Below are 71,736 nucleotides of genomic sequence, written 5' to 3'. Positions count from 1 at the left end.
CACAACTCATTCCCAGTGCCGAGGGGGAGGCGAACATGACTAGAAAGAAAGAGAGAAGCGAACAAATCGAGGAGAGAAGAGGAGGGAGGCAGCCATGGGGAGAAAGCAGAGAGCCACGAAGCAAGTCAGATAAGCACCGAGAGAAGCAGCGAGGCTTAGGGGCAACAGCCCGGGCTTGGGAGTCCCAGATCGTGGGTTCTAATTCCGCCTCCGCCACTTGTCTGCTGTGTGACCACGTGCAAGTCACTTCACTCCCCTGTGCCTCAGTGACCTCCTCTGGAAAATGGGGATAATAATGATGGTACGTTTTAAACCCTTACACTGTTAAGCGCTGGGACAGCTACAGGGTTATCAAGTTGTCCCACGTGGGGCTCCCAGTCTTCACTCCCACTTAGATGAGGTAACTGAGGCCCAGAGAAGTGAAGTGACATGCCCAAAGTCACACAGCTGACAAGTGGCAGAGGCAGGATTAGAACCCACGACCTCTGACTCCCCAGCCTGGGCTCTTTCCACTAAACCACGCTGCTTTGAGCCCCAATGGGACAACTTGATGACCCTGTATTCATTCATTCAGTCGTATTTATTGGAGTGCTTACTGTGCGCAGAGCACTGTCCTAAGCGTTTGGAAAGTACAATTCGGCAACAGACAGAGACAATCCCTACCCAACAACAGGCTGACGGTCTAGAAGAGGGAGACCACATCTCCCCCAGTGCTTATGACAGTGCTCGGCACAGAGTTCTTAACAAATACCATCGTCAATAGTGTGGCTTAGTGGAAAGAGCATGGGCTTTGGAGTCAGAGGTCATGGGTTCTAATCCCTGCTCCGCCACTTGTCAGCTGTTTGACTCTGGGCAAGTCACTTCACTTCTCTGGGCCTCAGTGACCTCATCTGTGAAATGGAGATTAAGACTGTGAGCTCCAGGTGGGACAACCTGATTGCCCTGAATCCACCCCACCGCACAGAACAGTGCTTGGCACATAGTAAGCGCTAACAAAGACCATCTTTATTATTGTCAGTGCTTAGAACAGTGCTCGGCACAGAGTAAGCACTTAACAAAGACCATTATAATTACTGTCAGCGCTTAGAACAGTGCCTGGCATATAGTAAGTGCTTAACAAATGCCATCAGTATTATTGTCAGCGCTTAGAACAGTGCTTGGCATATAGTACGTGCTTAACAGATATCATTATTATTATTGTCAGCGCTTAAAACAGAGCTCGGGACAGAGTAAGCGCTTAACAAATACCATCATTATTATTCTGTGGGACAGGGACTGTGTCCAACCAGATGGGCTTGTATCTCCCCCAGCGCTTAGTATAGGGCCTGACACACAGTAAGTGCTTAACAAATAGCATCAGTATTATTGTCAGCGCTTAGAACAGTGCCTGGCACACAGCAGACGCTTAACAAAGACCATTATTACTATTGTTAGCGCTTAGAACAGTGCTTGGCACATAGTAAGCGCTTAACAGATTCCATTATTATTATTGCCAGCGCTTAGAACAGTGCTCGGCACAGAATAAGCGCTTAACAAATACCATCATTATTCTTGTCAGCGCTTAGAGCAGTGCTCGGCACAGAGTAAGCGCTTAACAGATACCATTATTATTACTATCAGCGCTTAGAACAGTGCACAGAGTAGGTGCTTAACAAATACCATTATTATTACTGTCAGCGCTTAGAACAGTGCTCGGCACAGAGTAAGCGCTTAACAGATTCCATCATCATTATTGCCGGTGTTTAGAACAGTGCACAGAGTAGGTGCTTAACAAATATAATTATTATTCATTCATTCAGTCGTATTTATTGAGCGCTTACTGTGTGCAGAGCACCGTACTAAGTGCTTGGGAAGTACAAGTTGGCAACATATAGACGGTCCCTACCCAACAGCGGGCTCACAATCTAGAAGGGGGAGCCAGACAACAAAACAAAACATATTAACAAAATACAACGAATAGAATAGAATAAATAGAATCGTAAATATGTATTATTACTGTCAGCACTTAGAGCAGTGCTTGGCACAGAGTAAGCGCTTAATGGACACCATCATCATTACTGCCGGCGTTTAAAACAGTGCACAGAGTAGGTGCTTAACAAACATCATTATTATTACCGTCAGCGCTTAGAGCAGTGCTCAGCACAGAGTAAGCGCTTAACAGATACCATCATCATTACTGCCGGTGTCTGGAACAGTGCACAGAGTAGGCGCTTAACAAATATCATTATTATTACCGTCAGCGCTTAGAGCAGTGCTTGGCACAGAGTAACCGCTTAGAACAGTGCAAAGAGTAGGCGCTTAACAAATACCATCATTATTACCGTCAGCGCTTACGGCAGTGCTCGGCACAGAGTAAGCGCTTAACGGACACCATTATCATTACTGTCAGCGCTTAGAACAGTGCGCAAGGTAGGCACTTAAATATCATTATTATTACCGTCAGCGCTTAGTACAGTGCTCAGCACAGAGTAAGCGCTTAACAGATACCATTATCATTACTGTCAGCGTTTGGAACAGTGCACAGAGTAGGCGCTTAACAAATGTCATTATTATTACTGTCAGCGCTCAGAGCAGTGGTCGGCACAGAGTACGCGCTTAACAGATACCATCATCGTTACTGCCGGCGTTTGGAACAGTGCACAGAGTAGGCGCTTAACAAATATCATTATTATTACCGTCAGCGCTTAGAGCAGTGCTCGGCACAGAGTAAGCGCTTAACAGATACCATTATTATTCCTGTCAGCGCTTGGAACAGTTCACAGAGTAGGCGCTTAACAAATACCATTATTATTACCGTCAGCGCCTAGAGCAGTGCACAGAGTAGGCGCTTAACAAGTACCATTATTATTACCGTCAGCGTTTAGAGCAGTGCACAGAGTAGGCGCTTAACAGATACCATTTTTATTCCTGTCAGCGCTTAGAACAGTGCACAGAGTAGGCGCCTAACAGATCCCATTATTATTCCTGTCAGCGCTTAGAGCAGTGCACAGAGTAGGGGATTAACAGATACCATTATAATTACCGTCAGCGCTTAGAGCAGTGCACAGGGTAGGCGCTTAACAGATACCATTTTTATTCCTGTCAGCGCTTGGAACAGTGCACAGAGTAGGCGCCTAACAGATACCATTTTTATTCCTGTCAGCGCTTGGAACAGTGCACAGAGTAGGCGCCTAACAGATACCATTATAATTCCTGTCAGCGCTTAGAGCAGTGCACAGCGTAGGCGCTTAACAAATACCATTATTATTATCGTCAGCGCTTAGAGCAATGCTCGGCACAGAGTAAACGCTTAACAGATGCCATTATTATTCCAGTCAGCGTTTAGAACAGTGCAGAGTAGGCGCTTAACAGATACCATTATTATTACCGTCAGCGATTAGAGCAGTGAACAGAGTAGGCGCTGAACAGATACCATTATTATTATTCCTGTCAGCGCTTGGAACAGTGCACAGAGTAGGCGCCTAACAGATCCCATTATTATTCCTGTCAGCGTTTAGAGCAGTGCACAGAGTAGGCGCTGAACAGATTCCATTATTATTCCTGTCAGCGCTTAGAACAGTGCACAGAGTAGGTGCCTAACAGATCCCATTATTATTCCTGTCAGCGTTTAGAGCAGTGCACAGAGTAGGCGCCTAACAGGTACCATTATTATTCCTGTCAGCGCTTAGAGCAGTGCACAGAGTAGGCGCCTAACAGGTACCATTATTATTCCTGTCAGCGCTTAGAGCAGTGCACAGAGGAGGCGCTTAACAGATACCATTATTATTACCGTCAGCGCTTAGAGCAGTGCACAGAGTAGGCGCTTAACAGATACCATTATTATTACCGTCAGCGCTTAGAGCAGTGCACAGAGTAGGCGCTTAGCAGGTACCATTTTTATTCCTGTCAGCGATTGGAACAGTGCACAGAATAGGCGCTTAACAGATACCATTTTTATTCCTGTCAGCGCTTAGAACAGTGCACAGAGTAGGCGCCTAACAGATACCATTTTTATTCCCGTCAGTGCTTAGAACAGTGCACAGAGTAGGCGCCTAACAGATACCATTTTTATTCCCGTCAGCGCTTAGAACAGTGCACAGAGTAGGCGCCTAACAGATACCATTATTATTCCTGTCAGCGCTTAGAGCAGTGCACAGAGTAGGCGCTTAACTAATACCATTATCATTACCGTCAGCGCTTAGAGCAGTGCACAGGGTAGGCGCTTAACAGATGCCATTTTTATTACCGTCAGCGCTTAGAGCAGTGCACAGAGTAGGCGCCTAACAGATACCATTTTTATTCCCGTCAGCGCTTAGAACAGTGCACAGAGTAGGCGCCTAACACATACCATTTTTATTCCCGTCAGCGCTTAGAACAGTGCACAGAGTAGGCGCCTAACAGATACCATTATTATTCCTGTCAGCGCTTAGAGCAGTGCACAGAGTAGGCGCTTAACTAATACCATTATTATTACCGTCAGCGCTTAGAGCAGTGCACAGAGTAGGCGCCTAACAGATACCATTTTTATTCCCGTCAGCGCTTAGAACAGTGCACAGAGTAGGCGCCTAACAGATACCATTTTTATTCCCGTCAGCGCTTAGAACAGTGCACAGAGTAGGCGCCTAACACATACCATTTTTATTCCCGTCAGCGCTTAGAACAGTGCACAGAGTAGGCGCCTAACAGATACCATTATTATTCCTGTCAGCGCTTAGAGCAGTGCACAGAGTAGGCGCTTAACTAATACCATTATTATTACCGTCAGCGCTTAGAGCAGTGCACAGAGTAGGCGCCTAACAGATACCATTTTTATTCCCGTCAGCGCTTAGAACAGTGCACAGAGTAGGCGCCTAACAGATACCATTTTTATTCCCGTCAGCGCTTAGAACAGTGCACAGAGTAGGCGCCTAACAGATACCATTATTATTCCTGTCAGCGCTTAGAGCAGTGCACAGAGTAGGCGCTTAACAGATACCATTATTATTACCGTCAGCGCTTAGAGCAGTGCACAGAGTAGGCGCTTAGCAGGTACCACTTTTATTCCTGTCAGCGATTGGAACAGTGCACAGAGTAGACGCCTAACAGATACCATTTTTATTCCTGTCAGCGCTTGGAACAGTGCACAGAGTAGGCGCTTAACAGATCCCATTATTATTACCGTCAGCGCTTAGAGCAGTGCACAGCATAGGCGCTTAACAAATACCATTATTATTATCGTCAGCGCTTAGAGCAATGCTCGGCACAGAGTAAGCGCTTAACAGATACCATTATTATTCCAGTCAGCGTTTAGAACAGTGCAAAGAGTAGGCGCTTAACAAATACCATTATTATTACCGTCAGCGCTTAGAGCAGTGCACAGAGTAGGCGCTGAACAGATACCATTATTATTATTCCTGTCAGCACTTGGAACAGTGCACAGAGTAGGGGCTTAACAGATCCCATTATTATTCCTGTCAGCGCTTAGAGCAGTGCAGAGTAGGCGCTTAACAGATACCATTTTTATTCCTGTCAGCGCTTAGAACAGTGCACAGAGTAGGTGCCTAACAGAGACCATTTTTATTTCTGTCAGCGCTTAGAGTAGTGCAAAGAGTAGGCCCTGAACAGATCCCATTATTATTCCTGTCAGCGCTTAGAGCAGTGCACAGAGTAGGCGCTTAACAAATACCATTATTATTACCGTCAGCGCTTAGAACAGTGCACAGAGTAGGCGCCTAAGAGATCCCATTGTTATTCCTGTCAGCGCTTAGAGCAGTGCACAGCGTAGTCGCTTAACTAATACCATTATTATTCCTGTCAGCGCTTAGAGCAGTGCACAGAGTAGGCGCTTAAGAGATACCATTTTTATTCCCGTCAGCGCTTAGAGCAGTGCTCGGCACAGAGTGAGCGCTTAGCAACCCCTTCATGAGGAGTTTATTATGAGGTGCACGTTGCCAACTTGTACTTCCCAAGCGCTTAGTATAGTGCTCTGCACACAGTAAGCGCTCACTAAATAGATACGATTGATCGAGGAGGAGGAGAGCGGGTTGGGACTGACCGAGCTTCTTCCACATGGCGAGGTGACAGGCTCGGAAGCCCTTTCGGATGGCGGCGCAGACCTGCGCGGGCTCCCCGGAGCGGAAGCCCTTCTGCTTCTTGATGAAGGCCCACAGGTGGTCCCGGGCGAACTGGGCCGCGTCCCGCCCGCCGTGCCCGTCGCACACGGCGAAGAAGGCCACGGACGACGACGACGACGACGATGAGGAGAAGGAGGGCGATGAGGAGGCGTTGGGGGGGGGCCGGCGGCGGCCGTCGTCGTCGTCGTCGTCGTGAGGCGGCGCCCCGGCCTCCCTGTCCGGCTCCACCACGATCTGCGTGACGTCCTCCATGTACTTCCTCCCGCCCTGGTCGGAGAAGACGCTGACCCCCAGCGAGTAAGGCGCCTCCATGATGAGGGGGACCCCCCAGCCGCTCGGCCGGCCCGACGCCGAGCCTCGCCCAGCGACGCCGCCGGTGCGCCTGCGCGCCGCCCGCCCGCGCGCCCCCGCGTGACGTCACGCCGCCCCGACCAATGGCGGCCCGGGGGGAGGCCCGCTCCGCCCGCCGGCCCCGCCCCTTCCTCCTCGCGGCCTCGCGACATCTCGCGAGAACAGGGCGGCCCCGTCGGTTGGGGAGGAAGGGGGCCTGCCTTACCGTGAGGAGAGAGAGAGAGAGAGAGAGAGAGAGAGAGAGAGAGTGTGTGTGTGTGTGTGTATAATGATTCATTCCTTCAATCATCATCATCAATCGTATTTATTGAGCGCTTACTATGTGCAGAGTACTGTACTAAGCGCTTTTTTTTCTCTGTCTCCCCCTTTTAGACTGTGAGCCCACTGTTGGGTAGGGACTATCTCTATATGTTGCCAATTTGTACTTCCCAAGCGCTTAGTACAGTGCTCTGCACATAGTAAGCGCTCAATAAATACGATTGCTAGCTCTCTTCCTCCCTTCAAGTCCCCGCTGAGAGCTCACCTCCTCCAGGAGGCCTTCCCAGACTGAGCCCCTTCCTTCCTCTCCCCCTCGTCCCCCTCTCCATCCCCCCCATCTTACCTCCTTCCCTTCCCCACAGCACCTGTATATACGGATCTATGTTTGTACATATTTATTACTCTAATTATTTATTTATCTTACTTGTACCTATCTATTCTATTCCTTTTATTTTGTTAGTATGTTTGGTTCTGTTCTCTGTCTCCCCCTTTTAGACTGTGAGCCCACTGTTGGGTAGGGACCGTCTCTATATGTTGCCAACTTGGACTTCCCAAGCGCTTATTACAGTGCTCTGCACACAGTAAGCGCTCAATAAATACGATTGATTGATTGATTGATTGATTGTACGTATTTATTACTATTTTATTTGTACATATTTATTCTATTTATTTGGTTAATATGTTTGGTTTTGTTGTCTGTCTCCCCCTTCTAGACTGTGAGCCCACTGTTGGGTAGGGACCGTCTCTATATGTTGCCAACTTGTACTTCCCAAGCGCGTAGTACAGTGCTCTGCACACGGTAAGCGCTCAATAAATACGATTGATTGATTGATTGAGTACCGTACTTCTCCCCTTTCCCGCCTCCCTGTAGTGCAGAGAATCCAGGTACCGTATTTCCCCCCCTTTCCCGGCTCCTTGTAGTTCACGGAATCGGGTACCGTATTTCCCTTCTTTACCGTTTCCCTGTAGTTCACGGAATCCGGATACCGTATTACTCCCCTTTCCCGGCTCCCTGTAGTGTACGGGGTCTGGGTACCGTATTTCCCCCCCCTTTCCCGGCTCCCTGAAATTCACGGTATTCGGGTACCGTATTTCCCCCCTTTCCCGGCTTCCTGGAGTGTATGGAATCCGGGTATCATCATCATCATCATCAATCGTATTTATTGAGCGCTTACTATATGCAGAGCACTGTACTAAGCGCTTGGGAAGTACAAATTGGCAACATATAGAGATAGTCCCTACCCAACAGTGGGCTCACAGTCTAAAAGGGGGAGACAGAGAACAAAACCAAACATACTAACAAAATAAAATAAATAGAATAGATATGTACAAATAAAATAGAGTAATATGTACAAACATATATACATATATAAATAATAACGGCATTTATTAAGCACTTACTATGTGCAAAGCACTGTTCTAAGCACTGGGGAGGTTACAAAGTGATCAGGTTGTCCCACGGGGGACTCACAGTCTTAATCCCCATTTTACAGATGAGGTAACTGAGGCACAGAGAAGTGAAGTGACTTGCCCAAAGTCACACAGCTGACAGTTGGCAGAGCCGGGATTTGAACCCATGACCTCTGACTCCAAAACCCGTGCTCCTTCCACTGAGCCACGCTGCTTCTCCTAATCCGGGTACCGTATTTCTCCCCCTTTCCCGGTTTCCTGTGGTCATGAGGACGATGGCATTCGTTAAGCGCTCACTATGTCCCAAGCACCGCTCTAAGCGCTGGGGAGGATACAAAGTGATCAGGTTGTCCCACTTGGGGCTCAGAGTCTTCATCCCCATTTTACAGATGAGGTAACTGAGGCCCAGAGAAGCGAAAGGACTTGCCCAAAGTCACACAGCCGACAAGCGGCGGGGTCGGGATTTGAACCCACGACCTCCGACTCCCAAGTCCGGGCTCTTTGCACTGAGCCACGCGGCGGTTCACGGAATCCGGGTACCGTATTTCCCCCTTCCTCGGCTCACTGCGGTGTACGGAATCAGGTACCGTATTTCCCCCCCACCCCTTTCCGGGCTCCTTGTAGTTCACGGAATCCGGGTACCGTATTTCCCTCCTTTACGGGCTCCCTGTAGTTCACGGAATTCGGGTACCGTATTTCCCCCCTTTCCCGGCTCCCTGACCTGTACGGAATCCGGGTACCGTATTTCCCCCTTCCTCGGCTCACTGCGGCGCACGGAATCCAGGTACCGTATTTCCCCCCCACCCCTTTCCGGGCTCCTTGTAGTTCACGGAATCCGGGTACCGTATTTCCCTCCTTTACGGGCTCCCTGTAGTTCACGGAATTCGGGTACCGTATTTCCCTCCTTTCCCGGCTCCCTGACCTGTCCGGAATCCGGGTACCGTATTTCCCCCTTCCTCGGCTCACTGCGGCGCACGGAATCCAGGTACCGTATTTCCCCCCCACCCCTTTCCCGGCTCCTTGTAGTTCACGGAATCCGGGTACCGTATTTCCCTCCTTTACGGGCTCCCTGTAGTTCACGGAATCCGGGTACCGTATTTCCCTCCTTTCCCGGCTCCCTGACCTGTACGGAATCCGGGTATCGTATTTCCCCCTTCCTCGGCTCACTGCGGTGTACGGAATCCAGGTACCGTATTTCCCCCCCACCCCTTTCCCGGCTCCTTGTAGTTCACGGAATCCGGGTACCGTATTTCCCTCCTTTACGGGCTCCCCGTAGTTCACGGAATCCGGGTACCGTATTTCCCCCCTTTCCCGGCTCCCTGACCGGTACGGAATCCGGGTACCGTATTTCCCCCTTCCTCGGCTCACTAAGGTGTACGGAAACAGGATACCGTATTTCTCCCCTTTCCCGCCTCCCTGTAGTTCACGGAATCCGGGTACCGTATTTCTCCGCTTTCCCGGCTTTCTATAGTTCACGGAATCCGGGTACCGTATTTCCCCCCCTTTCCCGGCTCCTTGTAGTTCATGGAATCCGGGTACCGTATTTCCCCTTTTCCCGGTTCCTTGTAGTTCCTGGAATCTTATTATTACTCTATTATCTTATATTATTATCTTATTATATATAATATATATATAATATAAATATCATCTTATTTTTTTACTCTATTTATTTATTTATTTATTTTACTTGTACATATCTATCCTATTTATTTTATTTTGTTAGTATGTTTGGTTTTGTTCTCTGTCTCCCCCTTTTAGACTGTGAGCCCACTGTTGGGCAGGGACTGTCTCTATATGTTGCCAATTTGGACTTCCCAAGCGCTTAGTACAGTGCTCTGCACATAGCAAGCGCTCAATAAATACGATTGATGATGATGATGATGATTTTAGTTCACGGAATCCGGATGCCGTATTTCCCGCCCTTTCTCGGCTCCGTGTAGTTCACGGAATCATTCATTCATTCAATCGTATTTATTGAGCGCTCCCCCTCCCCTCCCCATCTCCCCGACTCGCTTCCTTTGCTCCACCCACGCCTTCCCTCCCCACAGCCCTTGGGTATATACGTACAAAGCCATAATTCTATTTATATTAATGCCTGTTTACTTGCTTTGATGTCAGTCTCCCCCCTTCTAGACTGCAAACCCGTTGTGGGCGGGGATTGTCTCGATTGCTGAACTGTACTTTCCAAGCGCTTAGTACAGTGCTCAGCACGCAGTAAGCGCTTAATAAATCATCATCATCAATCGTATTTATTGAGCGCTTACTATGTGCAGAGCACTGTACGAAGCACTTGGGAAGTACAAATTGGCAACATATAGAGACAGTCCCTACCCAACATTGGGCTCACAGTCTAAAAGGGGGAGACAGAGAACAGAACCAAACATACTAACAAAATAAAATAAATAGAATAGATATGTACAAGTAAAATAAATAAATAAATAAATAGAGTAATAAATATGTACAAACATATATACATATATACAGGTGCTGTGGGGAAGGGAAGGAGGTAAGATGGGGGGATGGAGAGGGGGACGAGGGGGAGAGGAAGGAATGGGCTCAGTAAATCATCATCATCATCATCATCATCAATCGTATTTATTGAGCGCTTACTATGTGCAGAGCACTGTACTAAGCGCTTGGGAAGTACAAATTGGCAACATATAGAGACAGTCCCTACCCAACAGTGGGCTCACAGTCTAAAAGGGGGAGACAGAGAACAAAACCAAACATACTAACAAAATAAAATAAATAGAATAGATATGTACAAATAAATAAATAGAGAAATATGTACAAACATATATACATATATACAGGTGCTGTGGGGAAGGGAAGGAGGTAAGATGGGAGGGATGGAGAGGGGGACGAGGGGGAGAGGAAGGAATGGGCTCAGTAAATACGATTGAATGAATGAGATTCTGGGTACCGTATTTTCCCCCTTCTCCGGCCCTCTGTAAATAATAATAAATAATCATATGGTATTTGTTAAGCGCTTACTAGGTGCCAAGCACTGTTGTACATACAAGTAATCAGGTTGTCCCACGTGGGGCTGACAGTCTTCATCCCCATTTTACAGATGAGGGAACTGAGGAGCAGAGAAGTTGAGTGACTTGCCCAAAGTCACAGAGCTGACAAGTGGCAGAGTCGGGATTAGAACCCACAACCTCTGACTCCCAAAACCGTGCTCTTTCCGCTAAACCACTGAAGGTCACAGAATCCCCTCCCGCTTCTGGCCCCGAGTCTCCACCTGGGGCTCTGGCCAGCAAATTGAAGCCCCAAATGCAATATACTCGGTTAAGCTGCCAACGGCTAATTTTAGTGTCTCTGCATTTTGTTCCTCAGTGGAGCAGTGTGGCCTGACATAAACAGCGCGAGCTGGCTAGTCAGTACTCCAAGAATAATTACTATTATTATTATCATTATTATTATTTTTAGGTTAAGTGTGCACGTTTACCTGAAATCAGTCACCGGCCTTGAGGATGGAAGAAAGACGTGGCCAGCTCTCCTCCAGTCCCAGCCCAGGGTACAATAATACTACTACTACTAATAATAATAATTCATTATGTGTACTTATGTGCCAAGCACTGTACTGAACACTAGGGTAAATGCAAAAAGAAGGGAAGCAGCGTGGCTCAGTGGAAAGAGCCCAGGTTTGGGAGTCAGAGGTCATGGGTTCTAATCCCGACTCCGCCGCTCGTCAGCTGTGTAACCTTGGGCAAGTCACTTAACTTCTCTGTGCCTCAGTCACCTCATCTGTAAAATGGGGATGAAGACTGTGAGCCCCATGAGGGGCAACCTGATCACCTTGTATCTACCCTAGTGCTTAGAACAGAGCTTGGCACATAGTAAGCGCTCACCAATTACCATCATTATTATGATGGTTATTATGGGTAGGTCCGTCGGTCCGGTTGGCGCTGCTGGGCCCCGCCCCGCCCCTGCCGTACGTCATGACGCGCTGACGTCAGCGCCGTCGCTCGGAGCCCTGCCCCGCCCCCGTACGTCCCGCCGCGCTGACGTCACGCCCGCCCGGAGCCGCGCTGTCCCCCCCCCCCCCCCCTGCGGTCAGCCCCCTCTCGCTCGGAGCCCCGCTTCCCCCGTCCCCGCCGCCTTCCCAGAGCGGGGCGTGAGGCGTTTCCCCGCCCCCCCCCCGGCCTTCCGGCCCCCCCCCCGCCCTCCGGCTCCAGGTCCCTCGTAGGCCGCAGGCCCCCCCCCGGCCCCCTCAAGGGCCCCCATCGCCCTCTTTCGCCCCCCGGCCCCCTCATCGCCCCACCAAGGGCCCCCCCCCCATCGCCCTCCTTCGCCCCCAGGCCCATCCTAGGCTCCAGGCCTCTCCTAGGCCCCATCGCCCTCCTTCGCCCCAAGGCCCCCCCCCCCATCGCCCTCAGGCCCCTTATAGGCCCCCCCCCCTTCACCGCCCCTCTGCCCCTCATAGGCCCCCCTTCCTCGCCCTCTTTCGCCCCCCAGGCCCCTCATCGGCCCCCCCATCGCCCTCAGGCCCCTCATAGGCCGCCCCTCGGCCCCTCATAGGCCCCCCCCCCCTCGCCCTCCTTCGCCCCCCAGGCCCCTCATCGGCCCCCCTTCATCGCCCCTCGGCCCCCCCATCGCCCTCCTTCGCCCGCAGACCCCTCACAGGTCCCCCCCCTCCATCGCTCCTCGCCCCCCCCCAAGCCCCTCCATCGCTCTCCTTCGCCCCCAGGCCCCTCATAGGCCCCCCCCCCCAAAGCCCCCCATCGCCCTCCTTCGCCCCCAGGCCCCTCATAGGCCCCAGGCCCCCTCATCGGCCCCCCATCGCCCTCAGGCCCCTCAAAGGCCCCCCTCCATCGCCCCAAGGCCCCCCATCGCCTTCCTTCACCCTCAGGCCCCTCATAGGCCCCCCCCTTCATCGCCCCTCGGCCCCCCCAAAGCCCCCCATCGCCCTCCTTCGCCCCCAGGCCCCTCATAGGCCCCAGGCCCCCTCATCGGCCCCCCATCGCCCTCAGGCCCCTCAAAGGCCCCCCTCCATCGCCCCAAGGCCCCCCATCGCCTTCCTTCACCCTCAGGCCCCTCATAGGCCCCCCCTTCATCGCCCCTCGGCCCCCCCAAAGCCCCCCATCGCCCTCCTTCGCCCCCAGGCCCCCTCATCGGCCCGTCATCAGCTCCCCCATCGCCTTCAGGCCCCTCATAGGTCCCCCTTCATCGCCCCTCAGCCCCCCAAAGCCCCCCATCGCCCTCCTTCGCCTCAAGGCCCCCCATCTTCCTCAGGCCCCTCATAGGCCCCCCCCTCCATCGCTCCTCGGTCCCCCAAACTCCCCCATCACCCTCCTTGGCCCCCAAGGCCTCCCATCGCGTCGCCCTCCTTGGCCCCCAGGCTCCCCCCCACCCCCGCCATCGGGCCTCCCCGCAGGCCCCAGGGGCGGAGCGAGGCCCGGGGCGGGGCGGGGGCCGGCGGAGGAGAAGGAGGAGGAGGAAGAGGAGGAGGAGGAGGAGGAGGCCGAGGCCGCTGAGGGAAGATGGCGGCGGTGGAGCTGGAGTGGATCCCGGAGACGCTGTACAACACGGCCATCTCCGCCGTGGTGGACAACTACGCCCGCTCCCGCCGCGACATCCGCTCCCTGCCGGAGAACATCCAGTTCGATGTCTACTACAGGGTGAGGCCCAGGGGGGGCCCCCACCCCCGACCCTCCCTGCCCCCCCTCAGGCCCCAGCCCCCGACTCAATCAATCGATCGATCGTATTTATTGAGCGCCTACTGTGTGCGGAGCACTGGACTGGGCGCTTGGGAAGTACAAGTGGGCAACACGTAGAGCCCCTACCCAACAGCGGGCTTACAGTCTAGAAGGGGAGGGAGGGTCGCCCCGGATGGGCCTCGCTCCTAATAATAACTGTGGTATTGGTTAATCACCTTGGAAACCCCCCAGCGCTTAGAACAGCGCTTGGCACGTAGGAAGCGCTCAATAAACGCCATTATTATTATTACTATTAAGCGCTTCCTACGTGCCAAGCGCTGCTCTAAGCGCCCGGGCGGATACAGGGCCATCAGGTGGGCCCACCGTGGGGCTCGCAGGCCTCACCCCCGTTTTACAGAGGGGAGAAGTGAAGTGACCCTCCCAAAGTCACACGGCAGACGAGCGGCGGAGCGGGATTAGAACCCACGTCCTGCGACTCCCAAACCCGGGCTCTTGCCGCTGAGTTTGGGGGGGGGGACTCATCTGCCTGTGGTGGTGAAATGGGGGGCGAACCGGACCCCCGACGGCCGCGAAACCCGCGTGGGAAGAGAGGCGTGGGGATCAAAACGCTGGTTAAAGAATAATAAAAGGGTGTTTGTTAAGCGCCTCGTTTTATTTATTTATTTATTTATTTATTCATTTATTTATTTTACTTGTACATTTCTATCCTACTTATTTTATTTTGTTGGTATGTTTGGTTCTGTTCTCTGTCTCCCCCTTTTAGACTGTGAGCCCACTGTTGGGTAGGGACTGTCTCTTTGTGATGCCAATTTGTACTTCCCAAGCGCTTAGTACAGTGCTCTGCACATAGTAAGCGCTCAATAAATACGATTGATTGATTGATTGATTGGCCCCGTACTGAGCGCCGGGGTGGATCCCACCGAATGGGGCTGGCCCCAGGGGGGCTCACGGGCCCCATCCCCGTTTTACAGGTGAGGGAACTGAGGCCCCGAGAAGGGAAACGGCTTGCCCAAGGTCACACCCCACAGATAAGTGGCGGAGTCAATCAATCAATCAATCAATCGTATTGAGCGCTTACTATGTGCAGAGCACTGTACTAAGCGCTTGGGAAGTACAAATTGGCAACATACAGTGACAGTCCCTACCCAACAGTGGGCTCACAGTCTAAAAGGGAGAGACAGAGAACAAAACCAAACATGCTAACAAAATAAAATAAATAGAATAGATATGTACAAATAAAATAAATAAATAAATAGAGTAATAAATACGTGCAAACGTATATACATATATACAGGTGCCGTGGGGAAGGGAAGGAGGTAAGATGGGGGGGATGGAGAGGGGGACGAGGGGGAGAGGAAGGAAGGGGCTCAGTCTGGGAAGGCCTCCTGGAGGAGGAGTCGGGATTAGAACCCATGACCTTCCGAGTTCCAGGCCCGGGCGCCAGCCACTAGGCCACGCTTGCTTCCGTAAGAGGTCGAGGGGGCTTCCGCCCTTAGAGGAAAATATTTTCGAGGCCGTTCGGGCCATTTATTGCCGCCTTAATGGATTCCAGCCCCCCCTCCCTTAGTACCCTATTCGGTCGTATTTATTGAGCGCTTATTGTGTGCAGATAGACTACACTGTGAGCCCACTGTTGGGTAGGGACTGCCTCTATATGTTGCCAGCTTGTACTTCCCAAGCGCTTAGTACAGTGCTCTGCACACAGTAAGCACCCAATAAATACGATTGATTGATTGCAAAGCACTGTACTGAGCACTTAAGCATTGCACTAGAAGTGCACTGAGAAGCAGCATGGCCAAATGGCAAGAGTACAGGCTTGGGAGGTAGAGCACGTGGGTTTGCCGTGTGGCCTTGGGCAAGTCATTTTACTTCTCTGTGCCTTGGCAACCTCATCTGGAAAATGGGGATTTACTGTGAGCCCCACGTGGGGCAACCTGATGGCCTTGTTTCTTTCCCAATGCTTAGAGCAGTGCTTGGCACATAGTAAGCGCTCAGCAAATGCCATAATAATAATTATTATTATTGTTACCGAGCGTTTAAGCCCCCCAACTCCTTCCCTCCCTTCCAAAAAACCCAATCCACTAAAGGCATCTCAAGGGTAAGTGTCCTCTCAGTCGGAGACAATCTCCCAGTGTTTAGAGAAGGAGGTGAACTTCCCAAGAATCCAGGCCAGCCTCCCGTTCCCTCTCCCCCCTACACTTGAACGGGAACACTGCCTTTATTATTCAGACTTCTTGTTGGCTGGAGTCAGTCTGAGAGGAAAAGCCTCACTGCCGCTAGCAAGACCATCGTGGTAACTTCATGTGGTGTTCACCTTTGGTGTCTGAAACACCCTTGAAATACTGCATGAGCCCCACCACTCCGTTTTAGATGTTGCAGATTGGTCCTAAGGGAGATGTATTTATTTTTGGCAGTAACCCGATTACACTGATCAATTCCCTCCCAGCCCTTATTTTTTTTTTTAGGAATAAACAATGAATCCGCTACATTTTACTCAATCCAGCTGTTTTCCAGGAAATCCACCAATTATGATGGGTTTTCTCAAGTATTTGTGACATCCATATTGGCTCCGCGTAATATAACTTTTGCTTACAAAATGCACGCAGTGTTCTAACTAGATTCTCTGTCCAATTGCCTTTAGCCTCGTACTGTAATCTGCTTGCTTGTATTGGGGGAGGTTTATACGGTTTAGGATATGCTACCCTGAGGGAGGCTGCGGAGGGGGTATGAGCTAAATTCAGGTTTTCAGTTGGATGGCTCTCCTCAGTTTGGGTAGCCGTGCAGCTTTGTTTAAAGTAATATATCTCTGTTCATTTCAATTCTGTCACCTTTTAAAACGAAAACACTAGGAATTTGCAGCAGTCTTTTCCCCAGTGCAATCTGGAAAGCTGTACTTCACAAATTAGAGAAGCAGTGAGGCCTAGTGGGGGAAAAAAATATCATGGTATCTATTAAGCACTTACCATGTGCCAGGCACTGTACTAAGCGCTGAGGGTTGATACAAGCAAATCGGGTTGGACACAGTCCCTGTCCCACATGGGGCCCATGGTCTCAATCTCCATTTTATAGATGCAGTGATTGAAGCACAGAGAAGTGAAGTGACTTGCCCAAGGTCACACAGCAGACAGATGGCAGAGCCGGGATTAGAACCCATGACCTTCGGACTCACAGGCCCTGCTCTACCCAATGCCCCACACTGCTTCACCACACCAGCACCGGCCTGGGAGTCGGAGAACCTGGGTTCTGATCCTGGCCCAAGTCGCTTCACTTCTCTGTGCCTCAGTTTCCTCAGGATTAAATACCTGTTCTCCCTCCTCCTTAGAATGTGAGCCCATGTGGGACGGGAAGTGTCCAATTTGATTATCTACCTTGGTGCTTAGTGCAGTGCTTGGCACATTAGTGCTATTAGTGTTGGAAATTTCATTACATGATTTCCCTTGACGTTTTCCCTTCAAGACAGATATAATCAATCAGTGGTATTTTTGAGCTCTTACTACGTGCACAGCACTGTACTAAGTGCTTGCAAGAGTACAGTGCAACAGAATTAACAGACATTTCTTGCCCATATTGAGTTTACAGCACAGAGGATGGATTTAATTTAATCATTTTTAAATGTCATATATTGTCAGTAAAGAGCTACTGGGCGTATGGCAGAGTAATTAGATGTTTTATTCACTATTTTGAGACAGGATGTTAGCGTAAGCACATTAGACACCGCATTAATTTCTGATCAGGTAAATAGATCTTACATCACTTCAGAGTCCAGTATTCTAGTTGGAATTTTAAGGCAGCAAGACACGGGGTCAAGTGGAAAGAACATGAGCCTAGAAGTCAGAAGACCCGGGTTCTAATCCAAGCTCTGCCACTTGTCTGCTGTTCACTTCTCTGTGCCTTGGTTTCCTCATCTGTAATTTGGGCATTAAATGCCTGTTCTTCCACCAAGACCACAAGGTATATTTTCCAGGTACCCAGTAGGGATCCTCTAACAGCTTGACAGCGCTCAGTAATTACCGTTGATTGCGTTGGGTGCAGCCTTTGCTGCAGGATTTACCCCAGGATTTACCCCAGATGCCATATCTAAGTTGGAAAACAGTCCCGTCATCAGGAACTCCTCCGGGCCATTCATGGCCCAAACCGGCCGCTGATAGAGAGGTCCTAGAAAGGCTGTCCTGACCGTTGGCTGTAAGGCCCTCAATAGTTCTCTGCCCACCACCTATCCTCACTCCACCCCCACTGCAACCTAGCGCATACTCTACTCTCACACCAATTTACGCACTCTGTCTCACTCATCTCTAACACATTGTCACCCCTTTGCTCAAGCCTTCCTTCCCTCTCGCCTGGAACTCTGTCCTCTTTCACATCTGACACACAACTACTCTCTCCATCTTCAAAGCCCCACTAAAATCACATCTCCAGGAATAGTTCCCTGATTCATCTCTCATCTCCTCACCCAATTTTCCCTCCTTCCTGCTTCACCTATGTATTTAAGTCTGTTCCCCCAACCACTTAGGTACTCACTCAACCCCCTCCCTCCAAGATACCCTCACTTGCTTCCTCACCTCTATTTCATTTCAATGCCCATCTCCCCTCTGCTCCCTTTCCCCCCACCAGATTGTGGGCTCCTTCAAGGCAGGGATCAAGCTTACTCACTCTAATATACTCTCCCAAGCACCTAGAATGGTACTCTGCATAGAGTATGCGCTCAATACTTTTGATAATTAATCCTATTCTGAGTTGTTTTATAATTGAGATTAATCAGAGAAACTTGAAGAAGCCCTAATAGTACTATTTGAAGTCTTGGGTGCAGAGCATTGTACTAAGAGCTTGGGAGAGAACAATAAAATTGGTGGATATGAACCCTGCTCATAAGAAGTTTATAATCTAGTCGGGGAGCCAGACACTAAAATAAATTACAGGTGGATGACGCTAATAGGACATAAAAATATGTAGGTAAATACTTTCATGGGGCAGGGAGAAGGAGGAATACTCAAGTCTTTAGTCGGGCAGTCATATTTGTTGAGTGCTTACTGTGTGTAGAGCATTGTACTAAATGCTTATGATAGTACAATACAACAATAAATGGAAGCATTTGGTGCCCACAGCGAGCTTTCAGTCTAGAGAACGGTCTAGTTGATGTGGTAGTTGAGCGGATATGGTGTGGGGAAATGAGAAATTAATTGAAGACCTCCTCCTGATGAGATGAGTTCAGAAAGGCTTTGAAGGTGGGGAGAGCAGTGATGTGTCCGATGTGACGAGAGAGGGAATTCCAGGCAGGGATGAGGGCGTGAGCCAGTCAGTGGCCGAAGACATTATTAATGTGGTAGTTAAGTCCTTACTGGGTGTCAAGCACCGTTCTAAGCTCTGTAGTAGATCCAAATTAACCGGGTTGGACACAGTCCCTTTCCCACATGGACTGGGAGCCCAGGTAGGAGGGCGAGCATGAGAACGCGGCATCATGAGTGGGTTGGCTTGAGAGGAACAAAACATGTTAGTTGGGCTGATGTAGGAGAAGAGTGGGTAACCTAGGAAGGGAGAGAGGTGACCGAGTGCCTTCAAAGGGTTTCCGACCGTGGAGAGGAAATGAATGACCGTCGGAGGTTTTCGAGGAACGGGGAGAGGTCCGCAGAATGTCAGCTCCGCACAGCAAAATGAGGCATGGGCTGGAGAAGGGAAAGGCTGGGGTCAGCAGGGAGACCGATGCAGTCTCAGGTCAGTACGTCAAGTTCCTGGACCAGCGTGGTGGCCGTCGGATGGAGAGGAAAGGGGCAGATTTTGGAGCTGTTGTAGATGTTCATCCTGTACTCTCCCAAGTGCTCTGTAGAGTGAACTGCACTCAGTAAGCACTCCGATTTTGCGACGGTTGGAGATGTTCATATTGTACTCTCCCGAATGCTTTATATAGTGAATTGCACACAGTGAGTGCTCAAATACCATTCATTTGATGTTTAGAGTGGGCTGGGTTCAATCTCAAAATATATTTCTATAGCGGGAACTGTCCTTTGTGCTTGAAGGTGTCGCTTCTGACGGATGTCTTGTCCAACCAGACTATAATGGAGAAGACCCACATGTTAATTGAAAATCCATTCAGTGTGGTGTGCATCTAGTCAATTGCTGCATTGATGATGATGATAATTCCGGTATTTGTTAAGCGCCTACTATGTACTGGCAACTTGCCCCTTAGGTAGCATTTAAGTTTTGTGGGGATAGGGACCCTGCGTTCTATTTGTATTGTACTCTCCCAAGTTCTTAGACGTAATGTGCTTTGCCCATGGGCACTCTGTAAATCCAGACGATGGCATTACTTGGCAAGTAGGCTTGAGCTAGAGAGATCTCAGTCCGTTGGAGATGTACTTGATTGTAAGCTAGATTGTAAACTCCTTGAGGACAGAGATCATGTCTACTAGCTCTAGTGTACTCTCCCCAGTGCTTAGGTAGAGTACTCCGCAAGGAGTAAGGACACAGTGAATACTTTTGATTGCAGTATTTAATATCAAGTGGAAAAATTAGCTCCCAAGCAATGAAGATGTGGAGTAAAATCTATCCCATTAGCATTGAATCTATTCTCCCATCCACACTGCTTCGCTTTGTGGGGAATTATTTATATTCATTTCAATCTCCCCCTCTAGACTGTAAGGTCATCGTGAGCAGGGAGTGCGCTTGACAATTCTGTTGTATTGTTCTCTCCAAAGTGCTCTGCCCATGATGAGTGCTCAGTAAATACCATTGGTGATGAGGATGAAATGGGGGGATGGCTGCCGTGTGGTGAGCCAAAATAGGCCAATCTCAAACATGGGGGACAGAGGAAGCACTTTTAAGGAGAAACAGTAAAATGTCATCTTGGAAATAAGGCATCACCCCAGAATGTTAAGAGCAACTACAATAAGCAGACCAGCCACCACAGTGCTTTGTGATTAGGGAAGGAGATTCTGGATTGAAGCTTCCAGAAGATCACGAGATCGAGACAAAAAAGGAACACTGCTCCAGGCACTACAAATAGCCCAACTGGGGACAGTGTTAGTAAGCGGTTTGGTAGGGTCCATCGGTCTTGCATTGGTTTTTCAACCATTTTTGCACCCACCGGGGAACTTCGTTGTGTTATCTTCACGTAAATATAGAGCTCTCCTCTAAACTCAAAGAAAATGCCGCTGACAGTGAAATTCATCCATAGGTGCATTCTGAGCCCGTGGGTAGGGATTATCTCTATTGCCGAATTGTACTTTCCAAGCACTTAGTGCAGTGCTCTGCACACAGTAAGCACTCAATAAATATGATCGAATGAATGATCAAATAGGAAGGACGACCTCTCTCTCTTTCTCTCTCTCTCTCCCCCTCTCCCACCCCACCCCCTCCTTTAAGCATTTGGAGGCAGAATATAATACATCATCTTCAGATACTACTAACTCTGTTGCATTGTACTCTCCCAAGTGCTTAGTACATTGCTCTGCATGTAGTAAGCATTCAGTAAATACCAGTGATTGCTTTCGGTTCCATCTGATAAAACAGCTTCCAGATCCTTGGGCAGGTCACTTAACTTCATTTTGCCTCAGTTTCCTCATCTGGAAAATGGAGATTAAATACCTGGTCTCCCTCCCCCTTTGAATGTGAACTCCAAGTGGAACAGGGATTGGGTCTGACCTGATTGTCTTGCTTCTACCCCAGTGCTTAATGGAGTGCTTGGCACACAGTAAGCACTTAACAAATGCTATAACTATTATTACAAATGCTGTTCGAGATCCTATTGTAAAACACTGGGTTAGGTTTTACCTTGCCTTTTTCTGCCCTGTTTAAGTGATTATTTGGAAACTGTCTTTGTCCCTATATTGCATTAATTTAGCATTAAATACATTTTACAAACATTTTACAAATGCATTTAAGTAGTTTTGAGGGGGAAATAAAACATTCTCTATCCTTCCCACAAAAGTAGGCAGCATAGGTACTCTTTCATCATGAGAACCTCAGGATGTCTTTTTTTTTTCTTTTTCCTTACTTCCTTTACTTACTATGTGTAACGTAATCACATTGGACTCAGTCCCTATGCCACCATGTCCCACATGGGACTGACAATCTAAATAGGAGGGAAGAGGATTTAAGGTACATTTTCTAGATGAGGAAACTGAGGCCCAGCGAAGTTGTGGCTTGTCCACTGTCTCACAGCAGACAAGTGGGAGAGCTGGGAGTCGAACCCAGGTCCTCTGATTACCAGATACCACTAGGCCACACTGTTGTGAGCCCTACCTTTCTGCTGAAAAGAGAATTGTACTCGTTCTCAAACCTTAGATGCTTTATAGAGGCACAAGAGAGGAGACTGGATTGCCTTTGTTTCCTTCTAAATCTCAAGAAAAATAATGGAATAACGTTAGATGAGTTCACAGTGGAAGCTGTGTGCTATAAAAACCTTTCAAACAGGCCTGCCCAAATGGCTATTAGGAGAGTAGGAAGGAAGGACTCCATCACTCTCCAAAATGTCCGCTCATTGTGGGCAGGGAACATATCGGTCAACCCTGGGATACCGTACTCTCCCAAAGATTTAGGACAGTGCATCGCACATAGTAAGTGCTTGATAAATATGATTGATTGAGAACGTGAGGTACAAAGGACTGTGTTTTAGTCTGTGCTCCCCAGAATCCACTGGGGCATTTTGGGCAGAGTTTGCATTCCTGGCCAATAGAGGAGAAGCTCCATTTACTCTGTGAACTGGGGCTGAGTTTAAATCGGAAAGCACTTTAGGGAAAAACCTCAGTTTCAGGATTTTTTATTTTATATTATTTTTTTAACTGTCCGTGATGGCTGCTTTTGATCAGTTCTGGGATGAGATCACACCAGAAAATGGTTTCCATGTGGTAAGGCCATTTTGCTTGGGGTAAAAGGGAGCTAGGGTGAGCTCACTGGGGTTATTTTACCCCAGTGATTTTACCAAGGCCCTGCTGAGAGCTCACCTCCTCCAGGAGGCCTTCCCAGACTGAGCCCCTTCCTTCCTCTCCCCCTCGTTCCCCTCTCCATCCCCCCATCTTACCTCCTTCCCTTCCCCACAGCACCTGTATATATGTATATGTGGTTGTACATATTTATTACTCTATTTATTTATTTTACTTGTACATATCTATCCTATTTATTTTATTTTGTTGGTATGTTTGGTTTTGATTTCTTTCTCCCCCTTTTAGACTGTGAGCCCACTGTTGGGTAGGGACTGTCTCTATGTGTTGCCAATTTGTACTTCCCAAGCGCTTAGTACAGTGCTCTGCACATAGTAAGCGCTCAATAAATATGATTGATGATGATGATGATATTTTAGCCTAAAACCTTTCTCATCTCCTTCCCTGAAGCAATGCTATAGCATGCCCAGGTGACCAAGCAAATGGTACCTGGATTCTGGTTATCAGGCGTTCAAGCTTGGAATTTGCAGCCTTAAACCTCAGTGGTTTTAAATATCATATCAATCTCAGTTTTGTGTCTTCTGTTGCCGTTCTTTCCAATTTGCAGTATCGATTAAATTTTGATTTTGGTCATTATTCTTCAGCCATGATTACTGAACTACCAACCAAATCCCAGGTGGAGTTTCTAATCTCATGTCATCCTTGAGTTGCTTTGACTGTAGTAGGATGGTTAAGTTCAGTCCCAGTTTGGTGTCACCAATTTCAGTCATATGAAACAAAAGCTTCCGAGTCTAATAAACAAATCTTTGAGCTTTAATGGTACTCTGCTGAAATGGCACATTGGAAGGTCAGCTTTGTGATTTAATTTCATTAGTCTCTAGGATTGTAGAATATCTTTTTTTGGTCCAGATAGTGCAGTCATTTGTGCAGGCTTCTGGGTCAGTTAGTGGGATATGCAAACTCTTAAATCCATTTATCCCACTCTGTCAACAACCCAATCAACCAATTAGTCATATTTATTGAGCACTTACTATGTGCAGAGCACTGTACAGTACGACATAATCAGGAGACACATTCCCTGCCAGTAACGAGTTTATGTTCCTGGAGGGTAAGACGGACATTAATGTGAATAAGTAATTTAGAATACACTTAACTTCAGCCAGTCATCAGGACTCAAGTGAAGATAGGTCAGAAAACTACAAAACTTAGGGTTTTGAAGAGCATTTTAAGAATTCAAGTGCAGCTGCCACCCACTGAGAACATTCTTATCATTGACCGAAAAGCTTCTGGAATCACAATGCAGCTTCAGATCCCAATGTGGAAATTGGACGTGATCCTCCTTGACCTCCTAGCTGCCTTCGACACTGTCGACCACTCCCTTCTCCTGGAAACATTATCTAACCTTGGCTTCACTGACACTGTTCTCTCCTGGTCCTCCTCCTACCTCTCTGGCCACACATTCTCAGACTCTTTCACGGGCTCCTTCTCTGCTTCCCACCCACTACCTGAGTGAGTCTCTCGAGGCTTACATTCACACCCATTCCCTTTAGAAAGCTCGCTCCCAAGCTTTCAACCACGGTCTCTATGTGGATGATTCCCAAATCTACATCTCCAGCCCTGATCCCTCTCCTTCTCTGCAGTCTCGCACTTCCTCATGCCTTCGGAACATCTCTGCTTGGATGTCCCGCCGACACCTAGACCTTAACATGTCCAAAATGGAACTCCTTATCTTCCCATCCAAACCCTGCCCTTCGCAGGGCTTTCCTGCCACTGTAGACAGCACCACCATCCTCCCTGTCTCACAGACCCATCACCGTGGCATTATCCTTGACTCATTTCTCTTCCGACCCACATAATCAAACTGTCACCGATCCTTTCAGTCCAACTTTCACAAGATCGCTAAAATCCACCCATTCCCCTACTTCCAAGCTGCTACCACATTAGTCCGAGCACTTATCCCACCCCGCCTTGATTACTGCATCAGCCTCCTTGCTGACTTACCTGCCTCATGTCTCTCCCCACTCCAATCCATACTTCACTCTGCTGCTCAGATCATTTTTGTATAAAACAGTTCAGTCCATGTTTCCCCACTCCTCAAGAGCCTCTATTGGCTGCCCATCCACCTCCACAACAAACAGAAACTCCTTACCATCTGCTCTAAAGCTCTGTCACCTTGCCCCCTCCTACCTTACCTCCCTGATTTCCTACTACACTTCACTCATTTAATGCCAACCTTCCCACTGTACCTCGATCTCATCTGTCGTGCCACCAGCCTCTCACCCATGTCCTGCCTCTGAGCTGGAACTCCCTCCCTCTTCATATCTGACAGATGATCACTCTCCCCACCTTCAAAGCCTTATTAAAAATACATCTCGAAGAGGACTCCCCTGACTATGCCCTCATTTCCTCTTCTCCCATTCCATTCTGTGTCGGCCTTGAATGTGGATTTCCACCCTGTATTCAGTCAGGAGATAGGGGTTTTAATCCCAGTTCCGACACTTCCCTGCCGTGTGACCTTTGGTAGTTCTCTGTGTTTGTTTCCTCATCTGTAAAATGTTAAGTACCTGTTCTTCCTTCCCCTCAGCCACACAGTACTTGGGTACACATCTGTAACTTATATTAATTTCTTTCTCCCCTTCTGGACTGTAAACTCACTGTGGGCAGGGAACATGTCTACCAACTCTGTTATATTTGCCTCTACTAATAATAGTTGTGGTATTTAATCTCTTACTATGTACCAAGCACTCTTCTAAGTACTCCAGTAGATACCAGGTAATTTAATTGAGTGCAGTCCCTGTCCCACGTGGGGCCAAAAGTCTTAATTCCCATTTTACAGATGAGGTCACTGAGGCACAGGGAAGTTAAGTGAGTTGCCCAAGGTTACATAGCAGATATATGGCTTAGCCTGAATTGGAACCCAGGTCCTCCAGCACCCAGGCCCCTGCACTTTCCACTAGGCTACACTGCTTCTCTCCCAAGTGCTAAGTACAGGGTTCTACACTTAATAAGCACTTAATAAATATGGTTGATTGACTAGCAGCATATCAGAGAAGCTGCATGGCCCAGTGGGAAGAGCACAGGACTGGGAGTCAAAGGATCTGGGTTCTAATGCGGGCTTTGCCACTGTTCTGTGGGACCCTTGGGTAAGTCACTTAACTTGTCTGTGCCTTTGTTCCCTCATCTATAAAATGGGGTTCAATTGCATTCTCCCTCTCCCTTAGACTTCGAGCCCATAAGGTACAGGGACTGTGCCCAACCTCGTGATCTTTTCCCTACCCCAGTGCTTAGTACAGTGCTGGGCAATAGTAAATGCTTAACAGATACCATGATCATCGTCATCAGGTATAGGGAAAGTGTAAGGGGCAGCGCCAGGGTCTCTCTACAAGTTCTGCAGGCCTTAGAAAAAAAGCAGTCGACGACATCCGTAAATCCAGACTCTGAAAATTGCTCAGTAAAATCGGCCGCTCTGAAAAATGGTTTCCGATCCAGAGAGCCCTTCGTGGTGGCATGGCCGGCCTTGTCGCCTCACGGCGCTCTTTCTAGACCATTCCCTGTCCCCAGGTAAAGCAGGGATGTTTAGTGAGTCCGACTGGACCCTAATCAGTTGATATGATCAGTTGATAATACCCAGGCGTCCTTTGGATTCACCAGTGACCTGAATGCAGGTGTTGAAATATGCTTATGCTCCCCTGGAAAGTATTCAAACAAACCTCTTGTGAAAAGTACATACGGCTGTCCTTTGGGATTTAAAGAGGACACCACTGATTGATGAGATTTTACCCATGAGTGAAAGTAAGGCTAAGAAGACTGACAACCCCTTCCTTGGGCATATCGTGGCCTAGTGGATAGAGCATGGGCCTGCCTTCTAATCCAGCCTCCCCTCTTTTCTGCAGTGTGACCTTGGACAAGTCACTTCACTTCCCTGTGCCTCAGTTACTTCAATTGTAAAATGGGGATTGAGACTGTTAGTCCCATGTGGGGGAGGGACTGTCCAAGCCGATTAGCTTATACTTTGCCCCAGCGCTTAGAGTGTCTGGCACATAGTAAGCGCTTAACAAATACCACGTTTGCCTCATGTAGTGCCTGATATTGTCGCGTGTTGGGTCTCTTGGTGTGGCAGTCTCCTCCAAACCTGTGCTCTAAGAAAGTTGCCTTCTTTTGAATGGCAGCAGTAGACAGACCACGTTGATGAACAGCTGCCTCCCAGCTGCCCTGAGTCATACCACATCATCTAAAACGTGACTTCATTGGGTCTGTAAAATATTTCTTCAGTCCTCCTTGTTTACTGTTCCTCCACTTCAGCTCACCAAACAACCTGGCCCAGTGGAAGGGGAACAGGACAGGCAGGCAATAGATCTGGGTCTTAATTCCAGTTCCACCACCTCCCTGCCATGTGACCTTGGGCAGTTCACTTCCTTGGGTCTGTTTCCTCATCTGTAAAATGGTAGAGAAGCAGCGTGGCTCAGTGGAAAGAGCACGGGCTTTGGAGTCAGAGGTCATGGGTTCGAATCCCGGCTCCACCACATCTGCTGTGTGACCTTGGGCAAGTCACTTAACCTCTCTGAGCCTCAGGTACCTCATCTGTAAAAATGGGGATTAAGACTGTGAGCCCCACGTGGGACAACTTGATCACATTGTATCCCCCCCAGCGCTTAGAACAGTGCTTTGCACATAGTAAGTGCTTAACAAATGCCATCATTATTATTATTATTATTATTAAGTACCTCTTCTTCCTCTCCATTAGAGTGGGGGCCCCAGGTGGCAGAGGTGTGTCTAATCTGATTGTATTCTATGTATCCTAGTGCTTAACATATAGTAAACACTTGAGACCACAGTTATTGTTACTATCATCATTAACATCTCTGGGTATCCTGTGAATTTTCACTCTCACCTATCCTGCCTAACATAGGCCTGGTGTGGTAAGCATTGCTTTGGTGCCCTTGGCCTAACTGCTTTCTAATGAGTAGTTTTTTTTTTTTTTTTTACTAAGCCATTACTCTGTGCAGAGCACTGTACTAAGCACTGAGCAGAGTAATAAAGATAATAAGCATGACCTCTGCCCTCAAGGGGTTTACCCACCTAGTCGGGAAGGCAGGCACTCGGATGAATTACATGTTGGCAGTTGGAGAGATACGGAGGAGGCACAGTGAGTAAGTTAGCTTGAGAGGAGCTAAGCATGTGGGGAAGAGTGCCGATTGGGTGCCTAAAAGCTGTTGGGAAGAAAGTCAACCATTAGTATGTATTGAGCATATACTGTGTGCAGAGCTCTGTAGCTCTGTACTAAGCCCCTGGGAAAGTACATTACAACGTAGTTGGGAAGTGAACATCATCAGTGGTATTTATTGAGCACTTACTGTGTGTAGAGTCTGACACCGCAGAGTGGCCAGACGCATTCCCTGTTCACAAGGAGCTTACGCCTCTCGGGGAAGATGTTCATTGAAGTGGATTAGGGATGGGGGACCATAGTAGAGTATAGGAACATTTACCTAAATATTTGGGGCCGGGGTGAATATCAAAGTGCTGTGATGCCGTTTAATATGAAGAATGGCCTGGAGGTGTTGCTGATGGAACTGTTCAAAAACTCAGAATTGGCATCTAGGGTAAACCATCTGAGAAGGCCGAACCCAACAAAATAAACGGTATTGAGTGCTAACTGTGTACAGAGGACTGTACTAGGTACTTGGGAAACATACCAAATAAGTCAAAGATTCCGTGCCTTTCTTTAACCGATTTTGCAATCTCATGGAGGGAATGAATTGACAGATGTAGGCTTCTTGGACTTTTGGCTTGGTCTGAAAGTCATGGCCATGAGAGAGACACATTTTCTCAAATTTCTTATAGTTGGGCTTACTCTCTTGATCTTGACTTGGGCTAATCACCTGGGCCTGCTTCCTCATCGCCCTCTCCCCTAGACCGTGAGCTCGACGTGGAACAGGGACCGTGTCTGACCTGATTATTTTTCTTCTACCCCAGTGCTTAGTGCAGTCCTCACTTAAATAGATGCCTAACTAATGCCACCATTATTATTGTTATTAGTACCTTGTTGCATGAGGGTTCAGGTTGGGGCTACGAGCGATGGTCAGGGCTGTCACTAAGTAGGGTTTAGTATTTTTTAAGCGTGTCAGGCACTGTTCTAAATTCTGGGGTAGATAACAAGGTAATCAGATTGGACACAGTCCAGGTCCCACATGAAGCTCACAGTCAAAATCCCTGTTTTACAGATGAGTGAAGTGACCTGCCTAAGGCCACACAGCAGACAAGCAGAGGAGCCGAGATTAGAACCCAGGTCTTTTGGACTCCCATTCATTCATTCATTCATTCGTATTTATTGAATGCTTACTGTGTGCAGAGCACTGTACTAAGTGCTTGGGAAGTATGTCGGCAACATATTATTTATTTTTCTAAAAGTGAAACTGTTAAACCCAATGACCAGAGTAGCAGGATTGATCGTTCTGCCCACAAAGGCTTCATTGGAAGGCAGCCCTATCTAAAAATTAGTTTAAAATCTCTTTCAAGAAAGGTAGTACTTTGGGGGCATTTTCATCGTCATGTTTTATAAGCTGACATCCCCCCATTTTCTTGTCATTAAGTGAACATTATCAAAGATATATGGTCTAAAATTAATTTTAACAGTTTTGTTTTGGTTGTTGATATATGAGGAACACAGGCCGAGCAATTGCACAATATGTTTTTAAAACCAAAATCCAAAACAAATTTTATGTCTAGATTTGTCCCTGGTGAGTCATTCAGTTGAAAAGCTGGGGGGTTTTTTCTGTCACAGCCTTCGTTTGAAACTGTTGGTTGATTCTCCTGCCCCAAACCAGAAAAATTTGATTGGAATCCAGGACCCCACCTAGCATAATTTGGACATTTGGGCAGGTTTTATCAAGTGGCCCTGAACTTCTCAACTGAGTTGTTGGCTTGTATTTGGGAACTTGACAGAGAGAATGTGAGGTAACAGCTGGATCGCTTTCATCTTGTTCCCAGTGTGGGCCAAGAGTTTGGTGGTTTTTGTAGGCACTGCTGCAGCCACAGCCTGATGTCTGTTTTCCCTCCAAAGTCTACTTCTTGAAGAAGCAGTGTGGTCTAGTGGATAGAGCAAGGGCCTGGGAATCAGAAGGACCTGGGTTCTAGTCTTTGCTCTACCTCTTGTCTGCTGTGTGACCTTGGGTGAGTCAGTTGACTTCTCTGCGCCTGTTACCTCATCTGTAAAACGGGGATTAAGCCTGTGAGGCCCATGTAGGACAGGCACTGTGTCCAACCTGATTACCTTGTAACTCCCCGAGCACTTAGAACAGTGCCTGGCACATTCTAATCACTTAACAAATACCATTTAAAAAAAGTAACATCCATAGCAATTTCGAAATAATAATTGTTTTTCAAGGGCACGCAATAGAGCAGGACTGTACCTCTCTAGATGGTCGGAAAAGAATGGCAAATTTAAAGGTGGGAAACAAAGATAAGGGGAAGAATCCCACTTAAAATTCAAAGGCCATGAATTCTTGAGAAAGATCAAAGGTACACCAGTTGAGCCATATGCACTGCTGGGTGTTACTTTTAATCTAGTTGGTTTCTTTGAATTTTGGTTTAGCATTAAGGGAGCCATGGAAAGCAACAGGAGGGGAACTTTATTGTCTGGGGCTTTGGGATAAACCTCATAAGTCATTCATTCGTAATGAGGAGAGGTCTGGATTGACTTGTTTGAACCTGGGGAAGAGCAGAGTTTTCATTCATTCAGTGGCATTTATTGAGTGCTTACCATGTGCAGAGCACTATCTGAAAGAAATTGAGAACGTACAGTACAACAGAGTTGGCAGATACATATTCTGCCTGCTAGGAGCTGACAGTCAAGAGGGAAGTCAGCTATTAATATAAATAAATATTTTGTAACATACATAGGTTCTCTAAGGTCGAGGGTGGGGCGACTGTCAAATGCCCAAAGGTCACAGGTCCAAGTGCAGTTTCATAGTTCACAGTTTTGGAATGCATGAGCTTAATGCAATGAAAAACCATTCCTAAATCTTTGCAATTAAGTGTTCTAAAGATGAGAGGAGATGATTATCCTTAATAGAAATAGGGGTTTCAAGGGTTTGGAATTTTGAAGGCTCACGAAGTAACCGTCTCCTTGAACAATGCTCCCTGGTAACACTCAGCTCTTGTGAACTCCTCCAATAAGGGAATCACTGACAATCATTGCTTCTGATACCCCTTCGGATTCTATGCAGGTAGACGTGTGGTCAGAAAGTTGTTCCCTAATTCTTCCCAAAACGCATAGTGAAAACACCCATTGTGGAAGAACAGAGGAGTATAAGCCAAACCATCTGTTTGGATTTCAAAAGCTTGCATTTCTCTTTCTTCCCCCTGCTACTGGCCTTAAATAACCTCCTGCCGTACCCATTCTAGAAAAAGATGAGGCATCGGACAGGATAGTGGAGTAGTATGACCTTATTTTTGGTTAGGGAGAGAGTTTTAGAATCCCTGCAGTGGCCGCAAGTAGGCCTCTTAGGAAATGAAATCTATGAACGGTATTTGAGTAATATTAATAATAATGGCACTTGTTAAGCACTTAGTATGTGTGAAGCACTTTTCAAAGCACTGGGGGGGATGCAAGGTGATCAGGTTGTCCCACGAGAGGCTCACAGTCTTAATCCCCATTTTACAGATGAGGTAACTGAGGCCCAGAGAAGTTAAGTGACTTGCCCAAGGTCACACAGCTAAGTGGTAGAAATGGGATTAGAACCCATGACCTCTGGCTCCCAAGCCCAGGCTCCTTCCGCTGAGCCACGCTGCTTTGTGCAGAGCACTATAGTAATAATAATAATTATGGCATTTGTTAAGTGCTTACTATGTGCCAGGCACTATACTAAGCGCTGGGGTAGTTGCAAGCAAATCGGGTTGTGCATAGTCCCTGTCGTGCAGAGGGCTCACAGTCTTAATCCCCATTTTACAGATGAGGTAACTGAGGTCCAGAGAAGTCAACTGACTTGCCCAGGGCCACACAGCAGACAGGTGGTGGAGTCGGGATTAGGACTCCCAGGGCCGTGCTCTAGCCACTACACCACACTGCTTCCCTATAAAGGGCTTGGGGAGAGTACACTAAAACAGAGTGGGTAGATATATTCCCTGCCCACAAAGTATTTGAATAATAATTGTATTAGTTGAGCGCTTATTATGTGCTAAGCACTGTACTAAATGCGGGGGAAGATACAAGATAATCAGGTCGGACAGTTTTTAATAATGATGGTATTAAGTGCTTGCTATATGTCTAACACTGCCCTAAGTGTTGGGAGAAATTACGAGATAATCAGATTGGACGGAGTCCCTATCCTATGTGGGACTCATGGTCTCAGAGCAAAGAAAACCAGGCATTTTATCCCGATTTTACAGGTGGAGGAAATTGAAGCCGAAAGAAACTAAGTTGCATGCCCAAGGTCACACAACGGGAATGGTGGAGCTGGGACTAGAATTCCTGTCTTCTGATTCCCAATCTAGTGCTCTTTCCACAAGCCCACTCCACCTCCCTCTTTTTTGTGTGTGGGGTTTAAGTAGTGCAGAAAGGAAGTTAAAACAATAGGTTAAAATGTTTTTTTTTTTTTCTATTGGGTACTTTCATTGTCTAAAAGTAGTAGTGAGTTCAGCTGTGTCCAGTTACAATCTTGGTGGCTTGCACCTGTCAACAAAAAGATAAACAATTCCACCATGTTTGGTTCTTGGGATGCAATGCTGTATTTTAACTAGTCATGTACTCTACCTTTTGTGCCAAGTTTTTTTAACTTGGAGATTTTGTGGCACATTCTCGTGGTACAATGAGTAGCGCATTCTTGTGGCAACTCAATTCTCTTATCTGATTTGCCATGTTTGTCACTGGTGTAGGCTTTTGGTATTGTGATTAAAATGGATTTTCAATCTCAGTTTATGTGGTTTCTTTCAGCTTTATCAACAAGGCCGTTTGTGTCAACTGGGCAGTGAATTTTGTGAACTAGAAATTTTTGCTAAGGTCTTGCGAGCAATAGATAAAAGGTAAGTGAGATAAATCATTATTACAAATAAATAATTTTTTTATTATGTATAAAAAATAATGACATTATTACACAAATAACATTTATATTTTGTTTGGGAAAACTCTTGTTTTAATTAGCACTTAACACACCCACGCACGCACAGAAATCCACTGATGTTTTATTTTAAACAAACTCATCTTTGAATTGACAGGGATGTGTTTTAGATGAGGAGCTGATCTAGGCATTGTTTTTACATTTTTTGATTCTTTATTGGGTCCCTTTCATTTTGTTTAAATTGAAGGAAAACTTAGTCCCACACAAACTAGAAAATGTAAAATTTTATTCGTTTTTGTTACTGTTCAGGTAGAATTACATGTCTAGTTATTATCAGATTCACCCAGGACTTCAAAGGATTGAATATCTCTCCCCATTTAAAATGAAAAGTAATGTGGATAGTAATTTGTTAATCAAGTTGTTCTTGTCATTTTCTTTGGGACAAACTATCCAAAGTTTATGTAACTTGAAGACATCAGAGCAGTCAGATTTATTCTCTGATGATCTGAATTGTAGCTCGAAGTTCTAAAGTTTAGGTATTTGGTTGTCAGCGCTGATTCATCCATCTCTGGAGAAGTAAGGAATCACTGTCAGTGAGGCAATCAGTGGTATTTAGGGAGAGTTTAGAGCATTAAGTGCTTAGTATAGTGCTCTGCACATAGTTAAATGCTCAGTAAATGCCACTGATTGATTGTTTGATTGATTGAAGAACCCCTGGCATCTTCCAGGCTAGAAAGCCTCAGGAAGTTTCTCTTGTGTGGGCTCAGATGTTTTTCTTTTTCCTTCTCAAGTTTTAGCTAAATGTAGTAGCATTAGTCTTTATCAAGCGCTTACTGTCAAAATAGCACTGTACTAAGGACTGGGAAAGAAGTACATACATGGGTGAGGTGTAGGCATGGTCTCCAAAGAGCTTACAGTCTGAGAATGAAGTGGGGAGGGTTGGTGACAGATAGGTAAAGGGAATGCAGACAAACAGACAAAACCCTTCCCAGGGTTGGGGCAGTGGTAAATGGGAGTCCCGGTATTGTTGGGGGAAGCTCCCTGTGGGCAAGGAATGGGTGGGTACCAACTCTGTTGGCTTTAAAGCAGTCACCTTGCCCCCTCCTACATCACTTTATTACTCTCCTACAACTCAGCCCCCACACACTTTGCTTCTCCAGTGCTAAGCTTCTCACTGTACCTTGTTCTCATCTATCTCACCGCTGACCTCTAGCCCACATCCTGCCTCTGGCTTGGAACGCCCTCCCTCCCTCTGATCCGATAGACAATTACTCTCCCCGGCTTCAAAGCCTTATTGAAGGCACATCTCCTCCAAGAGACCTTCCCTGATTAAGCTCTTCTTTCCTCTTCTCTCACTCCCTTCTGCATTGCCCTGACTTGCTCCCTTTATTCATTCCCCCCTTTCCAGCCCCACAGCACTATTATACATAGCTGACATTTATTTATTTCTATTAATGTCTGTCTCCCCTCTAGATTGTAAGCTTGTTGTGGGCGGGGAATGTGTCTGTTTATTATTATATTGTACTCTCCCAAGAGCTTAATACAGTGCTGGGCACACAGTAAGCGCAGAATATGTACATTGATTTACTGACTCTGTCATATTGTCCTCTCCCAAGCACTTAGTACAGTGCTTGGCACACAGTAAGCGCTGAATATGTACATTGATTTACTGACTCTGTCATATTGTCCTCTCCCAAGCACTTAGTACAGTGCTCGGCACGTAGTAAGCGTTCAGTGAATATGATTGATTGGGCAGTCACTCCCTCAGAGGTCAGGAATAAGGGGTGTGGCAAGCAGTTCTATAGCTCTTCCATCTGGGAAGCTGAAGAGTTTGGTGGTAAAGTTTTCCCTTTTGAGAGAATTGTTTTGTAATGATAACTTGTGATGTCGAGGCTGAAACTTTTTTCTTAAAAGCAATGCCATATTTGAAAAGATCGTACAGTTTTTAAAAAGTAGAAGTATTTCCAAAATGATAAAAAAAAGTTCTGTGTATGAAAATATCTTTTTTTTTTCCCCTCTTTCAGGCATCTTCTCCACCATTGTTTTCAGGCATTAATGGATCACGGAGTGAAAGTTGCCTCTGTTCTAGCTTATTCATTCAGTAGACGGTGCTCTTACATAGCAGAATCAGATGCCACTGTTAAAGAAAAAGCTATCCAGATTGGCTTTGTTTTAGGTAAATCCCAAATCTGAAGACTATTGACTTGGTGAACTGGAAGAAGTCAGAATTCTTTTCTAGCAGGGACCACCTCCACTGCATTTATATGAAGTGGATGTTTATACCTTAAGGCACTGGTTAGGAGGAATGAAAGTGTCCAGATTAATTTAGAGTAAGGGCTGCCTAGCAGGGGGGTTGGCATAGGTAAGAGAAAGGGATAAAGCCCCTCCAGAAGGCTTAAAGAGAGGACGGAGTGGGATAGGAAAAAGAGCTGTTAGAGAATTGTTTGCTAATCAGATTAGCAGAACACTTACCCTTCCTTACACAGGAGGAACCCATAGACCCCTGGGGAGAGTTTGTACAATTGCCCTGCAGGAATTGCATATAAAACTTGCTCATCAGCCCAAAAAGGACTTTAATCTTTGCTAGATACAAGAATTCCATGACAAGTGCCCGATTTGATTGTTCCAAATTCAGAGAATCAAGAGAGATCGCCCGGTTCATTGTCTCACGTCCAGGAGAATGCAACATTATGCAGTGTCTCTGTATTCCTTTTTGAAACATTTGGACTGCGCTCCCTAGGGAAGATGTGGGTAAACACCATCCCTGGAGATCTTTTATCATGCTGACAGTGGAGAAAAGCTTCCTTGTGTCCAGCCTCCCATTGCAATTTGATCTGTTGGCTGTTGTTCAGGCTCCTGTGTATCTGGAGCGCAGCATTGTCTTCCTAAAGACATTTCCAATTTCTGAAGACGATTGTCACCGTATAAACCGCTTTCCTGGAATAAACAGCCCCGGAATGAACAGCCCCCGTTTCTCAAATCTTCCTTCACTCGATCTAGTTTCCCACCTTTTAAATGACTGTTGACCTCCCTCTGTTCAAATTATTTTTTTCTTCATTTGCCCTTCTAGGAGGTTTCCTTTCCGATGCAGGCTGGTACAGTGATGCGGAAAAGGTCTTCTTGTCCTGCCTTCAGTTGTGTACGTTACATGATGAAATGCTTCATTGGTTTCGGGCCGTAGAGTGCTGCGTAAGGTAGGTGCAAGGTCAGACTGTGAACTCTGGTGATGGTCAACTTGGGTAGTATAAGGAATAGCAAAGTGCCTGATGGACCCCCCCCTTTATGCCACAGGGATGACATGTGAGTTAATTCCTAGCTACTCCCCCAGGAGCAAGTACTTAACATGTTGCAGTGTCCTTGGGGTGTGTTGGTTTAATGCAACATCTATCTTTGATCTTATTTTTCACTGTCGCAAGATGCATCGTTTCGGGTCCCATCCCTGATCAAGTTCTATAGTCTTTGCACACTGATTCTTAATGTCAGGGTCATTTTACTAAGTATCAGTGCAGTCTTCTTTTCGTCTAAACTGTGTCCACCATTTTGTCCCATTACTTCAGTGATATATTTAAATCTGATTTTTTTTTTTCAAGTTTCTCTAATTTTGCCCTGTGACCTGCCTTGGCCCAAGTGTAGTTTGGCCTCTTTCCTGCTTTGTTTATTGCTAATTTATGTGAATAATAATAATAATAATAATTGTCATCATCAATCGTATTGAGCGCTTACTGTGTGCAGAGCACTGTACTAAGCGCTTGGGAAGTACAAGTTGGCAACATATAGAGACAGTCCCTACCCAACAGTGGGCTCACAGTCTAAAAGGGGGAAACAGAGAACAAAACCAAACATACTAACAAAATAAAATAAATAGAATAGATATGTACAAGTAAAATAAATAAATAAATAGAGTAATAAATATGTGCGAATATATATATACAGGTGCTGTGGGGAAGGGAAGGAGGTAAGATGGGGGGGATGGAGACGGGGACGAGGGGGAGACGCCCGGGACTCCGGGCGTGTTTTGTATTGTCGTATTTGTTAAGCATTGACTAATTAATCATTAGCATTTATTGAGCACTTACTGTGTGCCGAGAGTTGGTAGACACGTTCTGAGCCCACAAGGAGCTTACCGTCTAGAGAGGGGATCCAGACATTAAAATACATATCTGATGGAGGAGTGGAAGAGTACAGGGATATGTAATTAAGTGCTGTGGGGCTGGGGCGAATAGCAGTTCGTCAGGGGTACAGATCCAAGTACGTAGGCATCGTAGAAGGGAGGGTGAATGGGGGAAATGAGGGCCTATCCAGGGAAGGCCTCTAGGAAGAGGTGTGATTTTTATTAGGGCTTCGAATGTGGTGAGAGAGATGGTCTATTAGATATGATGGGGAAGTGAGTTCCCGGCCAGAAGAAGGGCACGGGCAAGGTGTTGGCATGGGCAAGGTGTTAGTGTGGGCATTGGTTCAGCAGAGAGACAGGCGAGATGGAGGTGCAGAGGAGTGAAGCGCGTGGATTGGGTTGAAGTGGGAGAGAGCGGGGCTAGTTAAGTGTCTTAAAGCCAAAGGCGAAGGAGTTTTTCTGCTTGCTGCAGAGTTGTGTGGGGAGACATGGACACAGACTGAATGGTCTTTTGGAAAACAATCCAGGCACCAGAGTGAAGTGTGGCCTGGAGTGGAGACCGACAGGAGGCAGGGAGACCAGCCTGAGGAGGCTGATGCAGTGGGTCACAGGGTGATATAAGAGCTTGGATCAGCACGGTAGCAGTCCAGATGGAAGGGAAAGGGTGGATTCTAGAGATGTCCCGAAGGTAGAACTGACAGGATTTGGTGCCAGCGAATATGCGGGTTGGATAAAAGAGAGGAATTGAGGATAATGCCAAGGCTGCGAGCATGGGAATCAGGGAGGATGGTAGTATTGTCAAGAGTGATGGGAAAGTCAGGGGGAGGACAGAGTTTGGGTGGGAAAATGAGGAGTTTTGTCTTGGATACGTTAAGTTGGAGGTATCGGTTGGGCAGCCAAGTAGAGGTGTCCGAAAGGCAGGAGGAAAATCGAGACTGCCGAGGAGAGAGGTTATTGCTGGAGAGGTGGTAAAGGTGGTAGTCGAAGCCATGAAATAAAATGAGTTCTCCAAGGGTGTGAATGTAGACGGAGAATAGGAGACTTCGGGTTGAGCCTTGAGGGATTCCCACAAGACTGTAAGCGCAGTGTGGGCAGGGAATGTGTGTGTGTTGTTACATTGTACTCTCCAAAGCTCTCAGTACAGTGCTGTGCACACAGTAGGTGCGCAATAAATACGATTGAATGAATGAAGAAATAAATGGAGGCAGAGGAGGAGCTGGCAAAAGATAGGGAAGGAGCAGCCAAATAAATAGAAGAGTCAGGAGAGGACCCTGTCCGCGAATCCAAGATTAGAATCCAAGGTGTTTCCAGATGGTCCACTGTGCTAAGTGCTGGGGTAGGTACAGCCCTGTCAGAGCTCACGGGGGAGGCGGTACGGGTATTTCATCCCCATTTTACAGGTGAGGAAACTGAGGCACAGGTCGCACAGCAGGCAAGTGGTAGAGCTGGAGTTAGAACCCTGATCTCGTGACTCCCAACCCTGTGCTCCTTATACTAAAACTCGCTGCTTCTCTACTTCCAATTCATTTGCCTAACACTCTGTGTGCTAAGACTAAGTTATTTTGCCTCATCGCATAGTTTCTCCCTCCCTGACTCTTGAGGAAGAAGTAAAAGATTATTTTTGTAAGCGGCGATAGCGGTAAGCGCCGGGGTAATAATAATAATAATATAATAATGATGATATTTGTTAAGCACTTACTATGTATCAAGCACTCTTCTAAGTACTGGGGTAGATCCAAGGTAATCAGATGTCCCACGTGGGGCTCACATCTTAATCCCCATTTTCCAGAGGGGGCAACTGAGGCACAGAGAAGTTAAGTGATTTTCCCAAGGTCACACAGCAGACAGGTGGTGGATGTGGGATTAGAACCCATGACGTCTGACTCCCAAGTCCACGCTCTTTCCACTAAACCACGAGAGGTGTGGGATTTGAACGCCAGAAGATGCAGACAGGCTCGAGCCCGGAAAGTTTCTTCCCTGAAGTGTGAGCTCGCACACCAGGGTGAGGTCAGAATGCCAGAGATCCCGGCTCATGGAGACGACGGAACTCCGGGGAAGAAGAGAAAGGACCAGAACCAGGCTTGTAAAAACTGTAGTAGGAAGAGGATAAGGAAAGGGGGTTTACAAAAATTCAATGAGTTCCTATTTTCCATAGCATTATGGATGAAATAAATAGAAGAGTTTCGAGTGCCCTTTCTCTTCCTTTCCCCTTCCTGCCCTCCTTTTTTCCTCCTCTTTTTCTTCTGCTTTCCTTCCTGCTAGACTTAATTCCCAAATAATAGCCACACACCGAAGAAACTGGAAAAAAAAAAAGCATATAGGAGGAGAAGTGATAGGTAATCACTTTTACTCCAGGAATATTTTCCCCAAAACACTATGAAGAGCAAGTAGTTTTATATAGAAAGGGGATTAGTTGCCAGACAGTAAGCAAGCAGCATATTCCAAAAGCAGGGTCTGAACATCAGAAAGATTGTCGAGGTTAAAAGTCAGGAACAAAAAAATACTTTGCCTCAGTTCTTCAAATGTGCATCTCCCCTTAGGAGTTCTGAGAACAGTGCTTGCAAGGTGTCCTTAAGCTCTTTGATGGATCCATGTACGCATCCCTCTTTATCCTAGGAATGTGTCCTGAGAAAAGGTAAAACAAGTTAGGTAGCAGATCATCATCAATCGTATTTATTGAGCGCTTACTATGTGCAGAGCACTGTACTAAGCGCTTGGGAAGTACAAATCGGCAGATCACAGAGTGGAGCCGCACAAAAAAAAATTAAGCAAGGAACTACTGAATCATCATTTCACTTGTTTTCTTCTTAGTTGAACATCTTGTATTTTCTTAAGATTGCTTAACAAGATATGCCTATTAAAAAAAAGTTGTGAGTTTATTGACCGGATTCCGGGCAGCATTAAAGATACGTTTCTGGTCATTTGTGTGTTTCATTGCTATTAATGACAGCAGTCTGGATTAATGAGATTTTTCTGCTTGCTTGTAGTCTATAGTTTCGTAGTGTTGTTTTGAGGAGCACAGAGTTCTTTTAGGGATTAATAATCAGAGATAGGTGAGTTGGAAGGAGAGCTTGCAGAGCAGAATTGAACAAAATATTTTGCTTATCCTTAGGCGATAGTAGCAAGGAATAGAGAATCTTTTCTGTGCAGTATATAAAGTTGCAGGGAAATTGCTGCTACTACTTTAAATCCAGCAAAGAACATGTCACCCAGTGAACCCAGGTATATCCAGATTTAGGTGTGTAAATCAGGATACTGTACTACTTTATCTGGGTGCTCTTTTAGGGGCTTAATTAAATTTCCAATGCTGAACCTAAAGAAAAGCAATTCAGCTAAAGGTTTTCATAGCTGAAATTTTTTTTTGTCTCCAGGAATTTACCTCCTGATTTGAGGTACTGGTTTTTATGTGATGCCAGTGGTAGGTTAATCAGAATGTTTTGAACTTTAGCTTTTTAAACAAAAAAGACTTTTAAAAATGAGTCCCACAGCAACAAGCTTTGGTTGGTATAGGTTTTAAAATAACAGCCACACATGCAAGCCATGGCAAACGGCAGGTATGTAACAGGGTTGATAATAGGCTTTTTAATTTTTCTGGCTGTTTATATGCATCATTTCTCCAAATGAGGCTTGAAGATTAGATATTTTGCTTTCATCCAAGCCCCTACTCAGCCAGCACAGTTCAGCCAACTGAAGCAAGAAGAACAAATAGAAATGAGGTGGAAAAGCTGTTGACTTAGTTTTAGCTGTGCTACAGCCCAGAAATCCACAGGTGGCCCAACAAGTCAACCCATCGTTTTTACTGAGGACTTATTTTGTGTAGAGCACTGTTCTGTGCACTTGGGAGAGTACACTACAACAGAGTGGTTGACACATTCCCTGCCCGCAACGAGTTTACAGTCTAGAGGGGGTGACAGACGTGAATACAAATAAATAAATTACAGATGTGAACATAAGTGCTGAGGAACTATAGGAGGGGTGAATAAAGGGTGTAAATTCAAGTGCAAGGATGACACAGATGGGAGTGGGAGAAGAGGTAATGAGGGCTTAGTTGGGCAAGGCTTCTTGGGGGAGATGTGCTTTTAATAAGGTTTTGAAGCTGGGAAGAGCGTACGTCTGTCGGGTATAAAGAGGGAGGGGGGTCCAGGTCAGAGGCAGGACGTGGGTGAGGGGTCGGCGGCAAGGTAGAGGAGATGGAGGTACAGTGATTGTGGGTTGGCAGTAGAAGAGCGAAGTGTGGAGGCTGGGTTGGAGTAGAAAATCAGGGAGGAAAGGTGGGGGAGTTAAGGTGATTGAATGCCCTACGGCCTAACGTTAGGAGTTGCTGTTCGAGGGGGAGGTAACCAGGCAAGCATGAAATCCTTGAGGAGGAAGGAAACACGGACTGACGGTTTTTGTAGAAAAATGATCGAGGCAGCAGAGTGAAGTGTGGACTAGGGTGGGGAGGGGCAGGAGGCAGGGAGGTCAGCAAGGAGGCCGATACAATCATTAAGGCAGGATAGGGTAAATGCTTGGATTAACACGGTAGCAGTTTGGATGGAGAGGAAAGGGTGGGCTTCAGCGATGTTGTGAAGGTTGGGCCTACAGGATTTGGGGAATGATTGACTATGTGGGTTGAATGATGGTGATGATGGTATTTGTTAAGTGCTTACTATTCATTCATTCATTCACTCATTTATTGAGTGCTTACTGTGTGCAAAGCACTGTTCTAAGCACTAGGAGGGGCTACAAAGTAATCCGATTATCCCACGTGGGGCTCAGTCTTAATCCCCATTTTACAGATGAGGGAATTGAGGCACAGAGAAGTCAAGCGACTTGCTCAAAGTCACACAGCTGACAAGTGGTGGAGCCGGGATTAGAACCCACGACCTCCAACTCCCAAGCCCGGGCTCTTTCCATTGAGCCGCGCTGCTTCCAAGAGAGACGAGTCGAGGACAGTGCCAAGATTTTGGGCTTGTTGAGACGGTGGGTGGTGGTTTCGGCACAGTCACGGAGAGGACAGGTTTTGGGTGGGAAGATGAGTTCTGTTTCGGTCATTAATTAGGAGGCTGGTTAGACTAAAGAAAGGACCTTGGGAAGAGTGAGCCAATACATCACCCAAATAGTCCCTCTGGGTCTTTCCTAAGCGTTGCAAATAAAGCCACTGTAGATTATTTCTTCCTCATAAAATGCAATTTCTGATTTTTTTTGAACTGTGATACAAAAAGGTGCTCTCATTTTGCTTATGAACAAGCGGTGATCAGCAATTGAAACTAGCACCGAAAGAGATGAGGAAGTTGAGGAATTCTGCGGGTGAAAGGAGCAGTGTTAAACTTATCAAAAACTTTCACCTTATTTTAACGGCGAGACAGTAGTAATTGGTTAAATGACTAAATATTTCTTATTTCTCATATTTCTTTTTCCTATTTCTTATTCGGTATTTCTTGAGCATCTACTATGTGCCGAGCACTGTACTAGGAATATGGGAGAAGACAATAAAAGTGGATGACATTGGTTCTGTCCTCAGGGAGCTTACAGTCTAATAAGAGGATGTAGGTAGAACACAGATCATACGGTTGCATGAGGAAAAGATAGCTTGTACAGGGTAACAAAAGCAAGTTAAAAAAAAATGAACGATTAAAATTAATAAGTAAAAGGCATAAGTAAATTGATATTCTCTTAAATGCTGAGGGTGGTTGATGGGATGATTTGATAAGTGGGGAAGGCTAGGTAGATGAAATGGGTATATAGGAAGACTTTGTAAATGGAGAGGAATATGATTTGTATTTGAGTGGGGAGGGAGTTCAGTGAAAGGGGAAAGACTTTCATTCATTCAGTTGTATTTATTGAGCGCTTACTGTGTGCAGAGCACTGTACTGAGCGCTTGGGAAGTACAAGTCGGCAACATATAGAGACGGTCCCTACCCAACAATGGGCTCAGAGTCTAGAAGGGGGAGACAGACAACAAAACAAAAAGTAGACAAGTGTCAAGATCGTCAGAACAAATAGAATTTAAACCTAGATGCACATCATTAACAAAATAAATAGAATAGTAAATATGTACAAGTAAAATAGAGTAATAAGTCTGTACAAATATATGTACAAGTGCTGTGGGGAGGGGAAGGAGGTAGGGCGGGGGGATGGGGAGGAGGAGAGGAAAAGGGGGGCTCAGTCTGGGAAGGCCTCCTGGAAGAGGTGAGCTTTCAGTAGGGCTTGGAAGGGAGGAAGAGAACTAGCTTGGTGGATGTGCAGAGGGAGGGCATTCCGGGCCAGGGGAAGAACATGGGCCGGGGGTCAACGGCGGGACCACTGAGAACGAGGTACAGTGACTTGTTAAATAGATTGGAGAGGGGGAAACAAGATCCAGTTAGGAGGCTAGTTTGAAAGGAGCGAAGAGAGCGAGCTGGGGTGAAGCAGGAGAAGAGAGCCAAAAGATAAGAAGGAGCCATGATAATTCAATGGTTAGGAATTTTTGTTTTTCTCAGAGAGAGATGGATAGCCATTGGGGTATTTTGAGGAAGAGAACAATGTATTTTGAACAGCATTGACGAATATCAGTGAATTGGGTTGGGGGGGATAGCTAATCGCAGAATCTGGGAAAAGAGCGCCGTTCCGTCTCAAGAGAATTATAAATAATCTCAACTAATAATGGATTCACTGCCATGAGGTTGACCTTCAGCCAAGACAGACATGGCTCTGTCTTGCAGCTATAATATATCCAGTGGATGAGAGAGCCTTGTACAACGTAACAGGCGAAAACCTAACCTTTGAAGTTGTCTGTGGGATTTTAAACCCCTCGTTCTCTGCCCAAAAAAAACTTTGTCTTTTTAAAAAATTACAGTTGAATTTGAAGAGACTCCAATTTGGCATCCATTTTGGGATTTAAAAATTATAGCGTTGTATTACAGTCTTATGATCCCAGGCATTAGCTCAGTAACACACAGTACTTTTTATGCTTTATCTCATTCCCACCAAGAATTATCTTTGGATGAGAGAATTCTTGGTTAGATTAATCCTCCTGAAATGGCTCTTTTTCTTCATTCTGTAACTGGATTCACATATATTAGTACCACAGCCGTCTGTCTAAGGATGTGTAATAGAGAGCTTGGGCTAGAAAAATATTAGTGATCATAATTGTGGTATTTGTAAAGTGCTTTCTATGTGCCGGGCACTGTACTAAGCACTGAGGTGGATGAAAGCTAGTCAAGTTGCACACAGTCCCTGCCCCACTTGAGGTTCACAGTTTCAATCTCCGTTTGACAGAAGAGGTAGCTGGGTCACAGAGGAAGTGCAGTGACTTGATCAAGGTCACACAGACAAGTGGCGGAGCCTGGGTTACTGCTCGGGCTGTATCCACTAGGCCACACTACTGCTTGTAGATGGCTGGAAGCTGCGGTGAGAGCCTAGGGGGTGTCGGAAAAGATAGGGAAAGACAGATACAAGAAGATTAGGAGCTGTGGGCTAGCAGCCATGGGCCACGTCAGGAGCTGGGAGGGTGGAGGGATTGGAGGGATGTGGGGGAAGACAGGAAAATCACTCAATTGATGTGCAGACCACTGTTCCAAGTGCTCAGCACTGTACTAAGGCAAGTGTAGAAATGCCACAAATAGTAATTGTGGTATTTGTTAAGCACTTTGTGCCAAGCATCGTACTATGCCTTGGAGTAGATACCAAATAATAATAATAATGGCATTTATTAAGCCCTTACAATGTGCAAAGCACTGTTCTAAGCGCTGGGGAGGTTACAAGGTGATCAGGTGGCCCCGGTCACAGTCCTAATCCCCATTTTCCAGATGAGGTAACTGAAGCACAGGGAAGTGAAATGACTCGCCCAAAGTCACACAGCTGACAATTGGCGGAGCCGGGATTTGAACCCACGACCTCCGACTCCAAAGCCCGTGCCCTTCCCACTGAGCCACGCTGCTTTGGGGGCTCCCAGTTTAAGTAGAAGGGAGAACAGGTATTAAATCGCCATTTCGCAGAAGAGGGGACTGAGGCACCGATAATTTAAGTGACTCGCCCAAGGTCACGCAGGAGGTATGTGGCAGAGCCGGATTTAGAATCTAGATTTTCCGGCGCCCAGGCTCTTTCAGCTAGGCAATGCTCCTTCTCAGTAAATGTTTATTGGTATCAGTTGCTGTGCATTTCTGAAGCTCAAGTATTCACCAGATTTTGGGGGTCTATAATGCTGCAATGCAAGTTTTTGTAATTGGACTACCGAGTAGTAACCTAATGGTATGGGCTGACTCAGTGCAAAAGTATTTAACCTCTTTATTTGCAGGCCAGCTAATAGCAGCTTATTACCCTGGTTCCTTTAAATGGTATTTTTTAAGCGGTGGGGTGGAGACAAAATAATCAGTTTGAATACAGTCCTTGTCCCACGGGGGGCTCACGGTTTCAGTCTTCATTTTCCAGGTGGGTTAAGTGAGGCACGGAGAAGTTAAATGACTTGTCCAAGGTCACATATCAGACAAGTGGTGGAGCTGGGATTAGTCAGTCAATCGTATTTGAGTGTTTACTGTGTGCAGAGCACTGTATTAAGTGCTTGGGAGAGGGCAATATAAAGACACATTCCTCCGAACCAGGTGTTTCTGAGTCCCAGTCCCTTGTTCTAGACACTATGTCTTGCTGCCCAGCTCTCTGACACAAGGATTAGCTGAATGCCTTCAGAGCTCTGGGCTAAGGAAAACTCACCTGTTCAAATGCTGCAGCACTGCGTCGGACTGCGTCCAAGATAGGCTCACAGTGTTGGAAGAACAGTCCGTAATTCCCTAAACCGTTGTCATCGGAACTGGTAGTGAAAACACACACTGTGGCAGACCTTAGGACATGGCGTTTGTTTAATTTCCAAATCTGTACTAAGGTATTTGCTTTCTTTTTCTGGGCACAGTGTCATGATGATGCTATTTTAACACTGATAGCTTTTGAACGAAAGTCACGTGCATCCCTTTTACACAATTGAAAGCCGTAGTCAACCGCGAGAGAAGCATGGCCTAGTGGAAAGAGCATAAGTCTGGGATTCAGAGGACCTGGTTTCTGTCTTGGTTCTGCCATTTTTTGGTTTTTTATGGTATTTGTTCAGGGCTTACTCTCTACCAGGCACTGTACTAAGCGCTGGGTTAGATACAAGATAATCAGGATGGACGTTATCCCTGTCCCACTTAGGGCTCATAGTTAGCAGTTGTGATACTGGTTACGTGCTTACTATGTGCCGTTCACTGAACTAAGCACTGGGGTAGAAACAATACGAGCAGACTGGACACAGTCCCTACCCTACCCGGAGCTCACAATCCGAGAGGGAGAAAAAGAATTTTATCTCCACTTTTCAGATAAGTTACGTGAGGTACAGAGAAGTGAAGTGACTTGCCCAAGGTCACACAGCAGACAAGTGGCGGATCCAGATTGAAACTCAGGCCCTCTGATGCCAGGCTGTGCTCTGTCTACTAGGCCATGCTGCTTCTCCGTTGCCTGCTGTGTGTCCTTGGGCAATCAATGAACTTACCTGTGCCTCAGCCTCCTCATCTGTAAATTGGGAATAAAACACCTATTCTCCATCTCAGATTGTGAGCTGGGTAGGGATTGGGTCTAACCTGCTCATATTGTTTCTGCCCTAGTGCTTAGTTCAGTGCCTGGCACAGAGTTAGCACATAACTAATCAATCAATCAATCAATCAATCGTATTTATTGAGCGCTTACTATGTGCAGAGCACTGTACTAAGCGCTTGGGAAGTACAAATTGGCAACATATAGAGACAGTCCCTACCCAACATTGGGTTCACAGTCTAAAAGGGGGAAACAGAACAAAACCAAACATACTAACAAAATAAATAGAATAGATATGTACAAGTAAAATAAATAAATAAATAGAGTAATAAATATGTACAAACATATATACATATATACAGGTGATATCTATCACAACTGCTACCGTAATAACTATTGTTAATAATAATGACTCCAACCCTTAGAAGAATATGACTTCATATTTGCAAAGAAACTACACAACCTCACATAGCGCAATATGAGAAAATATCAATTCAGGGAGGCCCCAAGACATAAAGGTATTTTTCATTTGTACTTTTTAAAAAAGGCAATTGAGGGGGTTGGTGTTGCTGAAAGCTAGGGAGGGGAAGTTTCCATGAAAACAAGGCAAGCAAAGTGGTTGAGAGCTACAGAAAAATATTTGGGAAAAGGAGCTGAGAACCACCAAAAAAGCATTATGAGGCAGGATTCTTGGGGGAGAGGAGGAGGCAAGAACAGGCAGATCATGGATAAAAGAGTAAACAGGAAAGAATGCTGAGAGCTTTGTTCCTTGCAACATTTTTGTGAATTCCAGCCAGTATTTTTATCATTAAGTTCTCTGGCTTAGCCAAAGATTCATTCACTCAGTCGTATTTCACAGTTCACAGTTGCCTGACTTCTTGCTAAAAAGTAAGTGCTTGCTGGAATTTAGGGTGCATATTCACCTTGCAGAATTTAGCTATAAGTACACACAAATTACTTTTTTATGGTATTTAAGCGCTTACTATGTGCCAATTGATCATATTTATTGGGCACTTACTGTACTAAGCACTTAGGGTACAAGGTAACAGAGTTGGTGGACACATTGGTAGACATGTTCCCTGACCACGGGAAGCTTACAGTCTAGCGGGAGAGGCAGACATTAATACAAATAAATTATGGCTATGTAAATAAGTGCTGCGGGAGGAGCGAATAAAGGGTGTGAATCCAATTGCAGGTCTGTTGCAGAAGGGAGTGGGAGAAAAGGAAATGAGGGCTCAGTCGGAGGAGATGTGGTTTTAGTAAGGCTCTGAAGGTGGGAAGAGTGGTCGTCTGTTAGATCTGAACAGGGAGGGTGTTCCGGGGTAGAGGCAGAACATATGGGCGAAGGGTCAGAGGTGAGATAGACAAGATTCAGCGCTTAGAACAGTGCTTTGCACATAGTAAGCGCTTAATAAGTGCCATCATTATTATTATTATTATTATCTAGGTACAGTGAGTAGGTTGGCGTTAAAGGAGCAAGGCGTGCGGGCCGTGCTATAATGGGAAATCAGAGAGGTAAGGTAGGAGGGAGCAAGGCGATTGAGTGCTTTAAAGCCGACGGTAAGGAGGTTTTTTTTGTTGTGGAGGTGGATGGGCCACCACTGGAGGTTCTTGAGGAGTTGGGAAATGTGGACTGAACATTTTTGTAGAAGCTCGATCCGGGCTGGAGAATAAAGTATGGACTGCAGTCTTGAAACACACATTCAAGCGAGCGAGCGTCTTCGATCTATCGGTTTCATAAATACCCTCTGTTTTTCTGGAACGAGAGATTTCAGTGGCTAGAGCCCTGAAGGCAATTAGGGAATGTTCTTCCGACTTCGCCAGGCCGTGTGGGCTTGGCATGCCGGGTCAGCAGAGAAACTGCCGGGGCGGGGGCGGGCGGCCTTTTTAGGGCCAACTACTACCACGGTGCAAGTTTTCCTTAACGTAAAGTTTCCTGAGAACATATTCTGTGCATTATAGGAAAATTGGGGGCACTTGAAGCAGCATGGCCTAATGGATAGACTGAGGGCCTGGGTTCTAATCCTGGCTCCATCACTTGTCTGCTGTGTGCCCTTGGGCAAGTCACTTCCCTTCTCTGGGCCTCCGTTCCCTTATTGTAAAATGGGGCTTAAGACAGGGAGCCCCATGGGAGGACATGGACTGTGTCCAACTTGATTATCGTATCACTACCTTAGATTCAGTACCATGCCTGGCACATAAAAAGCACTTAATGAATACTGCAGTAGTAGTAGTAATAATAGCATTGATTGAGCCCTCCCTGGGTGTATTAAACGCTTAAGAAGTACAAAACAGGGCAGCGAAACATTTACACTCACACAAGGAATTTACACTGTAGTGGGGGAGGCAGACATACGAGTATTTACAGAGTAATTGCAGTGAATGTAAAATTGCATACATGGAGTTACCTAAGTATTGAGGGTAGGTATAAAATGAGGATGCCTTGGGTTGCCGGGAATGAATCAGGGAAGGTATGTTGGAGGAAGTCAGCTTTCAGGAGGGCTTTGAATACAAGCAGACCTGTGGCTTGTCAGATTTGGGGAGAGAGGCTCAATCTAGGGGAACAAGATGAGCAAGAGGACAGAGAAGGGAGAGGCAAGAGTGAGGTTTGGTTGCTTTAGTTTGGAAGGAACGTAGGATAGGGGAGAAAGCCCTTTGGGAACAGAGAACCTATCTACCGGCGCTGTTGTAACATACTCTCCCAAGCACTTAGGACAGTGCTCTGCACATAGTAAGCACTCAATAAATGCAATGATTGAGGAGCAAGTGAAGGGTGTGGTTGTTTAAGACAGGGTGAGGCGATAGCCTCTAAACCGAGCTCTCAGGAAGTTTTGCTTGATGCCCAGGGGCCTGGGGAGCCAGTGGCGGGTTTGGAGGAGAGGAACCATGTGTGTGCTGCCTGGGTAACGCTCCAGCGTGATGATCCACATAGCCGGATGTTGACCAAAGAGGCAGGACCCATAAATGAACCCCGAAGAGACCGGAGTTTGTTCCAAAGTGGTAGCACTTTGGCTGGAGAAGAACAGCTGGAGCCAGGAGATGTTGTTTAGGCCAAATGGGCAAATTTTGGCTGGAATATGAGTTGGAGTTCATTAGTTTGCAAACTCTTTTCTGGGCAGTCGAATCACGATGGCATTTGTCTTCTGCTTCATGTTTGTGATTACCATTGACATTGACCTTTTTTAACCCATGCAGCTTTCCTTCTAGCTGGGTAAATTATCTTTCGATGGCACTGCCCTTCCCCTAAAGAAGCTGAGCTGTCCAGAGAAAGTGGTGGTGGTGTGGAGAGGAGAAGGCTCTCTTAGAAAGATGAACAGTTCTATGTAGTATTTATTATCAATCAGTGACATTTATTGAGCGCTTACTGTGCGTGCAGAGCGTTGTACTAATTGCTTGGGGGGGCTCCCCCCTTCTAGACTGTGAGCCCAATGTTGGGTAGGGACCGACTCTATATGTTCCCAACTTGTACTTCCCAAGCGCTTAGTACAGTGCTCTGCACACAGTAAGCACTCAATAAATATGATTGAATGTAATGAATACACTACAACAGTAGACACGTTCCCCGCCCACAAGGAGCTTACAGTCTACAGGGGGAGACGGGCATTAATATAAATAAATAAATTATGGGTATGTGCATAAGTGCTGTGGGGCTGAGGGACAGGCGAATAAAGGGTGCAAATCCAAGTGCAGGGTGATGAGGAAGGGAGTGGGAAAAGAGGAAATAAGGGTCTAGTCGGGGAAGACTGTTTGGAGGAGTTGTGCCTTCAGTAGGGATTTGGAAGTGGAGAGAGTGAGTGTCATATCTCTCTATATATAGATAGATATCTAGAGAGAGTGCTGGTGCAGAGTAAAAATCATTTTTGCAGTGCATAGAAGTGCAAGAAGTGTTGTTTTGAGACTCAGAAGTAGCCAGTGGAACTTGAGAAAAATACTCATTCCATTTTCAAGTATTTTCGTTTTATGATCTGTGGCCTTATCTTGAGCAAACCAAGAGCCATATGCAGTATTCCAGATGGAGATATTCACCAAACCAATACTACTAATTTTTAGTTAACCCTAACCAATCAATCGATAGTATTTATTAAGCGCTTACTGTACACAGAGCACTATACTTACGCGCTTCGGTGGGTACAGTATAACAGAGTTGGTTCCTTCCTGCTTGCAACGAGCTTACAGCGTTAGAAGATAACCAGTTATCACATAGAAAAGAGAACAGATCTATTTTTTTCCACTCTTAAAACTGCTTAAGTCATTGCTAATTCTGAGTACATGACTTTCTTCAGAAATGTCCTAATGTATCCAGCTATCGTCTTGGTGGTTCCCCGGGCTACTAGATTAGCTATCCCAATTTGGGGTAGTAGTTAGTAAAAAGACATTGTCTTGTCTTATGCTGTCGAGTCGTCTCCGACCCACAGCAATTCCACGGACATATCTCTCCCAGAGTGCCCCACCTCCATCTGCAGTCGCTCTGGTAGTGGATCCATAAAGTTTTCTTGGTAAAAAATACAAAAGTGGTTTACGATTGCCTCCTGCACAGTAAACTTGAGTCTCCACCCTTGACTGTCTCCCATGTCGCTGCTGCCCAGCATGGATGAGTGTTGACATTAGGACAATTTATTTATATTAATGTCTGTCTCTCCGCGCCCCCCATCTAGACTGTAAGCTCATTGTGGGCAGGGAATATGTCTGTTTATGGTTATGTTGTACTCTCCCAAGTGCTTAGTACAGTGCTCTGCGCACAGTACGTGTTCAATAAATAGGATTGACTGACTGATTAGGACTACGTGGCACACACCTTTTCGAGATCGGTTCTGTGTTTCCTTGTAGGTTGCTACATGTCCGAAATGGAAACTGTAAATATCATTTGGGTGAAGAAACATTCAAGTTGGCTCAGTCTTATATGGACAAACTTGCAAAGCACGGTCAGCAGGCCAACAAAGCAGCGCTCTATGGGGAACTGTGTGCATTACTCTTTGCGAAAAGTCACTACGATGAGGTGAGTACTCCTAAGATTTTTTGATATTTGTATTTTTCTGTGCTTGGAATTGTGCCAGCTGCAAGTAACAAGCAGAAGGTACACAAAATTGGCAAAATAATGAGAATGATTTTATCTTACTACAAATATAACTACCGGAGTCAGACAAATGAAAATTGTGAGATCTATATAGAGTAGTCTGAAGATTCAGGGTGTAGTTTTTCATAGCTTACTTGATATAGTTCAGCTTTTTCTTAAACTGCTTTAGGCTTGCTGCATTCATGTGGTTCCTTGCTGTCTGTATATTCTTGGTGATGTGACTTGTGTTGCACTCTGGAACTCCAAGGCATTTTCTTTTCCTCTAGGAGGAAGTCTGAATTTTTTCCATACCATTTAGCTTACTAAATTATTTTCCTCCTACTTCCTCTGACTTTATTGTGGCATTTCTCTGGCTGTATGTTATTAAAGTAAAACTCTGGGTGCTAATAAAAAGCCTTACGTGAGGCTTGATAAAATGTCTGGCTGTCTTTTCTAGAATTGATTTGAAGAGTCTCACAAGTGCACACTAATTATACCATACTCTCAGAACGATGTACTTGTTCTCTTGTTACTAAAATTATGACAACAGCTAACTTGGTTTGAGTTCTGTGCTTTGTAAGGAAAACATGTTCAAGGTTTAAAAGGAAGTTACAAATAGGAGGAGAAGTAAGATGTAAGTTTAAAGTTCTTTTTTAAAACTAGTAGTAAATAAGGGGAGGAGATGGGCCTGATTCAGGAATTATCTATTTAGCTCTTGGAAAATGTTCAGATTGCAGGAATAGGCTTGGACTGTTTCTATTTTGGCCTTGGAAACACATTTGAAAATTTACTATTGAATAAAATGGTCTCATTCAAACTCATAGGATCATAGATGACTGCATACTTTTTTAAAAGATTTGAATAAGATATATTACAGCAGGACTTTTAAATTTCCATCTCATGTTTGGCTTCTCATCACATGTTGTTTGCTGCTCACTTCAGCGTCTACGTAGCATTGATGAATTTTAAGTTTTAGAAAGATTTTGTGGTGCTCTTGGTCAAGATTTTTTTTAAAAAAGCCAAATCATGTTCCTTCCGTAAATATTCTTTTACAGGCGTACAAGTGGTGCATAGAAGCCATGAAGGAGATCACAGTGGGCTTGCCAGTCAAAGTAGTAGTGGATGTTTTAAGACAAGCTTCAAAGGTGAATCAAAATCTTAAATTCTATTCAATTTGCTAATGGTACTTGTCAGGTTTTAATCCCACTTAATTCAAAACAGTCTGTTATAGTTTGTGGCATGGTAGAAGTGTGACCCCTAAGCCCATCTGTCTTAGAGTGAAAATTAGGGATGTTCTAAGGTAACATAAATGGAAAGCAATGTATTCTCATGTATCCCAAGTTACCACATCTAGCTATCTTTCACTTTCAGATATGTTGCTGCTATTGCTCTTAGCAGATATCCGTCTTGGGGTGAATGCGGCAGAAACCACTGTTTCTGTCTCTCACTTTATCCCATGATCTCATTGGGGTGACCGGTTCATTCTCACGAATTTCCATGGGAAACATCGTGCTTCATTGTCATAATTTATCTCCCAGAGTACTTATTAGATGTATCGGTTTTCTACTTCCTTCTTCATTGGTGCATCATTGGATAGTGTCCTGTTGGGACCGTAGAGTTTCGTGATGGAATTCAGTTCCGTGTTGCCTCTGACGGTCTCTTTACGGTGTGTCTTGTAAAAGCCGGTCTCTACCTTAGGTGTTTCAGGCTTATCACTTGATAATGATGCCTGACTTCTTGGGGAGGGGTGTCTTTTAGGGCAAAGGCATCCACATAGAACAATTCCAGAATAAGTCTAGCAAGAATATCTGGTGCTGCCTGTCACCTAACGAGTTGGAAAGTCTCACCGAGGTTTGGAATCATTCACACCCACTACACAGGTCCCTCGTTGCTCCTCTGTGTCTCTGCCTAGGAAAAATCGGATGGCTTCATTCATTCAAGAATGAAGTGAGGCCCGGAGAAATGAAGCCACTTGCCCAAGGTCACACAGCAGACAGGTGGCAGAGCCGGGATTAGAACCCATGACCTTCCGGCTCCTAGGCCCGGGATCTACCCACTGTGCCTTGCTGCTTCTCTAAGCTGAAGAGCTTTTAGACTGTGAGCCCACTTTTAGACTGTGAGCCCACTGTTGGGTAAGGACTGTCTCTATATGTTGCCAAATTGTACTTCCCAAGCGCTTAGTACAGTGCTCTGCACACAGTAAGGGCTCAATAAATACGATTGATGATGCTGATGAAGAGCCGTTACTCATAAGGGCTTGCCTTTTCAGAAGGACTTTCCCTTCATCGGGGAATCTAGTTTCATTTATTCATTTAAAGCTGCGATGTTGACATCATATCTATACGTTCCAGGAAGAAAGAGTGCCGCCCTTTCCGGCTGACAACTGTTCTGTTGTCTTGTAGTGTGTTTTCTTAGCACCGGGTAATCTCTTCTAGGCTTTTAAAAATATATTTGCTCCTCCGTGTGAAGCTGTCTAGTTGGTGGCCTCCGGTCGGTCCGGTTTGGCGTGGGTGATGATGGCGAATTTTAGGGCCCCTTCCCTGGCTCCCTCCACCACTCAGGGTGCACAGTGCAGTTGGTGTACTGTTTGCTTTCACCAGCGCATGCCTGCTTTACTTCCCCTTTAGATCGTCAACTCTTAGAGAGCGGGGATCACATTTTATCGGTCTCCGTGAGTTTGCCAAGTACCTAGAGTGCTCTGCTTCTTCGCCGTTCAGTAAATAGCGTTGGTATCGATTCGCTCAGCTCCACCATCAGATCCACCATCCGCCAGAGAAACAGCATGGCCTGGTCTATCCTACTTATTTTATTTTGTTGGTATGTTTGATCTGTTCTCTGTCTCCCCCTTTTAGACTGTGAGCCCACTGTTGGGTAGGGACTGTCTCTATGTGATGCCGATTTGTACTTCCCAAGCGCTTAGTACAGTGCTCTGCACATAGTAAGCGCTCAATAAATGCGATTGATTGATTGATTGATTGGTGGCTAGAGCATAGGCCTGGGGGTCAGTCGGCTGCTCATTCACTCAGTCGTATTTATTGAGCGCTTACTGTGTGCAGAGCAATTTAATAAGCACTTGAGAGGGCACACGTGACCCGGGGCACGTATACGGAGCAATATACGGGGCAGTATATGGAGCATATACTGTGGGTGCAGAGCACTGTGTTACGCACTTACCCTATTAATTGTGGTATTCGTTAGGCACGTACTATGTGTCAAGCACACAGCGCTGGGATAGATCTAAGATAATCAGGTCCCACTTGGGGCTCACAGTGGGAAGGAAAGCAGGTATAGAATCCCCATTTTCAAATGAGGGAACTTGAGGCCCCGGGAAATTAAGTGACCTGCCCATGATCGTACAGCAGACAAGTGGCCGAGTCAGGATTAGAACCCAGGTCCCATGACTCTCAGGCCTGTGCCCTTTCCAGTAGACCCCACTGCTTCTCCAGTACAATGCAGCAGAGTTAGTAGGAACTCGTCCTGCTCATGAGGAGCATGCAGCCTAGAGGGGGAAGCACAGTAAAATTACGGATAGGTACGTAAATGCCTCAGAGCTGAGGGTGGGGTGGATACCAAGTGCTTAAAGAGTCAGATGCATGTGCATAGCCAACACTGAAGGGAGAGGGAATAGGAGAAATGAGGGCTTAGTCGCGGAAGGTTTCTTCATAATAATAATAATGGCATTTATTAAGCGCTTACTATGTGCAAAGCACTGTTCTAAGCGCTGGGGAGGTTACAAGGTGATGAGGTTGTCCCTCAGGGGGCTCACAGTCTTAATCCCCATTTTACAGTTGAGGTAACTGAGGCCCAGAGAAGTGAAGTGACTTGCCCAAAGTCACACAGCTGACAATGGGCGGAGCCAGGATTTGAACCCATGAACTCTGACTCCAAAGCCCGGGCTCTCTCCACTGAGCCACGCTGCTTCTCTTGAAAGATATTTGATTTTAGTAAGGCAAGAATACAGTGTGGCGTTTGAAGAAATGGTTGCGTGCAAGCCAGTGGTGTTGGCCAAAGCCCGAGTTAGCACCAGTTTTCCTTAATAATAATAACAATAATAATTGCATTTATTAATCACTTACTATGCGCAAAGCACTGTCCTAAGCATTGGGGAGGTTACAAGGTGAACAGGTTGTCCCACAGTCTTCACCCTCATTTTACAGATGAGGGAAAGGCCCAAAGAATCAATCAATCAATCAGTCAATTGTATTTATTGAGCGCTTACTGTGTGCGGAGCACTGTACTAAGCGCTTGGGAAGTACAAGTTGGCAACATATAGAGACAGTCCCTACCCAACAGTGGGCTCACAGTCTAAAAGAAGTGAAGTGATTTGCCCAAACTCACCCAGCTGACAATTGGCAGAGTTGGGATTTGAACCCATGACCTCTGACTCCAAAGCCCATGCTCCTTCCACTGAACCACACTTAGTGTAACCCCTGCGTTATAAGAAAACCGGGATCATACTAGGACTGGACAAAATGTATGCATGCAGTTGGTAGGAAAGCCGGGACCCGAAGAAAACAAAATTAAAGATCCATCACTTAAATGAGACCTGTGAGAGAAACAGCTGGTCAGTCATACTTGTAAAAAGCAAACTGGTAAATCAAAGGAGAGTCTGAAGAATTTCCAGTAGTTGAAAAAAAATCCCAAATCCCAGACATACTGGAAAGAACAGACGGAAAAAGTGGCCGTTAGAATAATTCTGAACAGACAATGGAAAGCCACATTGTTTTCCAGCTTATCTAGGACAGTAATATTTACCCTGAACAGCTGTTCACATTTGGTCTTTTTTTGTTGTAACAGAAGTAGGAGAGAGAAAAACCCCTTGTAAGAGTCAGCCTCTTCACATTTGTCTGATAGCTCTCCTGTTCTTGTCCCCTGAGTGGATAAAGCACAGGCTTGGGAGTCAGAAGGACCTGAGTTCTAATCCCGTCTCCGGCACTTATCTGCTGTAAAACCTCTGGGCCTCAATTTCCTCATCTGTAAAATGGGGATTAAGACTGTGAGCCTCTTGTGGGACGGGAACTGTGTCCACCCAATTTTGCTTGTATCCACCCCAGCGCTTAGTACAGTGTTTGGCACACAGTAAGTGCTTAACGAATGCCACAATTGATATTATAATTAGGGATCACGTTTTTCTTTGTTGTTATTGTGGCTTAATTTAATAATAATGGCATTTATTAAGCACTTACTATGTGCAAAGCACCATTCTAAGCGCTGGGGAGGTTACAAGGTGATCAGGTTGTCCCATGGGGGGAGCTCACAGTCTTAATCCCCATTTTACAGGTGAGGTAACTGAGGCACAGAGAAGCTAAGTGACTTGCCCCAAGTCTCATAGCCGACAATTGGCAGAGCTGGGACTTGAACCCATGACCTGACTCCAAAGCCCGTGCTCTTTCCACTGAGCCATGCTGCTTCTCTATGATGACTTGTGTTTTTTTTGTGGGTCTGTTCTCCCACCGACCTTAACTGTGAGCCGCATGTGAGGTGGGGCAGGGTCCGACTTGGGTAACTTGTACTTACCCCAGCTCTTAAAACCCATAGTAGGTGCTTTAACAATTACTATAATCATCATCTTAATAGGTCTCATACAAGATGCATCTCCGGTTCGACTTTATTCTTTTCAAATCTTGTCTCTACCAAATCAGGCTATTTCTTTACCCTCTCGATTAATCTAGGGTAATTTCCACTTTGGGAAGCTTTCCCTTTTACCCTTTGGGCTTCTTTAGAATTCTGTGTTGTCAGTGTGCTGTCTTTTTGTCTTCTTGTCCTTCCTGCGTCCTGTTATAGTATTTTTCTTAACTCTTCACAACAGTCTCTGTGGAAAAATAGCCCGACTTTTCTATTATTTTTTTTTTGGCATTGCTTTCTTTCCATTGGAAAGTGCCACAGTCCTAAAATTCATTGTCTTGGGGTGTTTTTGTTTTTTACCGATTCATTCTCCCTTTTCTTGTGAACTTGAATATAGTCATCTTGTGATTACTGCACTAAATTTTGATCACCTTTAGATCCTAAAACTATTCCTAACCTGTTAGGCAGGATCGGGTCAAGAAAAAAATCTGCCCTGGTTGATTCCTCAGTTCTTCTAAGAAATATTCCAAAGTGCAGTCCATAAATTTACGCGATGACAAGTGATTCCCTGACTTGCTTTTCTGGACATAATTGAGGAAATTTAAGTCACCTGATGAGAGAATAATAATAATAATAATGATGATGGTATTTGTTAAGCAGCAAAGCACTGTTCTAAGCTCTGGGGAGGTTACAAGGTGATGAGGTTGTCCCACGGGGGGCTCACAGTCTTAATCCCCATTTTACAGATGAGGGAACTGAGGCCCAGAGAAGTTAAGTGACTTGCCCAAAGTCACACAGCCGACAAGTGGCGGAGCCGGGATTTGAACCCATGACCTCTGACTCCAAAGCCCGTGCTCTTTCCACTGAGCCACGAAGTCCTCCCACACCTCTTCCTGGTTTGAGGGCCTGTCATAAACTCCTACTGGAATATCATCCATATTGTATCTTCATTACACACTTCATCTGTTGGCCTCCTTTTACTTCCTGGGTTTAGGGCTAATGGAGATATCAGTGGTCATCATCATCAGTTATATTTATTGAGGGCTTACTGTGTGCAGAGCACTGTACTAAGCTCTTGGGAGAGTACAGTACAACAGAGCTGGCAGACATGTCCCCTGCCCACAGTGAGGGTATAGTGTAGACAGGGAGACATACATTAATATAGTCAATTTATAATATAAAATTTATATATTTAATACGCAAGGTATCACCACTTCTCTTTTGATCTTGTGTTTTTCCTGAAAAGTCTCCGTCCCTGTAGTTCTGTAGTCCCATCTCATTCATTCATTCATTCATTCACTCCGTCATATTTATTGAGCACTTACTGTGTGCAAAGCACTGTACACTGAACACTGCACCAAGTGTTTGGGAGAGTACACTATAACCTGTGTTTTATATATTTTACAGCACGTTAGTTACGTTTCATGCATGTTTTCACGGATATGTTTTCAATGTATTTGTATGATACACGCTTTAAGTATGAGCATACTTCAGCAGGAAACAGTTTAAGCAAAAAGCCCAAGACCCTCTAGAGCCCAGGAGTAGCAATTGGGGGTGTACAAAATAACAATAAACAGACACATTCCCTGCCCACAACAAGCTTACAGTCTAGACTATGTGACTGTGGTCCCGAAATAAGCCCTCTGTTTCCTCCTATTTATTGCCCATGTTCCTTCCATTTTGTGTATCGACATTTTGAACAATCTTGGGTTCTCTATTCTCTGTTTCCTTGTCACCCACACTAAAGTTTCATAAATCTCATGGAGGGTTCAGCTCTTCCCCAGATGAGTGGAAACTTCACTTTGATACCAGCTCAGCTGGTCTTCTTCCCGAGACGTCCTTCCCCTTCTTCATGAGAGAAATAATGTCCTGACTTAGGAGCCCCTCGTTCCCTGAGGAGCACATCATTGTCCCGTCGTCTGAAGTATTCTCCCGGACTCCGGTCAAGAGGTCATCTCTAGAACGCTTATCCCTTAAGCGTGGATGTGTAGGACAGTGTGTCCTGCAGCTCCCTTCCTCCTTTATCTGTGTTCCCAGAGCTCTAAAGGCCTTGCTGATATGCTCTGGGTAAAACCACGCACCATGATTCAATTCATGCCTACGTGGATAAGAAGAAATTGTATCTATGCGCCTGTACATTGTGTTGCAAAGAACTGTCATCTTTAGTTCCCCGGATGGTGGCTTACAAGCTGAATTCTTATAAATGCTTCACCTTCCTAAACAGGGCAGGCCTGCATGGTGATATAGCCTTGTCCCCAAATTTACTGTATTTCAGATTTCTTTCATCACTTTTCACTCCTGACAAAAGTTCCTCCTTTATAATCTGAATCCCAGACCAGCCTGTGGCTCTGAAAGTTGCCTAACATGTTTTCTACCTTGTCCATAGGCTTGTGTAGTGAAACGTGAGTTTAAGAAAGCGGAACAGCTAATAAAACACGCCGTGTATCTAGCAAGGTAAGTGAGCTTCATTTAGAGTGTGATTTCCAAATATGTTTCTTTAGCATTTGATTTAGAGTATGATTTCTAAATATGTTTCTCCAGCATTTGATACTAAACTGCGCCTTTATTCGTTTGCAGGGAGCATTTTGGAGCCAAACACCCAAAATATTCTGACACCCTTCTAGATTATGGATTTTATTTACTCAATGTAGATAACATCTGCCAGTCTGTTGCGATTTATCAGGTACGTTCCAGGTGAAAGCATTGATTCAGTCTTGATAAGCTCAGGGATAATGGTATTTAAGTGCTTCCTGCCAGGCACTGTACTAACTGCTGGGGTGGATATATGCAAAACGAGTTGGATATGGTCCTTGTCCCCTGTGGGGCTCACAGTCTCAGTCCCCATTTTCCAGATGAGGTAACTGAGGCCCAGGGAAGTGAAATGACTTGCCCAAATTTACACAGCAGATAAGTGACGGCTCCACGGGGCTGGTTAGTGGCCAGAGAAGCCACCACCCCTCCATACTGGCTACCTTGGGAGTGAAGGTTGTCTTCCCAAACTTCAGAGTACTGGCATGGCTGGGGGTGTTGGTACTAAGGACTCGTAGCCTGCAGCCGGGACGAGCTGAAGAACGACCTCTTCCAAGTAGTGTTGTAGCTACTCTATTTTAGGGTGCTTAATGTGTCATTGTTTAATTTCAGGTTTTTCCCTTGTAATTCTTACTTTCTAGGTACCTTGCCCCCCTGTGGGACAGGGACCGTGTCTTCATTACTTCCCCGCGAAGTGGTTGGCGCAAAAGAAGCCCTTCAGTAATGACAATTTTTAAAATGTTCGAGTCAGGCTCTGTGAAGTGTAACTCCGGTGCAGTAATTGTTTTGCTGCCAATAGACTTTTGACTCTAAGTCACTGGACTTGAGCCAGTCTCGGTGATTTTGAGGCTGGCCAGGTTAGGTACCTTGACATCTGCCTGGTAGGCGGTATCAGAGAATGGTCGTTCATCGTTTGGTTTGGAGATTTGGGTTAGAGGCGTCTCTTCCATGGCCTTGTCCCCATGGATGATTTCATTCTTCAGATGCACCGTATTAGCCGCCTTGGCAGTTTCGAGGCCACTTTTGGAGGCCGTGATTGTTTGGGCACTCCAGGCTCAGAGCATCCTAGACAGCACTCGCTTCCAAATGGGGCTGCTGGGGAAGAAACCCAAGAATAGCAAAGGGCCGGACCCACCGTTTCATAGCTGGCTTCGTCATTCTGCTCCCACGTCCCATAAGTCGTCGTCATCTGGTTTTCCCATTAGATTGTAAATTCCTCGAGGGCGGGAGAAGTGGGTCTTGCTTCTGTTCCATCGTCCCAAGTGCTCAGTCAGTGTTTGGCTATCAGGTGCCCCATAAATGCCAGTGTATAAACACCCGGTGAGAGACGATGTAAATCACTGGCAAAAGTTCAGTCGGAAATAGCATCCTTGAATTTTTAATTATTATGGTGTTCGTTAAGCGCTTACTAAATGCCGAGCGCCGTTCTAAACACTGAATTTGTGCCTTTATTGCTACTCGTGGGCTCTAGAGGATCTTTTTGCTTAAACTGTTTCGTGCTGAAGTATGCTCATACTTAAAGCGCGTATCATACAAATACATTTAAAACATATCCGTGAAAACATGCATGAAACATAACTAACGTGCTGTAAAGTATATAAAACAAAGGTTACAGTGTACTCTCCCAAACACTTGGTGCAGTGTTCAGTAAATTTGATTGGTGAAAACATTGAAGTGCTTTTAGCGGAGCATGGTATTTCAAATTGATTGGAGAGATATTTTAAGCGCGGACATGCTCATCAAAAAAATATTCTTTGGAATATTTCAGACAGCCCTTGATATTCGACAGTCAGTGTTTGGAGGCAAAAATATCCACGTAGCAACAGCTCATGAAGACCTGGCTTATTCTTCCTATGTCCACCAGTATAGCTCTGGAAAGTTTGACAATGCACTGTAAGTATTGTATGCTTCTCTGGCATTCCTCTAGAGCTTTGGAAAGAAATTGCTTTACAAAATCATGTATTCTTCCTGAGCCTACTGGCATACTTTAAATACGCAGATAATTGCTTAATACCAGGTCAGTTTACTTTCAGTTGTTATCCATATTTTTCCTTAAGTAATATATTGTTTGTCATTGTGCTCATTGCCCAGAAAGCTCTGAGTCCAAATATTGTACGCCTAAAGAAATCACATGAAATTCTGTAGTAACTAGAGCAGCGTAGCTCTTCTCTGAGGCTTAGTAAGTATTGCACGTGGTTTTGTACAGTCTAAATACCTTCAGAATAACAAAATCTCCAACTCTGTTTGGATATGTTGCAGATTCCACGCAGAACGTGCTATTGGTATAATCACTCATATTCTTCCGGAAGATCACCTTCTGTTGGCCTCTTCTAAGAGGGTGAAAGGTAGTATTTGTTTGAGATTCAGTTTCAGAGCCAAAGCAATTCGGGGAGTTTTTCATTCTCTTAGGACCAGATTGGGAGGGTGTCTGTTCCTTGGCACTCTTTGCTTCGAAGCATCCCATAGCTATGCGTAACATATATGCCGTGCTTGCTGCCCTTTTTGTCTCGGGTAAATTTTCAGTCGACTAAGTGGTGTCCTCTCCAGCCTTCCTTAGCCACGAAGACAAGTTAGCTTACTCCGCGGCTGTGGATGAAACTCACAGAAGAAGGCAGTTAAGTGGGGCGGGACTGTTCAACCTTTTTTTTGAGTCTCTCCCGAGCACTTAGTATATAGTTCAAGTCTCTGCACACAGTAAGTACACAATAAATACGATTGATTGATCGACCGATCGATCGATATCTGTGTTTAGCATCTGACTGGGCCGTTGGAAATCCCCTGGTGGGGAAAGCTGCTACGCCTAGAATGGAAACTCAGACAGACATAAACCTGTCTTGTGGAAGAAGCTCTTTCCCTCAAAGTGATCCTCTGATTATCTAAAAACTCTACTTTTCCTAAACGGGGTGGACTGAATAACATATATGCCATGCTGGGAAGTATCTCTGGTGGTTTTAGTTGCACTGGTTGAACAGCACTTGGTGAAATAAGCTCATTGCGAGCAGGTATTGTGTCTGTTGTTACACTGTACTCTCCCAAGCACTTGGTACAGTGCTTGGCACACAGTAAGCCCTCAATAAATATGATGGAATGAATGAATGAAATGTTGGGTTTTGCCACATGAATTTCACGTGGTTTCATTAATAAACAGTTGGGCTACCTTTTGATATATATTTAGAGCTTTAATAATTTGCCTTTTTTCTACCTGCTTTGTAAAACAAATTCATGTTTGTTTTCACTGGAAGACAAATTCTGCACAAGGATTTAAACCGTGCAGTGACTGTGTTAAGTGTGGAGTTGCCAAAGTTGTATTTATAGAGAGAAATATTGATCTTAAAGCAAAGTTGTGTAAATTACTTGCATATAACTTGGTAAGTTTATTTCACAGGGTGCCTGTGGAATTTAGATAAAATTAATGAAGTGGTTTTCATGTGGTATGTTTTGTATGCAGACTTTCCTCCAAAAAAGCAGTAATTGTGTTGCTTCAAACTCCCTCGTTATCAAAAAAGCTTGTTGCCCTATTCCTGTCCTATGTCCTATTCAACCTAACCGTTGCCTCAGACCGATGGGCCTGTCAGTTAATGAAAAGGTTCCTCTTGAAGTGTCCCCATCCACAAACTTCTCTGGAAACCTGATGTCTACGGTTGTTAATTTTGTTTTTGAAATGGACTAAGTGAATTTGCTCTCTTTGCGTGCAGCACTCATCCTAGAGGAGATTGCGATTGACTGTCATAATAAGGAAACCGAGCAGAGGCTTCTTCAAGAAGCTCATGATTTGCACCTGTCTTCACTCCAGCTGGCGAAGAAAGCTTTTGGGGAATTCAATGTACAAACAGCAAAACACTATGGCAACCTTGGAAGACTTTATCAGTCAATGAGAAAATTTAAGGTAGTCACTTCCTGCCCTTCAAAGCTGTTGGAGTCTCATCTCCCCCCTGTGCAAAAGTAATGATAAAAATAATCAGTCAGTGGTATTTATTGAGCGCTTAATGTTTGCAGAGCATTGTATTAAGCGCTTGGGAGAGGATGGTGTAGCAGAGTTGATACACACGCTCCCTGCCTGTAACAAGCTTAATAATATTGGTTAAACACTTACTCTATGCCATGTTTAGGGGTAAATCCTGGAGTCCTTAAGAAGGAAGGCTCGCCTTTCAGGCCAGTTTAATTGATCCACTTAAGTGGTGTCTGGTGCACTAAAAAGTTCTCTACTGGCTTGAAAAAAAATGAGCTTGCTTTCCCAATTTTGGGGTGGAATTTGGACAGTGAGAAAAATCTGGATCATTGGATAGGAGCTGTTAAGTGCAAACTTAGGCACCCAGGTGCTCGGTAAATGCTGTTGGTGATGAAAAGTCCATCATCAAGCTTACCGCTTTCTCATTTTTTCACTAGATGTGGAAGTGAGAGAGGTAGCAGTTTTTAAGCACTCACGTGCTATGCTGCGCTTTTACTAGGTCCTCGGGAAGTTTGGAATAAATAAATAAACAAATATTTATAAATAAATATTCATAAATAAATATATAATAATAAAAATAAAAGATGTATAATAATATAACATTTTATTTTATTATTATATTATATGTTATATTATATATTATTATCTTATATCATATTATATTATTATAATATATTAATATAATGAATAATAATGATGAATAAATAAATAAATATAACATGAATAAATAAGAGGCAGGTTTCCTGCCCTCAAGGAGCTTACATTTCTAAAAGGGAGATAAAAAGCCTTTCCACCTAGAGCAGGTTAATGAGCTGTGCATGTTTTTGGTGACGACTGTAGGCTTAATCGCCTGTTGGGTCTTTGTTTTTTCAGGAGGCAGAAGAAATGCACATCAAGGCAATTCAGATTAAAGAGCAACTTCTTGGTCAAGAGGATTATGAAGTAGCCTTATCAGTTGGACACCTAGCTTCTTTGTATAACTACGACATGAATCAATATGAAAATGCTGAGAAACTTTATTTGAGATCAATAGCAATTGGTGTGTTTCTTTAAACTCTTTCGATCCACTGTCCAGGAGAGGAAATGCTTAGTGTGTATTGGAGAGGCTGAGTCAGGTCATGAATGTTTGAATCAGCTTAGAGTTCCTAAGCATAGAAACAGGTCCACAGAAATGCCTTAGAAATAACTAAATTTTACCAAGTAAGATCCACTACAGTAGTTTTAGTAAATTATGGTAAAAATTATGCTTAGTTGGATGACTTGTGACAAAAAAAAGTTTGTTTCTGTGAGGTAGCCCAAATCTTAAAATGTGAAATGATAAACTTGTAGTTTTAAAAGCTTCACTTCTATAAAGAGTTTTTAAAAGCCCCAATGTTGCTTTATATCCAGTAAGGGCAGCAGCACAAGTAGCAATACTGCACAGATCCTAGAGTGGAATTTTATGCCAGGAAATGAGAGTGCGAAAGGGGGAAAAGGTCGGTGGAAAAACAGAATTCCAGATTCTCGGGGGTTAAAGCACTTGTAGCGAGAGCTACTTTAGCTTCCATGTTGTAAGCTTCAGGTTCCCAACCCTCAATTCCTGCTGGTTTCAGCAGTGCTTTTTGAGACACATTTTTCCAAGGAGGGGTAAATCCTAATCTTTAGAGAGGGGTCAGGGATCCACAGATCATTTTCGTCCCCTGTTCCTTTTCAAAATGCCTTGAACAAGTAGCTATGCAGTCGGTTCTGCTAAGACTATTTTTTTTTGTCTGTTTGGGGTTTTTTTTATGGTACCTGTCAAGTGCTTAGTGTGTGCTGAACTCCATACTAAGCACTGGGGTTAGGTACAAGCTAATCAGGTTCACATTGTCCCTGTCCCACATGAGGCTCTCAGTGTAAATAGGACGAAATAGGGTTGTATTTCTATTTTGCAGATGAGGAAACAAGCTTAAAGAAGTTAAGCGACTTGCCCAAGGTCACTCTGCAGACAAGAGGCTGAGCCAGGATTAGAACACAGGCCCGTGCTCTTTCCACTAGGCCACGCTGCTTCTCAGTTCTGCTTTCATAAGGCAATTGGATAGGAAAGCTTTGAAGAATTAGGGGGTGGATCGTCCCACAGTGCAAGACTGTCCGGATAGGACACGATCCGTAAATTGTAGCGCGCAGCTTCGATATAGGAAGAGTCTGTTGAGCACTTGTGCAAACCCGATTTTGCCATAACCTGAGCCTATTCAAGAACCACACCTACCACATTTTAGCAGAACTGACTGAATTTCATATTTAATGCCGTGATTATAGAGGCGAAAAGAAGTGACAAAAGCTTCTGAAAGGAATGCTTTAGGGAAGCAGCGTGGCCTAGTAGGTAGAGAACGGGCCGTGGGAGTCAGAAGGGCCTGGGATCTAATCCCAGCTCTACCGCTTGTTTGCTGGGTGATCCTGGGCCACTTCTCTGCACCTCAGTTTCCTCATCTGTAAAATGGGGATTTAGGCTGTGAGCCTCACAGGAGACAGGTACTGTGACCAACCTGATTAATCCATATCTACCCCAGCACTTAGTTCGGTGCCTGGCACACAGTAAGAGCTTAGCAAATACCATTAAAAAAAAAATGGCCAAAGAGAGAAAAGAAAGGTATACGTTCAGAGAGCCAGGTGGGTACAGAGCTGTAGAAGCTAGTAAAAAGCCAAGTTTACCCTAGGAATACTGGTTAGAGAAGCGGACTCTCATCTCTGGGGGGAAAAGCAGCTTAATTGAATATGAGAGAATCCACTCAAAGAAGCCCTCAACCCTGATGTTTAGTTTGTAAGTAGTAAGGGTAGTATGTAGTGAGCACCCACTTGGTGCAGTGCACTGTACTAGACCTTTGGAAATTTCGGAATATTCTTGCATTCGGGGCAGTTTGTCCCCTGAATGCAACAGGTTGGGTCCACCACGTTGAAAGACAACTTCGAGACATGTCATATGTGGTGATTAGTCTCTGATTTTCCTGAGACATTTGGACAGTTAAAGTCCAATGTATGTTTCAGCACTATTGCCACTCTACCCAAAAACACTTGGATTAGGAGGTTTAAAAGGAAAACGTGAAAATGATCGGCGGTAAAAGATGGAGGGAACCCGGAGAATCCTCTGAGCATGTTAAATTCTTTTCGAGGCAATAAAACCCACAGCATCCACCTTGAGTTACTGGGATCTCCAACCCGAAAATTAGTATCGGACCGACTAACATTGCTGAGACGGCCTGCGTTATTTTCCCTCTCTCTCCTTTTCTTTTAGGGAAGAAACTCTTCGGTGAAGGTTACAGTGGACTAGAATACGATTACAGAGGTCTCATTAAACTGTACAACTCGGTTGGCAATTACGAGAAAGTCTTTGAGTACCACAACATCCTAGCCAACTGGAACCGGTTAAGGGATCGGCAGTTTTCAGTGACCGATGCCCTGGAAGACGTAAGCACCAGCCCGCAGTCCACCGAAGAAGTGGTGCAGTCTTTCCTGATGTCCCAGAACGTCACCGGACACAGCTGCTGAGGGAGCGAGGGAGGACGGCAGTTCACCGATATACCTTTTCCCAGATTTTAGGGGGAAATTCATACTGTGAAATCAAAACCATGGTTTTCCGGGGCTGGAGTTTGCAGCGAAACACTGGTCCAGTCGATTGAAGACACTGTGTGGGTGTTCCCTGTCTCATACAGTGCCCGTAGACATAGGCATGGATGCAGTTCTTTTCCGCATGTTTGGCATGTGTAGTAGTCTGGCTCACATTTTTGACCTAGTAGGAAAAAAAAAAAAAACCACCAGAAAACCCTATGTTGTTCTTTTTTTCTTTTAACAAGTAATTTGCAGAGAGCCTGCAAGGAAAAAAAAAATAAAGCAGCTAACGAGTATGAAAAGAGTTGTTTTCTAATTTGAAAAAATGATCTCACCTACTGGTTTTTAACAAGAAGTAATCCTTCCTTGTGGAGGTATTCAGTCCTGTATCGTCAAAGAATTTGATGAAAAATTGGTGTTTATATGCAATATTTAGAAGTCATGCTTAGGGAGATGTTTTAATTTAGGTTTGGCTGCCTTACTCAAGGGATGTGAGGGAAATCCACTCCAGAAAACTTGCTAATTGTGAACCACACTATAGTGACGGGGGAGAACTGTTCAGTCGTCTGAACTGGACCAGTGTTTATTTGTAAGTAGCAGATCAGCAGTTACGGCTTTAATTTGGTACAGCAATGCGAAAAGCTCCGATAACTCTTCGTAACAGGACCAGGAAACTCGAACAGAGGACCAGCCTTTAGGGAAGGAGGTTATTGGACCAGTGGCTTTAAACTTTAGTCGTTCGTTTTGTCCCCGCTTACGCTTTTACCAGAGGGATGATTTTGTTTAGGTGGGCGACCCGGTGACGGTGCAGAAATCGTTTTCGCGTAATGAGGTTCCAAACAAGGGGTGAAAGTCGGCCGTGGCAGTGACGACATCTCTTTAATTAGGAAGGGGCAGATGTTGCCGTCGGCCAACATGAGATGCTTGAGTGTCGGCCTTGGCCACTTCCTGCCTCCACTTCCTTTTAAAAAGGCATCACCCGTCAATTGAGGGAGTTGCTCGTTCATACTGGCAAATAGTTTTGTAAAAACAATCCAGTTCTATCTCTGGGGACTTGACATTACTGTACAGTATGCAGGGGTCTGGGGAAAAAGTGCCCCAAAAGCACAATAGATCTTTAGTGATGTATTATTTCTAGAGTAAGTAAACAGTACAAGCAGAAACTGAAATCCTCATTTTAGTTGCGAAAGTTTAGTCAGTCGTGAAGATCCCTTAACTGTATGCCTATTTCACTTGCCTGTCTTAATTTCTATTTTTTTTGGAGCTTTTAAAAATTAACAGCCCGGGTTATTTAATGTTGAGGTGAACTACAAATGTCATGTAGCATACACAACTGAACAGGTCATTTGTCTTTACCTCAGTTCTTAGCCTAATGGCTCAAAAGGAACCTCTGTTAGGGTCAGGCTCGCTTTCTCTCCTTCAGCTATTTACAGAGGTTTCCAATTTGTTTCAATTTTGCCCCCTTAGCTGAAGTGTGAGGTGCTATGTATGAATGGGTGTGTTTTATTTTTGCTTCCTTAACCTGGGGGTTGCGGGAAGCAGACGTCTGCTTAACTGTGCTTAGTACAGTGCTCTGCGCACCATAAGTGCTCAGTAAATGCCTTTGATTGTCCTACCATTGACGGTCACCAAGTTGAGTGAAGAAATTAAAGAAATTGGTGATGTCAGACACTTCTTAGAGCTCCTCCTCGCTCAGCGTTTGTTTCCAACTCATGCTCTCAGCGCTCCACAGTTCACGATCGTACCATCTGCCGGAGTTTTGGGGTCGGTGATTTTAGCGGAAGGGAAAACCCACCAAACTTAACATGCTGTTTCATTGAGTTGACCCTTCAAGCTGAGATTTCGAAAGCACCCCTGCAGACTAGCCAGTGGCCCTAGTCGTCATTCTGTTTCTACGAACTCTTGAAAGCAGCTGCCAGTGAGGACCGAAATTCTGCAGTACTCCTTCAAACCGTTTAGCTCCCAAGATAAATGATAGGCTGTGTTTTCAAACGTCCCAAATATATTTTTCAGGATAGGCCACCATCGAATTTTCCCTATGTCCTTTTGTGTGTTTACAAATCTAGACTGTCTCTTTTTCAGAAAGGTGTTGGTGATTCTTAGTTTTTTTAGGGAGTGCGTGTGTATGCGTGTACTTAGATATCTGCGTGCACACACACGCACAGTCTCCTATAATATTCCAGCCTGATGTCCAAAAATCAAAAGTTCAGTTTAGACGTTGACTCCCCGTGCCACGATATTAAAGCTCCGAAGTCTCCAAGGCCTGAGCTCCCAAGGGTGATCATCCCTGCTGGCAAGTCCGTAACCAAAGCAGGTCCAGAAGACTCCCTTTTCCAAGAAAGGAAACAGGGGCAAAGAAGAGAGAGAATGACGTTTTCTTTTAGTAGAAAGGTCTGGTTGAAGTTCAAGATGTGGGTTTTTCCTTCAGTAGGAGAAAGAAGGCCAGATTTGAGGAAGGGTAGAAGGATGGATAAAATTCTTGGCGTCACCCAAGTGTTTGGGAAAGCATTTGAGGCCCAGAATTTCTTGTTTTCAGGTTTTGCAGGTTCGGTCCAGGCTAATCATCGAATGAAGGGACAACAGGGCTTCCCGCCTTTCTCTCGTTACCCTAAAGGTGCTGAAGTTGAGAGTCCAGCAATGGACACTGACCAGCAGCAAACCCCACCCCATCCTGCGGGAAATTGGGGTGGTCAGTCGAGGGTACGGGGACGCCTGTAACTCACAAGCCTCTGTTCTGTAGACACACGCTCACCACTCTTCGTCGTGTAGATACCAATTGTTTGAACTCGTTTTTGCACACAAGGTTGCTTTTAGTTTGTGAAAATGAAGAGGACTTCGAAGGGTTTTTTTGTTGTTGTACTTGTTGGAGTATAACTTATTAGGACAAGTATTACATTTAGTTCAGGCTGATTTAAAGCAAGTGAAAAATGCTGCAATTTTTTTTTTTTTTAATTGATGAAGGTGCCATTGCGCTACTCCTTATGGTGGAAGCAAGTGTTTCTTACGCTTCCTTTTTAGTCCTACATGCTGGCAGAGTACAGAACGGAAAACACATCGTGCCGAAAGTATGATCGAAGCTGTAGGCAAAAACTTTACTTCAGTTGAACATTCAACAGCGTTTTACTTGCCAGAGGAGCTAAATGCCAGTTACCCGTAACCTTCCTCGAATTCCCGTTCTTGGCGACCTGTGTATCATAACGGCCTTTTTACAGTTAGCTCTTTGTTTCTTGGTGACAAATTTATTGCTGGCGACGTGCTTATTTATAAATCCGAATAGTCTCTTAATTTTGTTTTAATTTGGGATTTGGGGTTTTTGTCTGTCTCGCAAAGATAGCCGCGCAGCTCTCTCCCTTGGCTTTGAGGACCCCCATTTTTGCCGGGAAAAAAAGTCATCCGAAAATCCTGAAATCTGGATTAAATTTCCACATCAAACAGCACTAGTCATGCTTTTGTCCCCAAATCTCAGGAATGTTTTAGGCAGTGACGCCCATTTTCCCTGTTAATGATTTTGAAGGAGTATGCTTTCAGATCTCGTTTTAACAATACTGTATTTTCATTGCAATCCTAGGTATCTATAGCATGAGTGGCCTTAGTGAGTTTGTTGAAGTGCACATTTTTTTCAGAAGTAAATTTTAAGAAAAAAATATATACTATATATATAGATCTAGAAAACTTGGTTTGTGGTGCACAAGTTAAGTATTGGATCACTAAACTATTGCAGGTACCATTTGTATAGCATTATTCATTTGTGTATGTTCTTTTTATGGGAAGCTCTGTTGCCATGGTAACTAAAGCTATAATTTAGTTCTACTTTTATGATGTGAATGAACGCTACATTTTAATAAATATTACCATTTCAGTACTATTTTTATACTTCATTGAGCTACAGGGGAGTGAAATAAAATGGGATTCTAAAAAGAGCCATTGCTTGATCTATTAAAAGCAAATTACTGAAAACACCTTCTATGTGAATCCCCTCTAATAGTGCCACAGGAATTTATATAGACATATCTAGGTCTTTACTAAATTTTGAAGACAGTTCTTTGTTGTGTCAAGACTATTTCGCACAGACTTGTAGTGCCCATCCTTATTTGTAACCATCCAACCATACTGAGTATGTTTGTAACCAGCATTGTGATATCTGTAATTGTATTGCTAAAAATTGAATTATTGACCTAATAAATATAGTGTTCCTGCCTTTGGAGTATCTGCCTCAAATTCGGTGGGGGGTTTTTTGGGGAGGAGGTGGTTTGGGGAGGGTTTAAATGGTATTTGTTGAGGGCTACCTAAGTGTCAGGGACTGTACTAAGCACTGGGGTAGATACAAGCTCATCAGGTTGGACACAGTCCGTGAACCTTGTGGGGACCATGATCGTAAATTCCATTTTACAGATGAGGTAACTGAGGCACAGAGAAATTAAGTGACTCGCCAGAGGTTGCACAGCAGATGTGGCAGAGCTGCCTTGAGAACCTGGGTCCTTCTGACTCCGTTAGGCCACGCTGCTTCTCATGGAAATTGTCTGGTCTAGGAGTACCCCGCTGCTTGTGTCTCCCTGCCTCTTTAGGGAGATACGGAATTGTTTTAAAGCTAAACAATTTTACGCATATGTCGAGGCTGTCAGAACTAGACAAAGCCTCCTTTGTAGCCGAGAAAAATGTGAGACATTTTGTGTCACTGAAGGTCCTTGGCGGCATAATTTACCCCTCCACTCGGAATTTGTTTTAGATGGCGAGCTTTTTTCCG

The 71,736-nt window shown here is 45.4% G+C and overlaps 2 protein-coding genes across 2 annotated transcripts in view; one reads left to right on the top strand and one right to left on the bottom strand.

Moving 5' to 3' along the window:
• PPM1D (protein phosphatase, Mg2+/Mn2+ dependent 1D) overlaps window positions 1-6,435 on the bottom strand; it is a 40,203-nt gene extending 33,768 nt beyond the window's left edge. Inside the window, 1 exon segment of the mRNA XM_038759472.1 lies at window positions 6,014-6,435. Coding sequence (XP_038615400.1) covers window positions 6,014-6,404 — 391 coding nt within the window. The 5' untranslated portion in view covers window positions 6,405-6,435.
• Window positions 6,436-13,569: 7,134 nt separating this feature from the next.
• On the top strand, window positions 13,570-71,190 carry APPBP2 (amyloid beta precursor protein binding protein 2). Its single transcript, XM_038759891.1, has 13 exons — window positions 13,570-13,735; window positions 32,579-32,667; window positions 34,727-34,878; window positions 35,773-35,896; window positions 51,160-51,328; window positions 52,441-52,530; window positions 59,337-59,404; window positions 59,528-59,633; window positions 61,248-61,372; window positions 61,739-61,824; window positions 63,175-63,365; window positions 64,302-64,467; window positions 66,679-71,190. Exons 1-13 carry the CDS (start codon window positions 13,598-13,600, stop codon window positions 66,930-66,932), a joined length of 1,758 nt encoding a protein of 585 aa, XP_038615819.1. The 5' UTR covers window positions 13,570-13,597; the 3' UTR covers window positions 66,933-71,190.
• Window positions 71,191-71,736: the final 546 nt, after the last annotated feature.

The sequence above is a fragment of the Tachyglossus aculeatus genome, chromosome 17, assembly GCF_015852505.1.
Source record: "Tachyglossus aculeatus isolate mTacAcu1 chromosome 17, mTacAcu1.pri, whole genome shotgun sequence".
NCBI lineage: Eukaryota > Metazoa > Chordata > Mammalia > Monotremata > Tachyglossidae > Tachyglossus > Tachyglossus aculeatus.
The sequence above is the reverse complement of the archived record's forward strand: the minus strand, read 5'-3'. Positions and strand labels throughout refer to the sequence as shown.

Excerpts from the sequence above, each read along its gene's own strand:
- APPBP2 (XM_038759891.1), top strand. The coding sequence starts at position 13,598 with ATGGCGGCGGTGGAGCTGGAGTGGATCCCGGAGACGCTGTACAACACG. Across the intron at positions 61,373-61,738 it reads GGAAAGTTTGACAATGCACT|ATTCCACGCAGAACGTGCTA; the intron begins GTAAGTATTGTA and ends GATATGTTGCAG. Across the intron at positions 63,366-64,301 it reads AGTCAATGAGAAAATTTAAG|GAGGCAGAAGAAATGCACAT; the intron begins GTAGTCACTTCC and ends TTGTTTTTTCAG.